The sequence below is a fragment of the Globicephala melas genome, chromosome 3 (assembly GCF_963455315.2).
Source record: "Globicephala melas chromosome 3, mGloMel1.2, whole genome shotgun sequence".
Lineage (NCBI taxonomy): Eukaryota > Metazoa > Chordata > Mammalia > Artiodactyla > Delphinidae > Globicephala > Globicephala melas.
The window spans coordinates 148,884,536-148,956,624 of NC_083316.1; positions in this window are offsets into that span (position 1 = coordinate 148,884,536).

Genomic DNA, 72,089 nt, shown 5'->3' on the forward strand with positions numbered 1-72,089 from the left:
TCCCACCTCCCTTAACTGTAGGAAGAGGTTTCTCAAAGTGTGTTTCACGACCGCCCAGGATCACGTGGGATGCTGGTTAAAATGCAGAAATGCCTGGGTCCCGACCCAAATCTGCTAACTCAGACTGTCTGGGGGTGGAATCCGGAAATCACCATTTTTAGCAAACTGCCCGGGGGGACCTCTTAGCCACATGAAAGCTTCTGAAGCACTGGGGGAAAAGAGGCTGTGGTGATTTGCAGCTGTGAGACCACGCATCCAATGTACTCACTGGGGCCTCGAGGATGGGAATCATTTAGGAGCCGCCCCCATCTTCCAGACACTGAGCTGAGCCCTTTCCATCCATCATCTCAGGTCCTTCGCACAACGACCCCGTGAGCCGAGTACTATCATTACCACTATTTAACAGGTAGGGAAACTGAAGACCAGGAGATCAAGACATGTGTGTTATGTCCCTCAGCTAGTGGCGGCAGAGCTAAAATTGACACCTGGACCTGACTCTAAAGTTATTGCATAAGAACACAGCTGCTAATATCTCCCCTTTCCAGCTGGGATCAAGAACAAACCAAGGGAGGGGACCCATCTTTACACGGACGTGTGATAGGTAGATTTGTGCAACAGAAGGTCCGGGACGGAAGGCTGAGCCTGGAGCACATCGGCATCTGGAATCATCTCCACTAAGCCTGTCTCTTGCAGCGAGCCAGGGACTCATGGCTCTGGGGATTACTGTGCAACGCCATGTGACATTAAGTTTTGGCAAAGTAATTTGTCGTAGGACTGTAATAGCTGATCCCTCCCCTCTGGTCCGTGGGTGGATTTCTGCAGCTCCTCCCCAGGTTCACAGAGCCTGAACCACTTGTCCAGAGAATCTGCAATCGGAAAATGAGGGCCAACAGCTTTTGCCACCAAGCTCAGAAGCCTTCATTGTTGGTTCTGCTGCTGCATCATTGTTTGATCGCTTGCTGTTGTCACTCTTGTGTAACGAATCTCCTCTTGCCACTGGCCCTTGTCTGTCCTTATTCTGGTTCTGCACCACGTGAACCAGCAAAGTTGCCGCCCCTTAGGAAATCGTCTTCATTCCAATGAGATAAGCAAGGAACCAACAACAAACAAAGCTAGAATCTTAAAAAATGGAGACAGAAGCCAGTCCATGAGCCCGATCATCATTTAGTGGGGAAGTGGGGTGAGGGTGAGCAGAGAACAGCTTTCATAGCTCTTCTTGATAGCAAAAACCAAAATGGGTTATCTCATCCCCAAATATGCAGGATGACATAGGACAGCGTGAAGTAACCCCAAGGCCTGGAATTGAGTCAACTGTGTTATTCTCAAAGCTGTGTTTCTTTGGATGGGTTGCTTCACTTCTCTGAGCCTCAGTTTCCCTATCTGGAAATCATGCTGAATATTCTGCAAGACCATTCTATAGCTCAAATATTGTGTGAATCCAGGGCTTGGTATACATGAAAATGAAGGAAGGGAGGGAAGGAAGGATGGAAACAGGGAGGGAAGGAGGAAGAAATCAATCAATCCGTATAGAAGTTATCATTCATAGAGACAAGAATGGGTGTATTTTCCACTGTTCCCCTTTCTCCCTAATCAGGATCTGCTCTGAATTAAATTGTTGATCATTTAATAAGCCCTGACTCACTCTCCCATTGAAATACCACTTTGTAGCCTGTGTTGTCACAGACGAAAATGAGTCAATTAGAGGACTTTAACAAGAGCGCTTTTTAAAAGAACATGTAGACAATTAATTGCAGTCAATTAGATCTGATGGCTTTGTGGCTGGATTTCCAGATAGAAAAAGAATGAGGAAACTCCGGCAGACTCTTCATCTCTGAAAAGAAAGCCTTTGACAGTGACACCCAAGAAATGGCTCACCATCCAGCTTTCTCTCCAGGGAAGCTGGTGTGTTCACCCCTGACCTAGTCTGCAAGATTCTTCCCCCACCAAAAGGGGTAAAGTTCAACAGCCTTTCTCTTTGCCACTGGATAGGAGAGAGATGGTCAGGGTTAAATCATGGCACTGCAGGGCCATGAAATAGCAGGAGACACTGTTCTCAAGGAAACGGGTATCAGGCATCTTGCAGAATGCTTTGGAGGAAGCAACCTCTCCTAGGAATATGGCATGTCGTGCTTCACCAGTTACAGACAGACCCTGAGGAGTTTCTTCACGTGGTATGTCAGTTGCAGACCTACTAACCCTTTCAAATAAAGCTAAAATTACTTTGTATACCCCAATCCCACGGCTGATGAAAATCTACTTCTAGCTCAGATTCCTACTAACCCCCATGAGTTATGCCCCTGCAAATTCATTGGTTGAAATTGTAGTCCTCAGGAACTTAGAAAGTGACCTTACTTGGGAATAGGGATTTGCAAAGGTAATTAGCCCACACTGGAGTAGGGTGGACCCCTAATCCAATATGATAATCCAATACGACTGGTGTTCTTACTAAAAGGAGAAATTTGGAGACAGATACACACACGTAGAAGGATGCTATGTGAAAATTAAGGCAGAGATGGGGTGATGGAGCCAGTGGTTGGGGTGATGCTCCCATAAGCCAAGGAACGCCCAAGATTGCCAGCAAACCTCCAGGATCCAGGAGAGGGGCATGGAACAGAATCTCCCTCACAGCCCTCACAAGGAACCAACCCTGCTGACACCTTGGTCTCAGACGTCTCACGATTCTACCTCCAGAATTGTGAGATGATACATTTGACCATTTAAGCCACTTGGTTTGTGGTACTTTGTTATGGTAGCCAGCAGACGACTATACTCCACTGCATCTCCATGAGGAGGAGATGTGGTTGAGGGAAGTCTTGTTCTCCAAGACTCTCCCACTCCCAGGAACTCTCCTCCTTCACCCTCTCAGCTCCCGAGGGGCTCTGGAAGTCCTCAAATTCTTTTCTACATTTACTGCAGAGCAGCTTCCCACACCGTCTGAGAACTTGGCACCTGATGCCGCTCAGGTTCTTGGGAATATCTCTTCTTCCCAAGATCTTCTAAAAATATTTTTCCAGGCAAAGCTATTCTCTCCCTCATTGGAACAAACTATTAAGAAAATTAAATTTTTTTTCAATCTTGTTAAAACAAAATAGAAACTGACCATTTTGGTCTTCCATTGCTGCATAACAAAGGACCATAAACTAAGCAGCTTAAAATAATGCCAATGTGTATTTCAGCTGGGCCCTCTGCTTAGGGTCTCACAAGACTGCAATCAAAGTGTTGGGCAGGCTGTGTTCTCATCTGCAGACTCACTGGGGAAGAATCCACTTCCAGACCCACTTGGGTTGTTGGCAGAACTCATTTCCTTGTGGTTGGAAGACAGAGGGTCCCAACTCCTTGCCGGCTCTTGGCTGTCAGCTGGGGGCTGCCCTCTGCTCCTAGAGGATGCCTGCAGTTCCTGGCCACGTGGGCTTTCCAGCATGGTTCTTACCTCATCAAGCCAGCAAGGAAGCCTCTAGAACGAGTCTGCTAACAAGATAGAGTCTTACGTAGTGTGATATAATCACAGGAGTGGTGTTCCCTCACCTTTGTCACATTCCATTGGTTAGAAGTGAGTCTCAGGTCCTGCCCACATTCAAGGAGAGGGAATTACACAAAGATGTAAGTGAGGAAGGGGCCATGGGGAGCCATATGTCTGTTTGCACATAACCAAGAAACCATTGGTCATTCCCCAGCATCCATCCTAGCCCCCGGCTCCAGGGATGAGCCTGATATGTCCAAAGATAAGCCTTTGCCATGATTGGTTTGGGAGAGAGTGTATCACCCAACTTTTGCTACTGTGATATGAGAAGCCTACTGGCAACTTCTGCAGAGAATTTCCTTACTCCCAAGATGGAATTAGGGAAAGTCATGATCTCTCATTTCTTCCTTGGGAAGTTTCAGCGTTTAGGTGGAACACTGGATCTACAGCAACCATCTTGCTACCAGCTTGAGTGTGAAGCTAACTCTAAGGATGGAAGGCTGGAAAGATGGAAAGAACCTGAGTCTCTGATGTCAACATTTAGCTGCTCAACCATTCCTACAGCCCACCCTATAGCTGTTAAACCTTGAGTTAGATTTGCTGTTACTTGCAGCCCAATGCATCTTAATACAACACAACTGCCTCAGGACAAAACAACATGGGACACATGGCACCATTTAAATGGAAAACCCTCAGTTCCATCAGTGAGACATAGGTTAAGCTGGCTTGAGTTTTTATTGCATATTTTATGGGCAGGGACTGGAAAATAATGTCAGTATTCTATGGTGTATAATTCATAGCCTTTGCATATAATCAGGCTTGGCCAACTGTTTGCAGGGAGAATGCACTCTCTTGTCTGAATGGAGCTGGTCCTTCTCCATTAGTCTAGAGGCTGGATAGTCATTGTAATTGCACTGGAAATTTACTATATTGAGTGCCCAGAATAATTCATCTTTTCTCAATCCTTAAGAGGAAGGGAGAGAAACTAATGTTTATTGAATGCCCACAAAGTGCCTGCTATGTACTGGGATCCTTAGATGTGCTTTCAGTTAATCCTGACAGTACTACATAAAGGTCATTTTGTCTGTTCTGCTGATGAGGGAACTGAGGCTCAGAGAGTGATGTCACACACATCAGTGGATACTGTCATTCATTAGACATTCTTTGTTCCTTTCAGAAGACGTTGTTGCTCCATTTCGGGACATGGCTAGCCCAAACTAGTTTACTCTGGTAAGCACTTCCAAGATCTGAGATGGAGTGAGAGTGTTCTATCCTACCAATGGCCAGGGAACCTGAAACTTCTTCTTGAGTAATTAAAGATTATTAAAGTTCAGAAATCATGCCCAGGTTCCTTAGCCCATCTGCTGTCATGAACTGCATTTCCCAGACCTGGACGATCGAGGCTCAGCAATGTTGTGTCACCTGTTCAAAACCACTCAGCTACTAGATGCAGGTTCATCCAGGAGGGATTCAAACCCTGGTCTCTTATTCCAGTGCCCCTTCATCCCACCAAAAAGTCCCTTTCCCCTTTTTCAAAGGTGCCAATAGACCACGTCTGCCAAATTCACCCAGAGGGGGCAATCGGGCATGTGCACACAGGGCCATGTTTCCACCTGGGGTGGAGTAAACGTGGTGTGCTAGACCAAGACAGGTCCTCAGGAAGGGTCCCAGAGAGCAAGGGGCAAACTGCTCATTGCTTGTTTGTTCGGGAGAAATGTTATCTCAGTAGACTAACGGAAGGCCTTTCTGATGTTAGAAAATGCAAACTCTGTCGTGCAACCTGCTTGCCGCTTCGTCTTTGCATCAACAAGCTGACAGTAAAATATATTGCACGAGTATCATATCACGGTTTGGCTCAAGTACAGCAAGCGTTTATTCGGCTTCCTTTCTGCGATAATCCCAATCTATTTATTTATTTTGATGTTTGCTGAGTGCCTGGCTGAGCAAATTGCTGTGCTAGGTCTAGAGTGAATCTCAGATGGGTTCTCTGTGGGTTGTGTGTGTGTGTGGTTGTTGATGTTTTCTTGTTTATTTTCTATTGGGGTGGGTCTTTAGATCTTTAGATTTGTTTTACAATTCATACAGGCATATAATAAAAACTTCAAACAGTTTTAAAGTATAAAAATTTATGAGTCAATTTTTCTCTCACCTCAGCCCCAAGCATCCAGTTCCCCTCCCCAGAGGTGCTGTGATCAGTTCCAAACTAGTTTGCGCATACACAGATCTGTGTATGTTCTCCACATACACGCCCAGAGGAGCACACTATATACGCTCACCCTAGATTGTTTTGTCTTTGAATAGCTACAGCATAATTTATTTAACCTGTTCCCTATTAACAGGCATTTAGAGAGTTTCCATATTTGTCTCAACATACAATCCTGCAGTCAATATTCTTGTATTGATGCCTTTGCTCATGGTTGCAAGTTTAAGTAAGGGATAAATTCCTAGAATTGCTGGGTCAAAGGACAAGCCCGTTTTAATTTTAACAACTAGAAACCAAAGCCTTTCCTAAGAGTCAGTACACATGTTTTTCTTCCTCAAACAGTGGTAAGCATGCCTGTTTCCCCACAAATTCACCCGCACAGAGTATTATCAGGCTTCAAATCTTTGCCAATCTGATCGGTGCAAAGGGCATCTCCTGTAGTTTCGATTGCATTTTTGTCATTATGAGATTTGAGCAGCAGACAGTCTCTTTCAAGGTCTTCTTTTGCCCTAGGTTTTAATCTTAAAACACCCTAAATCCTCTTAGAAGTAGGTAGGGTCAGATCTTAAATCTGGTTGGATTTACGTAATGGGTTGATGAAAGGGGTATGAAAGTAAGCCCAAAAGGGGGATCGCACTACGTCAGAAGCCCTTCCCGAGGGGCCCCCATCCCATCCCTGATCACTTACCTTTTGCAGGGCGTGTCCAGAGCTGACGCTGCCCCGTGCATCCACCCCATGCACCTGGGTCGCACCCCAGTCTGGGCAGTCAGGCCTCAGGACCTCTTCTGGCCCCCAAACCCAGGGATCGGAGTGATAGTGGTGAGTGAGGCCTGGAGCACGAACTCCTGAGTAAATGGGTCAGAGGGGCCACATCATCCCTCCTGAATGCATTACTGGAGCGGACCTCCCCAGCATTCTCCGATCAGGTCTAACAATTTGGCCCCTCCACTGTGAGGGATCATGGGCCCAATTTGGCAAGAAGGAAAGTAACCCCTCACTGTGCCTACTTTTCCAATCACAACACGCTTTCTCATTTGCTATTTCATTTGACCCTTTGCAACCAGCCAGTGAGGTGGGGATTATTCGCACACTCTACAGATGAGGAAACAGAAGCCCAGAGAGGTTCGGCAACTTGCCAAAGGTTACACAGCTAGTGAGTTAGAGAGGTAAATTCAAACTCGGACCTGTTTGACTCCCGGGCCTGAGGCTACCCACTGAGGGCCAGTCCAGGAAGCCAGCTGGTTGCCATCCTGGGGCTCAGGTGCTAGGAGAGCCTTCTTGGGCCGTGTGGGGAAGTCTGACCAAGGCAGGGCCTGAACTGTCCCCCAAGCCAGGTCCTTCCACACCCAGTGCATCCCTGAACATTCACAGCACCTTGGAAAATGGGGATTCATGCCGCCATTTAAATTACAGGCAGAGCTAGATTTGGAATCCAGGCTGATCTGACTCCAAAGCTAGTACTCCCTCTTCACCCGTCCACCCACCCTCCCCAGGAAAGCAAGGAGCTTCCCTGACGAATGAGAGTCCATTCTTACAACGTGTGTGCTACGCGAACATGGGCCTCTTTGCCTCTCTTCCCAAGAGAAAGGGGTCTCCTGAGAGGCCCCAGTGTTATCTGGGCAGAGAAAGTGAGTTTGAAGACCTCACACTCCATCTGGACTTTATCAGCTTCTTTCCTGGGTAGGATTACAGTAAACGATTATCTGTAGATCTGGAGCCAGCAGGGACTTTGAAGGCCCCAATTGCCAAGGGGGCAGTGAGGGGGGGCGGGGAGGGCCCAGAGAAGATGAAAAAGCAGCCCCGGCATCTTATCTGCCTCCTGAAATCACACAGGCTGGGCCTGTGCACAGAGGCAGGGAGCCACCCTGTGTGTAAGGCAGACAGTCCCCAGTCCTCGCTGGCCACCAAGGATCAAGAGGGGCCCCGATGAAGGCTCTCCACTGTCTTCTCATCTTCTCTCTCTTCATTCCCTTTATTCATTCATTCACTCATTCGTTCATTCACATCTGACCTTTAGCCCATCAGTTATAACAGCTGACATGCATAGAGCTCTCACTCCGAGCCAAAGGCTTTGCATCCATCCTCTCATTTTGTTCTTACAATGACTCTCTGGGAGAGTTGTCCAAATTAGCCGCATTTTGCAGATGAGGAAACTGAGGCCCCAAACGGTTAGGTAATTGGCCTAGACTCTCACAGCTAGCAAATGGCAGAGTGTGGATTATCTTAAAACTTCATGCATTCATTCTTCCTTTTTTTCCCTATCCCTAGAGAAGTCATTCATTTATTGATTCAAATTTTCATCTCTCCATTACTTGTTCATTTTAAAATCCCTTCTCCCTTTTTATGCATTCTTTCTATCCCTTCCTCCCTCCTGTCTCCTCTTCCCTTCCATAACTATTTGTTGAACACCTGCTGTGTGGCTGGCCACTGACATGGTGCTCCTGACATGTGGCCTCTGGGAAAGGAGAAAGGAGACCGCCTCATTCACGATCAACCCCACATAGGGCTGTTGGGCCATGCCTCCCATGCTTGATCTGTCCCGGTTTTGGCCCAACATTCTATGCCTGGATAATCTGGTTCTGAGGATGTCTTGGCCAAACAGGCCTTGAGACTGACTTGGGGTGGGTGTCAGAATGGCTTGGGGAAGAGGGGGCCACTTCCTGAGTTTCCTGGTGCTCAGTGAGGCTCTCCTTATCCTTGTAGTTCTGACCTTCAGCAAACATCACTGAGGATCTATTCTCTCTCCCCTATCTCACCATCAAGGCACCTGGTGGTCCCTCTGTTCCTCCAGCTGCCTCTGCTCTCATGCCTCCTGCCCCTCTAAACCCTTCACTCCTAGAGGCAGGGATTTGGCATCAAAGCATCTGTGTTCACAACATAGGCTCAATTACTTCCAAATCCATTTTACTCACCTCTTCTTTTAGCACCTAACGCAGGGACTGACCTAGACTAAATGCTGATACACCCAGGACTGAACGGGGTTGGAGCACCGTGCTCTGTAACTCTCCATCACTCACTGTAGCAGACAGTCATGGATGTCGTAGTCCTTCATCACAACACTTTTTCTACTTAGGGAATCCCCGCTCCCCCTCTAGGAGTGGTCACAGGTGGCTGTCCTGCCCCTTCCTTGTACTCTCGGGTATTTAATCCTCAGGCATTTAATCCTGGTCAGTACAATCAAGTTCTCTCTCCTTGGACTTGGAATCTTAATCCAAGTGACACACACAAGGGAAAAAACAAAGAGAGAGTTGGAGCACATTCCTTCCTATTGCTGATGAGCCTGTCTGCTAGCTCCGCTCGGGATCCCCCAGGGCAACCCCAGTTCTATTCTTATCCAAGTCTAGCTCCCTGTCCATTTTGTGAGCTGCTCAGCATGGTTCCAATATATTCCTTCTCCGCCTCAATTAGCCAGTGAATGTCTGTTTCTGGGCTGGCAAAGAACAAATTCTAAATGATGCCCCAGGGTATTGTTTCCAATGCCAGCCATCGGGGATCTGACGGAAAGGCCCATTTCACCTCATCAGTTGCTTTGGCTGTTGTTGCCGTTTCTGGAGCTACTCTGACCTGTCCCCTTTCTCTCCCACCTTGACTCACTACCAGGCAGCCTCATGCCTTTCCTCCCCTGTCTGTCTTTTCCATTAAGACTCGAAACACGGATGATTTTCCTTCACCTTTGGGTCCACTGGCTCTGAGTGAGTGCTGAATATGACCTGAATATTTCTTTCATTTCACTGTAATCTGGCTTTTCCCCAGTTCAGGAACATCTATTTATCTTGATGACATTTAGAGAAAAGTGAAAAAAAAAAAAAAAAAAAGGACTTTGAAGAGATCTTCAGATGGATTCTAAATTGTACACATATTTTCCATGTCTTTGCCCCAAGTTTGGTATTACAGGCTGCATTCCGTCAGGAGTACTCAACTTTGTACATGTATTTCCTTTTCTATCTCTGTATCTCCCTACCTGGTACTTACTGTGGAATTTGAAATGTTTCTGTGGCTGCAAACAAGAAAGGGAAAAGAAGCAATTAAGTAAGAGGGGATTAGATGGTTCAGATTTGCTTGAGGAATGAGGCCATAAAGAGGCATCTCTCATAAGTCTGCATTTTCTACACACCAGGTAATGCTTGTTTCTAAGAGCTCCAAATTATCTCATTAACTCTCACACCAAGCCTTGGGGCAAATAGATTATCATTCCCATTTCACAGATTAGGAAACTGAGGATTCAAGAGTAAATTGCCCAAGGATGTTCTTGCTAGTGGGGGAATTATAAACCCCAACAGTTCTTGCACACAGGCCTGTTTAATGCAAGTGGGGGACAGGGGCGATGAGATAAAGCAGGCAGAAAGCCAACGGTGAAGTAAGGAGGTCCTACTATGTGCCAGGCCCAGTGTTAGACGTTGTATTTCCTTTATTTCTTATAAACCTCCCAGCCAGCTGTATTTTACAGATCAGGAAACTGAGGCTGGAGGAGGGAGATGAGAGGCTTGCCCAGGGTCATACAGTCAGGAAATGAATGGACCCAAACCCACGCTGTGTCTGTTCCATGACTCTAAGACACTGGCTCAAAGGAACACCAAAAGGTACAGCCTTCTCCCCTGAAGTGATTAGTGATTTGCCCTCCTTCTTCTAGCTGCTCTGCCCAGATTTCCAGTAAAGGCTGGCAGCCCCACCCAGCCTGAAACCCCATCAGGAGGACGTCAACTTAATCTGGCTCAAGGTTCACGGAGGTTTGCAGATGTTTGCAGAATCTTCAAAAGGTGCCAAACCCCCCAAAGTTGGAGAATGATATGGAATATGTCCTCCAGCAGCTCACAAGCCCTAGAGGGAGAGAACACAGATGCAGGTACCCCTATAGCTGTGTAGAAAGTGCCCAGGATGACCGGAAGTGGGGATATTAAGCACCTGGGTTCTGGGGTCCCCGGGTGAGAATGTGTCCCAGCCCCTTCCAGGTGAGGAATCTTGGCCAGAACACTTCACCCTTCAGTGACATGGAGATTATGAGGACAAAACTCCCAGAACTGATGGAGCCTTAAAGATGGGTGTATCTGTAGGATTTGGCCCACAGAAAGTGCATTTAGCAGTTATTATTACAGAAGGACAAACAATGGATGCGAAGAGGTTGGTGGTAGAAGTGGGTTGCATCTTAGGGGATGGGTATGTGAACAAAGGGCATGCTGGGAGGGGGAAGAGTGAGTTGAGCCCAGAGGCGGGGGCATGGGTAAAGCAGTTAAGTTTGGGGCAATTTCCTAAATGAAAGGGAGTAAAGAGAAAGAGTTAGCAAACTGAGCCAGGGTCACATCTCAGAGATCTTTGAGGTCCATTCCAAGGGGGGTGCGTTTAACTGTCCAGATTAGGAATGGCTGAACTTTGACCATTGGGGCTCCATCACCCATATCAGACTGTCACATCCACACACCACTTGTGCAATTATTTACTTAATATTTTCCTTTAAGATAAACCTCTCCTTTAAAAAAACAAAAACCAAAAACTAAAGGGCATCTATCCTAAAGGGAAATTTTTATCTCTCATGAAAATAGAAATTTACCTGCCACAGGTAGACATAATTGTCAGAGTAAACAATGTTTAAGTCTCGCCACCCCTCTTGCCCCAGCAGATTCTGAGTCCGTGTGCATTTAGTAAAGAAGCTAGATTAGCCTCCCCACTTTCTCAGCCCAGCCTGCCTGATTCTTTGAGCTGTTCAGCCTGCTTAGGAGTTAATTTTGTATTTTTGATCCTATCTCTGCTCCAGGCAGCTTTATCTCTATCTCTCTAATAGCTTCTCAAGCAATAACATTTTACTGGGTAAGAGAGCAAGGAATGGGCAGGACCTAGTGCTGGTTCATAGGAAGATTCCAAACAAACCCAAGGCCTCTCTAGAGCAGTCCGGACATCAGCGTCCCTCCATTCTGCTCTCTGGGGGACGAGGTTCTAATATCCATCGAATTCTATTGTATCTCCGTCTCATCCAGCACTCTGGATCCATTTATTCATTCAAGGGATATTCACTGAGTGCCTGCAATGTGCCAAGCCTTGTTCTAGGTGCTGACAACGCAAGAGTGAACGAAGACCAGTGAAGTCCTTGCTGTACTTGGGAAGCCAGGCAGTGGTCTCTGAAACAAGTAAATACATGAGGTCATAATGAGTTTATTGAGAAAGCAACATGGCCTAAGTGTGGTGTTGACTTGATACAAGAGGCACGTGGCAAAACTAGATAGGGTGGACAGGGAGGATGTCTCTTAAGGAGGTGACGTAATCTGAGACCTGAGTGACGAGGGAGTCAGCCGGTGGCAAGTTCTGAAAGCAGAGCCCTTTGGTTACAACGAGGCTAAAAAAGACCATTTCTGTTTGAGGGGGCAGCAAGAATATAATGGTGCCCTGATATGAGAAACAGTGGGGACAGCAAAGATGCAGGGGCTGAGAGACAAGAGTTCGGTGTTGGATATATTAGATTTTCAATGTCAGTCAGACACTCAGATGTATTCTTGCTCTTCTCAATGGGTTCACAAGGTAAGGACTGTTAGTGTTTCCCATTTTACAGACAGGAAAACTGAGGCTTGGGAAGGCTACCCAGCTAGTAAGGGGCAGAACTAATATGTGAATTCGTATTTTTGGAGGCCAAAGCCAGCACTATCCCAGCTGCCCCAAGCTGTAATAGTGTTCACACACAGAGGTTACAACTCTAGCACCCAAGTGTGTTTTGTTTGCTCTATGTGGGTTTTGAAAATTAATGTGAACTAGCGATCAACCCTTAAAAATAAGACTTTGCCACAAAATCTGGCTCTCTGGTTTCTGAAAATATTTGAAGATTTGGTCATAGTGGGGCCGTGGTTATATGGGCAACAATGAGCTGGTGCAGTAGTTCTGGCCCCTTTAGAAAAGCATAGGGTTTCTGGTTTCCCGCAGTCCCCACCTCTCCCTATCGCTTAACCCCGGGACCCTTCACTCCTTTCCTTTACATTCTTGGCCTCTCTATACATTTGGCTTTGAGACCCCGTCTCTCCATTAATTAGATAAGTAGGACTCACAGAGCCCAGCAAGAAAGGAGTAACCCGAGGAATGATGTTACAGTTCCTTGCTAGAACACTCTCCTGGCATTCTGATAAGATCGTTTTGTACAAACAGTAGGAAATATTTATAAGAGCTGGGACAAGGCCGTGTGAAGAGGTCTGGATTTTAATCCCAGTTCCCAGTCCTGTGGTGAGATTTAGATGAAGTTTTCAAACCATGGTCTCCTCTCATCGGTCAAGTGATTAGGAAAAAAAAAAAAAAAAATGAGAATGCCCACTTTACATGTAGGTGGAGGGAAAAAAAATAATCATTTTAAATAATAATTTAGGTAACCTGCTTGGAAACACTTTTGTTTCGTGGTGAGTATCCCATAGATGGCAGCCGAGAGGATCCCTTTCACGTAGGAAGTAACAGATGGGCTGTTTCATGACTGTTTTTCATAATGAATAATATTCACTGAGGAACTTTGCTCTTCTCCATATCCAGGTTGCCCAAAACGGCTTGATTCTGATGCTTGCCACGCTCTTCCACAAGGGTCTGCCTCCCAGGGACCCTATTTTGCGACCTCCAGCCCCGTTTTCCAGACCTTTCGCCTCACTTGGGTCTAACAGCCCTGAGATCCAGCGCCTTATGGCTGCACGTCTGAGGCCGGCAGGCTGGGAACACAGTCTGCCTGCCATTTGCCTGACTGGAGTCCTGTCGGGATTGTGATTCTTTCTCTGGGTGTGTGTCAATGCATGGTCTGCACAAAAGAACCACTCGGCATTGCTTTTTCAAGCCGAGCTTTAAAAGGCTTATTTGCCATGACATCCAGCGCTTGTAATTGGAGGTCATACCCCGAGGAAGAATTGCTAAATCTGTGTAAAATGTCTCTGACTCCCTCTCTTACAGATTCTGTCAGATTATCTCTTTAAGAATTGTAAACCCGTGTTGTTTGAGGTGGTTTTAGGCTAATGTACCTTCCCCAAACATTTCTTTGTTGTTGAAAAGAAAGCAATTTAGAGAGTTCCCCATCCAGAGAGACGCTTTGCAAAAAAGCTCAATGTGAAAAACAGCTCCCTCGGTCTAAGGAGTGATTTTGGAAGAGGGGAGAAGATGTGTGTTATATATTTAAGCCTGTCCAATAGCAAGGAGCATTAGCTGAGGTCTCATGTGAGCCGCGCACTACTCTCTCCTCCTATCTCCTCCTCCCCTGGTGACAGGAGGTGCGGGGCGGGGGGTGGGGGGGGCATGATGGGCCAAGTCAGCCCGCGATAGCACAGGGCTTAATACCACTTGGCAGTGGCGCTTCTTTCTGCTGCACGTTAGGCCCCATGCTGGGCTCTCCCTGTACAAAATCAGATAAGCCAGGTCCCTGTGCTCAAGGAGCTCCAAGGCTCACTGGGGGTGAGAGTGGAGGCGACAGGCAAGCATATAACACGAGGATGGAAGTGCTCCAAAGAGGGTGTGTCCAGGCCCCGTGGGAACCCTGGCGAGGGAGGCTAGCTGTTCTGTGATGGTCAGGGAAGGCTTCACGGAGGACGTGTTCCAGAGATGTTCTGAAGGAAGAAAGAAAGGCTGGAGCAAGGTCCGAGGCCGAAAAAGTAGGGGATATTTGGGAAATAAAGGAAAACATGGGCCAGGGTAGTAAGGGATCAGCAGGGGTCGATCAAGAGGCCCCTCAGGGTTGTGCTCAGAAGCCTGGATTCTTACATGCAGGTCCCTGATTGGACCTGGCCAAGGGTTTAGATATTTCACTTCATCCACTTTTGCCAACTGTGACTCTGAGCCCCTCCACTTTTTTCTTCCTCACGGCTGGATGTCCAGGGATATCTTCTCAGCTTCTTCCAAACCTGGCACAAGTTACCCAAAGGGTCCCAGCCAAGGGAGGACAAGGCTGGGCTCACGCCTGTGTGTCTGCAGAGGTGACCCCTACACAGCACAGGAGGAGAATCACACCAAGTACACACAGGGAGTGGCAGAGCTAAGCAATGGACGCAGAAGCAGCGAGCAGACAGACAGACAGACAGACACAAACTCACAGACACAGCCACACACAGAGGTACTGAGATAATAAACAGACAACCACTAGATACGCAGAGGAACACTCCACAGACCCAGAGACACAAACACATACCACATGCGTACATAAACACACAGGCCGGCCCCCTCCCCCATCTCTGTCTGTCTATATCTCTTTCTGTCTCTGTATGTCTCTGTCTGCCTGTCTGTCTCCCTCTTTCTGTATCTCTGTCTCTGTCTGTCTCTCTCCCTCTGTCTTTTTTTCTGTCTCTCTCTTTCTGTATCTGTCTCTGTCCATCTGTGTCTCTCACACACACACACACAAACACTTCCAGAATACACAGTGGAAACTGGACCAGAGGACCACCCCCTCCCCGCTAGCTTCCCACAGCCTTCTGGGGTTAAAAGCACATATCCCCAGATGGGTGGCTGCAGGTGCCCTATGTGCCTCCGGGAGAAGAGGTGCTATTTCGGGCTGGGACACCCCTGGTGGGGCCGGGGTGGGCAGGAAAGGGTGTTTTTTCTATAGAAACACAGCCGGCACCCAGACCTGGGGAATCGGGGTTTGCCCCTACTGGGGGTGAGCAGACTTCAACTCTGCCAGGGACCCCGCGTTTGTCCTCTCTCTCCTACCACGCTGAGCCCAGGTGATGTGGCTGAGACACAGTTGGCCCCAAGAAACTTAGTCATTCTGATACCTGGGCAGGTGCTGATTGGTTGAAAGTGAATCTCCTCATTCTCTATTGGTCAAGGATTATTCTTTTTGGTACATCACTGGGTACTTTGGCAACTGGTGGTGATTCTTTTAAGAACTTCAACCATGCTTCAGGGATTGTGTTCTCTTCTTTGCGGGGGGTGGGGGGTGGGGGTGGGGGGGAGGGTGTTTATTTCTAATCCTTTTTCAAGAGATCATTTGTATTTAAACTCTTTGTGATGAATACTAAGGTCAGACTTAGCTCACTTTTTTTTTTTTGGTCGCGTGGCATGTTAGATCTCAGTTCCCTGACCAGGGATCAAACCCGTCCATGCCCCCCGTAGTGGAAGCACGGAGTCTTAACCACTGGACTGCCAGGGAAGTCCCTTAACTCATTTATTTTACTCATCCATTCCGCAAATGCTTACTAGGAGTGCAATATACTGGCGTTCTTTTAAGGCCTGGATGTGAGCAAAGTTGACAAGGTCCATCCCTTTGGGAAGCTCACATTTGGGTAGGAAAGAGGGGCATCAAATAGACATATGAATGTTATATATTGAGTGCAAAGAATGTCATGAAGAAAGAGAGGCAAAAGGCTCAGGAAGGCATAGCTGAGGAGGTGACAACTGAGCAGAGACCCCCGAGGCACTGAGAGGGAGCCAGGCACACGTCCAGGGCGAGAGCATCTCAGCAAAGGGAATGGATGAGACATTCAAAGGCCCTAAGACAAAGCAGCCTCGGTGCGCTGAGAGGAGCAAGGAGGCCAAAGTAGATCGTCCTCAGTGAACGCGTAAGAACAAGGCGGGTAACGAGCCTGAAAAAGCGGCCAACGCCTGGTATAGCACAGGGGCTTGTAGGCCACAGTCAGTCCTCACTTTCAACTTAAAAATGATGGGAAGCCGTTGGAGTTCTAAGAGCCAGTGTGATTGAGTTTACATTTTAAAAGAAGCAGCTCTGGCTGCTGTGAGCAGAGCAGCTTGGAACGCGGAGGGGGCTGAGTGGAAGGGGACCAGTTAGGAGGATGTCACAGTCATGCAGGCAAAGGTGATGGGAGCACACTCTTCACGTCCACCAGGAGGAATTCACCCGAACAATCTATAGGCGAAAGAGACAAACCAACTATGCAACAACGAAGACTTGTTAGAACACATTTCCACAGGATGGAAACCGTTCATCATGGCTTGTTTAGGACCAACTATGCAGCCAGGACTGTGCAAGAAATTTTATATAAAGCAGCTCACTCAATCCTTCTGTTCATCATTGGATGCAAATGTTAGTGTCCCTATTTCACAGATTGCGGAGTAATCTCAATCTCAATGTGTGAAAAATTGTAAAACAGCAAAACATCAGAAAGGGTAGAATTGACGTGAAACCAATGAGACCGTTTAACATTTTTTTAAAAATTTGTTCAAAAGACTGAAAAAGTTTTGAGCTTTTTCTTTTGGTGTCTTTCTTCCTGGGAAGCATACTTATCTCAGAAATAGTGGAATATCTATAGAGAGAAGCAAAATAAAAGCATAAAGAATCCCCGTAGCCTCACCTCCCTCTCCACCTACTCTCAACCTTTGATACAGATGTAGCCGTGGCCGTTTATGAGGATTTTTCTACAAAAATGCGTTCATGCCACACTATTTTGTGACATTCCGTAATTCACTGACATCACCTTGGTACACGAGATCATCTCAACTGTTTCCTCTTTCCTTGGCAACACAGGTTGTTCGCTTACAACTAAATATTTACTATGTCCCAACTTTGCCCTGTTACAAGAGAAAGAATAAATTATTATTGAAAGTAAAGCGGAAACAAAACAGAAAGATGACAGAAAATCCTGGGGGGAAAGTGCAGAAATGTTTTGCGTAGAGGAAGATGGATTTGCAATGGATGTTTCAAATGTCAACTCTTGGGGATATTCATTTTCCACCAAATTTTTATTGGGACCAAGCTGCTCTGTTGGCCACTCAGCTTTCTTACAAATTGTTTTGACCAAATTGCTCATTTGTTCAAACTCACGTTGGCCAAATAGCTTTATGGCTGAATCATCTGAGGATTACTAATACTATTGTTATAAATGACTACTACTTATTTTGCTTTGAATTTGTGTATACTAGCCCCATTGCAGACTTTATTTTAATTAATCCTCCTGAGAGCGGCTAAGGTCAGGATGGTCTTCCCCATCTGATGGAAATGAAGGGTAAGGTTATAACCCAAGCTTACCTGGCTAGGAAATGGCAGAGGCAGAATTTGAGGCCAGAGCAGCCTGGTTGCCTGCATCTGGGCCTTTGTCACTGCTGCATGAAAAGACATGTAGTAAGCACGACACACAGTAGGTCCTCAGAAACCATCGGTTTCCCCGATCCCTCCCTCCCTTAAAACATTTGATCGCTAGTAAGGAAGAGCTAATACTAGGCTTATAATAAAATCTTTACTGGTTCTAACACCTTTTTCTTCTTCAAGAAGTTACATTTCCAGAAGCGTAACTTCAGTTTCCGAATCCAGCAGCTAATTTGTCCATCTCAAAAGATCTTTATGGTAATGCCATGATGCCATGTAGAGTATGTTTTCATTTATACGCATTTAATCTTGGTTTATAATGTGAGCTGTCATGGAAAATAATAAAATTACACATAAGGAGTAAGAGAGGAAGAAGAAAGAACTTGAAGGGGGGCTGCTGGTTTGAATGGGCCAGAGCCATCCATCACCCCACTGGAAAGTCAGTTCAGAGGTACACTGGGAACTGGGGGAGATTAACGGCCTAACAGAACGCACCCATAGAAGGAAGGGAAGCTTCAGAGGCCAGGCAGGGCCATAGAGAGTGACTTGTGTGACAACGGAAGTCAGGACACCTGGGCACGAGCCCTCATGCCTGTCACTTCACGGGGAATATACCTGGTCACTCACTCCTTGTTTCTTGGTTTATTGCACAAGTTTGCATCGGGCACAGCCCCGGGGCCAGTTCTATGCCAACCACAGGGGAGTCTGAGATGCAGGGCACACCTGCCACGGCCCAGCTCCCAAGGAGCCAAGGTCAAAAGCAGGGGATGGTCTGCAAACACGGCTACAGTGTGCTTGCCCAGCTTGCTGGAGACTGGGGCTTGTTCCTGGGAGACTCAAGTTTGATGAGAATGTTACAAATTTTTCTTTTCTTTGGATGATAACATCAACGATATTTCAACTCTCAAGGAAAAAAAAATTTTCTTTTGGGGGGCACTATGAGGTCATCAACGAGAAGAAGACAGTCTTGGAAAGTTGGGGGCAGTTGAGCTGGGCACTGGGGAGAATTTCCCCACAGTAGTGAGCAATGCCTTCGAGCTGGTGGCACTCCAGTGTGCCCTGATGATAGGGACAGTCCGGGAGCCCCTTCAACAGGGAGACATGGGTGGGTGTGGGGGGAGTGAAGGTGACCAGGAGAAAGCAGGTCACTGGGGGCCTGTGTGCCAGGTGGAGGGCTGACTCTAGCCTGGAGGGAGTGGACCCAAGGTTGCTGTCTCTCCTCCTCCAATCCATCATGTGAAAACGAGATGAGGGGGCTGGGAGCTTGGGAGGTCCTGGGGAGATTCAACGTCTCTGACTGCTGCATCGCTTCCTCTGGGGAGGGGAAACTACTCCCAGCTGTGACTACTCCCTGACCCCCTGCCCTGTGCAGGTGGCCCCAAGCTGAGGACTGTTGGCACTTGAAGGATGGTGAGGACATCCAGAGGCTGCAGATTAAATCACATGGCACATAGTTGGTGCTCATTAAACGCCAGCCCCCTCCTCCTTTCCCTTCCTTGGAGGGTTTTCCATTTGGGTGACAAGGTCTGAGCTTGATATATTAGGGAGAAACTGCTCCAAAATTTCTTCTCCGTATGGCTGCACTTTGGCCCAGGGTGAGTAAGACCACATCCAGGGGGGCTGCACAGCACAAGAAGCCACACCTGGGGCTCCTCGGAGGAGAAGAAGTACAGCTGGTGGCCCTGCCACCCTCCCGTCTGCATGCCCAGGCTTTCCGGGTGGTGTGTATTCTCTGCAGGAAGCAGAGGAATCCTGACAGACTGGCTAATCATAATGTGTCGCTGGAAAAGGCTTTTCGAAGGTTTCACAACCTCCACTGCCTCCACTAGCCACTCAGGCCCTAAATCCTGCACATTTCAGAGGCATCTGGCTACTGGGGTCCTGCTCTGGGTCCCAAACACCACGCAGAGAGTGTCCGTCAGGGCATCCTGAATTAACGCAAGCATCCCGTGGGCTTGGGCCAGGGTTCATGGGCACAAAAGGAGATACTAGCCTGACGCCTGCTAGAGATTTCTGGTTTTGTTTTGGTGTCAAACATTTAAAACAGCACCTTTGGTGAGATAGACATTTTTTTTTTTAATGTTGATTTTCATCTTGGAATGGCTTTGCAAAGGCTCAGTAAACACTTACTTTGCACATGGAAGGCATTTCCCTACATCTCCTTTGATCCATCCACTCACTCAGCCAATGCCTACCGAGTGAGAACTGTCTACACCACATATGAGCTAGGAGGGCAGTCTCAGGCAGGATTTGAGGACCAGGCTTCCATCCCCAGCTGGGTGGGCTTTGTGCCCAAAGACATCCGGGTTTGAATCCTACTTCCACCACTTACTGCTCCGTAAACTTGGGACACACGCATTCCCTCTCTGAGCTTTACGCCTCAGCTTTAAGCAAGGTCATTCTGACCTTGAAAAGTGGTTTGTGAGGTTGTTGGGCTGTACCCCTCGGGCAGGCAAGCCTTGTAGTCGCCCGGCCTCGAGACCAAAGAAAGAGCCCGGAGACAGCGACAGAGACATCAATGGTTTATTGGACAGGAGAATCTTATACAAAGGGTCCTGGAGCGACACCCCAGGACATGGCAGCAGTATTTGCTACTCGGCAAGAAGGAGGTTACCGTTTATAGGGGAGATTGATATCAGGTGGGCTCATCAGTGACCGAGGACTAATGAAGCCCCATAATCAAGAGGACTGGATAGTCGTGTGAGTAAAGCAGGCTTGGTACAGAGAGCGAGAGAACAGCCATCTTGAGTGCACTGAGTACACGAGTGCACTGAGGTGAGGTGTGTGAAGATGTTAGTGCCAGGAAAGCCCACAGTAAGGACCCAGCTGCTGCTGCTGTTTCCTTTACAACTGCATGACCTTGACTGCTGTGCGTCTGTTCCTTGAACTCTAAAGTGGCAACATAAGATCTATCTAACAACTTTTAACACAAGGATTAAAGAAGATACTTGGAAGAGGGATCTTAAATACTGATAATAATTGAAGTAGAGATAGATAATCAATAGATAACACCATACCATACATCTTATTACAGGAAAACAAAATGACAGGAGGTTGTGTCCTTTTTGGTTGCATCAGGGTAGAACTCTTGGTATTCTCCTTCCTCTAGGTAGTCCAAGGAAAACACCTGTGGCTATTCTATGCCAAGCACTATGCTCGGTGAATTCACATGTTTTCTTATTTAATCCTTGCAGCTGCCCTTGGCAGTCGTTATGATCCCTGCTTTGCAGATGGTGAAACAGTGGCTCAGAGAGGTTACAGAGCTTGCCCAAGGTGACACAGCTAAGTTGAGATTTAGACCCAAATCCATCTGGTTCAAGAGACCTTGCCCTTGCCACTGTATAGCCCTGACGCCCCACATGTGCTCCGCAACGGGAGAGGCCACAACGGTGAGAGGCCCGCGTACTGCAAAAAAAAAAAAAAAAAAAAAAAAATCCACCCTCACTGGGACGCCATTCCCGCAGAGGGCATGCAGCAGCCACTATGCACGGAGCAGTCTCCCATCTGGGACATCAGTCATGACTCAGGGTTCAAGCAGTGAGTCCCCTGTCCTTGTTAGGCCCATCCGCAACCATGGTCCCTCCCAAAGTCTTGAAAATTGGGCAGTCACCCTTCAGCTTCCATCTCTGCTAGGGTGGTCAGAGGTGGCAAATAAAAATACAGAATGCCCTGTTCAGTTTGAATTTTAGATTGAGAGAAAAAGAAGAATTTGTAATATAAGCATGTCCCATGTCCGGGAACAACCTGCATCTGATTTTACCTGACAGCCTAATTCTGAGCTGGCCCTGAGTTGAGCTGGGTTAAGGCAGAGTCGGGAGGGCATCGTGGAATCAGTCTCTGTGAATCTTTATCCAAGCCCACCAGGAATGTCACCTTTGCTACTAGCCTCGCTATCCCAGCTCCGAGGGCCAATATGAGGTTTGCACCTGCTTCCCGGAAGAAAATGTAGGCAGATCAGGCCGTTTGAGAGAACTCAAGCTTTTCTCTGTGTCCCTTCCCTCTAAGAGGAATCATAACTTGCCAGACACTTGCAAGCACTTTTTCCCAAGAGCAGGGGCACAAGACAAAGCGAACTGGGATTTACGCTCAGCCAGGTATTAAAAGCCAGCTAGATGGAGCTTCACCAAGGAGAGGGTTGGGAAGGCCATTCCAGACAAAGGGAACAGTATGTGCAAAATCTCAGGCAGCACCGTGTGCAGGAAAATGGAGAGATTAGCATGGGATGGAAGACTCCATCCTGACGTGGAGGGAAGTGGCCGGGGAAAGAGAGGCAAGGAGGAGAGAGGCAAGCAGCCTTCTATGTTGGGTTACTTATTCTGGGTTTTATCTCTAAGCCAATGAGGAATCCTTGAGGGATTTTGACCAAGGAGGTCACCTGACTGATAATGATTTAATTTTGCTTTTATTTGATTACTAGGGAGGGTGAACTGTTTTTCCAAGTGTCCTATTTGAATTTTTTTGTTGTTTTTCATATTGACTTGTAATAACCTTAGACATGGAAGGATTTTAGTCCCTTGTTATTTTTTATAGTGTTCCTGATTTGTGTTTTTTTTTAATTTCATGATTTTTTTTTTTTTTTTTTTTTTTTTGGCCACACTGTGTGGCATGCGGTATCTTAGTTTCCCGACCAGGGATCAAACCCACGACTCCTGCAGTGGAAAGCACGGATTCTTAACCACTGGACCAGCAGGGAAGTCCCTAACTTTATGATTTTTAAAGTAAAAAAATTAGTTTTGAATTTTATGTGATCATATTGTCATATTTTTATGTGCATATTCTCCCATTGTCATTTTCTTAAGAAAGTTATTTCCTATTCTGAGGGGAGAATAATACAGATGTATTATACTGTTAAATATGGAAAACAAACATATGTATGTATTCCCTTTCTAGCTTTTTTTTTTAACGTCTTGTGTGTTGTTTGTTACATTGAACTCTGTAATCCATATGGAATTTATTTCAAAGTATGGTGTGAGGTGATGATCTCTCTTTTTTTCTCAAATACCCAGTGTTCCCTGTGCCCTTTATTGATTAAATCCAAGTTTTGTGCAGCACTTCCTCATCACAGAGCAAGTCTCCTAGGCCCAGGAATTGGTTTCAGACAGTCTGTTCTTAATCCAATAAGCTCTGAACCCATCTCTGTTCAAATGCTACACCATTTTAGTAACTGGAACTTACGGATGCATTTTAACATCTGATGAGAATTCTCACTCAATAATTCTTCTGTTACAACATCTTCATTCTTCCAAATAAACTGAGAACCACTTTGTCGACTTCAAAGAAAAAGCCCACTGAGATTTTTTTTGACTAAATTAATTGGAAAGACTCCCCATCTTCACAGTTGTTTGGGCTTTCCATCCAGAAACACGGTGTGTCTCTCACATACCTTATTCCTAACACTCAAAAAACCCCAGGAAGATGATAAAATTATTCTCATTTTACAAATGAGGAAACTAAGGCTCAAGAAGTTATCAACCTGCCTAAAGTCACACAGGAAATTATATTCAATATCTTGTAATAACCTATAAAGAAAAAGAATCTGAAAAAAAAGTATATATATATAAACTTAATCACCTTGCTGTACACCAGAAATCAACACAACATTGTAAATTAACTATATCTCAATTAAAAAAAATTTTTAAAGACATTTTGGGATGAATTACATTTAGTAAGAGTTTATTAAACACCTGCTATGTGCCAGATACTGGGAATGGAGATGAATAAGACATAATCCTGGCTTTGAAGGCACTCAGAGTCTTGAGGGAGGAAAGAAAAATGTATAAAGATAGCTACTGTACAGTGTAATGAATGATGTCAAATTAATAGTTTCTTGTAGTGTATGCTTATCATGTGCCAGGCACTGTTCTAAGCTCTTTGCCTAAATCTTATCTTTTTAATGTCAAAAGACACAGAGAGGTCAAGGGACTTGCCCAAGCTGGTGTAGTCACCGAGAGGCAGAGCTGGGAATGAAGCCTGACTCCAGAGCCATTGCTTGGCCCCCTGGGCCGGGCTGCCATAGGCATGAGCATGGCGAGCTCTGTGGGCCTCAGAAAGGGCACCTCATTCAGCCTGGTCCGGCTTCCTGGATGAGGCCCAGATGGCCTGAGTCTTGAAGGATGCTCAGGATGAGTAGGCAACAAAGAGGGAGAGAATGGGCTTCCAGGCAAAGAGACTAGTACCTGAAAAGGTATGGGGCCATAGGGACCAGGGTGCACTGTGGGGGATGCAGATGAAAATAATTATGATCATAATAGCTAACTTTTATTGAGCACCTACTAGATGCCAGATACTCTCCTGAACTCTTTACACGTAGCAGCTGATTGAATCCTTGCAAAAACGCTATGAGATAGGGTTATTATCCCATTTTACAGATGGGGAATATAAGACACGGAAAGATTAAATAACTGGACCCTGATCACGTGGCTGAGAAGTAGCAGAGCTGAAAATGCAACTGGAGAAGGGAGCATGAGTCAGATTGTGAAAAGTCTCAAGACCCAAACAGTTGAGGCTTTAAAACTGGAGAGTCATTCAAAGATTTTGAGTAAGAATCATGGTCAAATTTGCCATGAACGGGGCAGAGAGATGATATTCACCCTCATCTCAGCCCTTAACCACTTCTATGGTCTCACTTAAACACCACGGCCAACACACTGAGATTGGTACCTTTATTCCCATTTTATAGCTGAGAAAACTAAGGCTCTGAGGGCACAAGAGACTTTACCATCACTAGAGGGTAGTGGAGGCAGAATCCAAACTCCGGTGTGTCTGGCACCAAAGGCCAACTCTCTCATCATCAGACAGTGGAGGGAAGGGCAGAGAAGTGGGGAGCAGGGGCCCTGTCTCCAGTGGATCACGGCTCTCACCAGTACAGGGGGTAGGGGGTGAAAGTTCCCTGGCAAGCGTGTAGGTCACCTCCTGACAATAATTAAAATGGAGAGTTACAAAGAGATAAAACTTTACAAAGCATTCTTGGCATTCTTGTCCATGGCTAGAACAATATTAACTTTCATTTGGGGGTGTTGATGGGCAATTCCGTCAGGGTTAGAGTAACCCCTTTCATTTTCCCTTTTGTACTGGAAAACCTCTACCTTCCGAGTCCAGACACCGTCGTTTGGATGACAGTAGGAGCCTACGTGCTGAAAAGCTGGCCCGGAACTGATGCTACCATGTGAGCATGGCCCATCTGGAACACATTTGAGCACCAAAGAGCTGTAATCATTTGTGATCCTGAGAACATGCACCAGAGACAGTTCACTGGGAACTTTAAAGAAAAACCAAAAAAGACAGAGTCAACTATGTAAACACGTAAAACTTCTACATGAGGGGTGGGGGTAGGGGCAGAAGTAACTGATATAAAAGGCAAAAGAGCAGTCTGGAAAAGAAAATCAACTCCAAGGAGAGAAGGCACTAGTGTCTCCATTTTGCCAATAAGAAAACTGAGGCTCAGGAATGTTAAGCACTTACCCAGGATCAAGTGGTGGTTGAGTTGGAATTTGAATTCATGTCTGTTTGACTTCAGAGCATGAGATATTACTCCCAACACGACTCTGTAATTTAAATAACAAAGAAGAGACCTGAAGAGTTTTTAAAAATTGTAGTAAATACATTAGACAAAATTGATACCTATTTGGATATTAAAAGTGCATTTAACTCGATCAGAGAAAAAATCCAGACCCTAATATGTAATTGAGCTAAGAAGAGCCGTAATGTGTGCAATTAAGGGACAAACGTGAAAAGCTATTCGAGCTTTGAGAACACTCAAAGAAATGCAAATGAAAACAACACGAATCTGCTATTTAATATCAAATAAATTCAGTGGAAAATAATGATAACATCTCATGCTGGTAAAGACGAGGGAGAAATTGAAACACACCAGCAGAGCTGTTGGGCAGGTTTAATTGGTTCAGCCTTGTTGAAAAATAATTAGACAAGGTATTTCAAACATACACATTTTCATATGATTTTTTTTATTGACATGTAGTTGATTTACAATGTTGTGTTGGTTTCTGGTGTACAACAGTGATTCATTTTCATATATATATATGTATATATATACTTTTTCAGATTTTTTTCCATTATAGGTTATTACAAGATGTTGAATACAGTTCCCTGTGCTATACAGTAGGTCCTTGCTGTTTATCTATTTTATATATTGCAGTGTGTATCTGTTAAAAGCAAGCTCCTAATTTTCATATGATTGGACGGAGTAATGCCAGGCTTAGAAATTTACCTAAGTAAATAATCCAAAAGGAAGACCAGCCTATATTGAAGCCTTATTTACATCAATGAAAAAAATCAGAAACCATCAAAATGCTCAACAACGGACTAACTGTCGTATTAGTTTGGGGGCATCCACTCAAAAGACTTTGACACAGTCTTTTCCTATTATGAACATGAAGTAGCATCATGGAAAATGCTTTTGTTAGAATATCAAGAGAAAAGAGAAGTTTACACAATTGCATCTAACCTGTAATTGAGATGATAAATTGTCTGTGAATGAACAGAGACAGGAAAGGAATATGGGCAAGAATTGTTTGAGTGGTGGGACTGCGACCCATTTTCGACGTTTTGATCCCATCATACTGTGGATGCAATATTTGTGCAAGAAAAAAAAAGTCACCCTCATAAAAATGATAGCCCTGTGATTGTATTGGGCCAAATTCCTAGACTGCTAAAAATATGTTCAGAACGTCTGGAAAACTACATTAACTCTTTAAATGATCACTGTGGGACCATTGAATGTTATAATAATAATAATAGTAGTATAAAAGAGGCCAGTAAGTCAATGTGCCTTCCAAATTTACCAAGTTAACTGCCAAGACATAACTTAAGCATTAAGACAATCTAGTCCAACAATCCCAAATATAGAAGAGTTAAGGAATCACGCGACGTCTCCACCCGAGTATAGACGACCGCAGACCACCACTGACAGGTCAGTCTTCCTGCATTCATAATTCTCACCATATTTCCCACAGCTCAACTTGCTCTCTGCCTGAGTTCCCCCACCACTGCCACGCCCACCTTCTCGCTTTTACAAGCTTAAGTTTCTAAGCTAAGCGAAAAATCCTAGTTAGATGCCATTTCACTATACTGTTCTCACATTGCCTCACTCTAGTTGAACTTGTCTGCTTTGGGGGGAACCCTGAAAGCTTTGAGGAAAGAGCTGCGTCCGTTATCTGTGATGAGCCTGCACAGCTTCTGGAACACTCATTACATGCATTAGTGTTCTGTGGTCTCTGTCCCAAATTACCACAGAGTTGGTGGCTGAAAACAACAGAATGGATTCTCTCACAGTTCTGGAGGCCAGAAGTTGAACATCAGTTTCACCAGGCTGACATCAAGGAGTGGGCCAGGCCATGCTTCCTCCCAGCTCCTTGTGGCAGCTGGCATACCTTGGCTTGTGGCCACATCCCTCCTGGCTCTGCCTGCAGGGTCACAGCACCTCCTCCTCTTTCTGTGACAAATCTCCCTCTGCCTCCGTCTTATAAGGACATGTCTGATGGCATTTAGGACCCACCCAGATAATCCATGATAACCTCTCCTTAAGATCTGTAATATAAGCACATCTGCAAAGTCCCTTTGGTCATAGCGAGCAGTCCTGGCATTGTCTGTGTAGCATAACTTTCTGCTGTTAGTAAAAACAAAATTGGTGACTTGAAATTAAATCATGCCAAGGTTTTGATACACTCATCTTAAGATGTGAACGAAACACTTCAAAACAGTGATATGAAGTGTCCAGATTCTCAGATGTTTATTGCATGAGTTTTGTTTAGTTTGTGTATTTCTTTTTTCCCCTGAGTATCTGGCATGTTGTCATCCTCAAACATGTGGTTACCTTTGTTGTATTGGCATAATCAATGACTTGTACATTCAGTGGTAGCATTTGGGCAAGTTTTATCAGCAAGCAACATTTTCAGTTAATAAATAAGGTTTTAAACATCACGTAAGGTTAATAATACTGTATTGTATATTTGAAAGTTGCTAGGGGAACACAAGAGAAAAAAACCTGTGTGGGGCGTTGGATGTTAACTATTAACTAGACTTACTGTGGTGATCATTTGGCAATAGATATGTGTTTGAATCATTATGTTATATGCCTGAAATTAATATAATGTTACATGTCAATTATATCTCAATTTTAAAAATCAGGTAAGAATGGATTGAAGCTTAGTAAATGTAAAGATTGGAACTCCAGTCACTGCAGCTTTAATAATTGCTTATTGTATTACTTTAGATGCTAACATTGCATGTGCTATGCACCCTATAACCTGTAACATTCATAGGTTCCAGGTATGAGGACATGGATATCCTTTGGGGGTGAGGGGCATTGTTCTGTCCACCACACTACATACCTTGGAAACAGAGGACAAAATTGGCCATTTCTCCCCTAGAAACTGGGTCAGGACCAGAATCTCCCTTGTGCCCAGGAAGTCTCTAGGAGCACAAGTTCACTCCCTCACCCACCCCTTCTCTCATCAATCATCTGCTCGGCGTTTGCTTGACCAGGCTCAGTGCTGGGCACCAGGGATGTAAACATGAATAAGACCCAGGCCTTGCCCTTGAATTGCTCAGGAACGAGCAGGTGGTGATACTCAGGCAAACCACTGTAATTGCAACCTGCCCTGTGCCAAAGTAAAGGTTTGTGAGCAAAGCACTGTGATCCTTCAGATTGGGTTATTTTAAAGACAGTTCAGAGACAATGAAAAGTAACTTGGGTCTTAAATAATAAGCAGAAGCCAGGCTGGCAGAGGAGGAGAAGGGGACATTTCCGTGTGGCCTGGAAGCGCACAAAGACGTGAGACGATGGAGGCAAGTCTGGCTCAGTCGAGGCCTGGGGGGGATGCACGTAGGAGTAGGAGGCCAGGCCAGACCTGGATACAGAGCTCGGCCTTCATGGCGAGAGCTGTGCAGAGCCGTGAGTGCTCTAAGCAAACAGTGTCCACACGGTTGCGTCTAAATAGTTAATTCACCCTCCGCCCCAGATATGCGGTTCACAGGAATCACCCTGACAAAAATACACACGCGTAGAGCTATGTATTTAAGGGTCTTGACTGGAGTCTCGCTAAATCACTAAACCTTATGAACAACCTGAATATCCTCAGCGTCTTTGGCTCAATAAATCACAGTTTGCCCCTATTATAGGGTAGTAGACAGCTCACAAAAAGAATGAAACGGAGCCCTGAGCTCCCCAAGGGTTGTTGTTCAGGGGAAACGGCAAGCTAGGGAACAAAATACATGGTGGGATCTCACTTAGATTTCTAGAACCCCCAAACTATGTGAGTTTGTATGCAAATACAGACAGAGAGAAAAAGTCAGTAAGAATACACAAAAATGAATGGCAGCGGATCTAGGAGAAAGGATTCAGATAAAGGAATTGAAAGGAATGATCGCTTTGGACCCTGTTTACAATTGTATTTTTTGACATTTTCCTAGGAGAAGCCTATAGCCGCCCTACCTGACATAGAGAATCGAGAAAAACCAAAAAAAGAGAAGCTGCTGCCTTAAAATAGATTGGATAAAAGCAAAGGGCAATGAGTTAGCACAGTTCTCAGAAGCCCATTAGGAACAGCCCACGGGGCGTGTGTGGAAGGTAGACAGTCTGATGTGGTCTAGACCAGAGGCAGGGAGGCCAGGTAGGGCCCCCAGCAGCCCAGAGGAAGGAGGGAGGCCAGGTTAGAAAAGTCTAGAGGAGAAGAGAAGACAAGAAGCAAATCAACACGTGGCCCAGTTCACTGGAGTGTCGTTAAATCACTAAAACTTATATACAACCTGAATACCCTCAGCGTCTTTGGAATGTGAGGCGCAGCAGACTAAACTGACTCCAGGGTTTATGAATCTCGCGCAGTGGAGTGCATGGATGGTGAGGCCATTCGCTGAGAGACAAGGTCAGGGAGGATGGGTGATGTTTCAAGCGAGAGGAGGGAATGGGCTCTGCTTTCTGGCGATCTTGGAAAATGCCTCTCTTCTTCCTGAGTTGCCCATCTATCTGACACATACTCCTTCATCTACAGAAGAAAGGAGCAGCTGGTCCTTGTGGGCCACGGGAGAGGATTCCAAGGAGATCAGGGGTCTCTGGGGTGCCAGGGAAGACCCTCTGGCCTAGGAGTCTCGACAGTGTCCCTTCGGAGGAGCTGTCCTCTCCAAGTAGTTTTGCAAGCTGCCAACAGGTGACAGTCACCTGACCCATTCCCCGGGGTGACACCCAGGCTGCCTCCCTGTAATCGACTCTGGTTACTTCCTAGCGCGGTGATGCCCGAGGCAAGATGGTACCTTCAATCCAAGGTCACCCTTCCCCATTGCCAGCATGGCCACAACTCAGCTCCAAATGAACTTCACAGCTTCCTGCCTGGGCCACATAGACCTCTGACTTTAGGGACAAACTTTCTTCAGCAAGACTTCAAGTGACAGGGCAGCTCCCTGTTCTTCGGCTGGCCTCTTATGCAGGAGGCTACACAGTGACCTCCATGCAAGGGGCAATGGAGAGCAGAAGGTGGCTGATGGCTTTGCTTTTCTAAATAAGGTTTCTAGTGCTCCACCCCCCTTTAGTAACAGAGGACATGCATGTCATTCCTGGCAGAAATAATGATAGCCACATTCCAAATGTAGCGAGCCATTTACGGGTGCCTCTGCTGTTTCTCAGACACAGCCCAGCCCAGGACAATAAGTATCAGTTGAAGTGAATAACCCATATTACTAAAGTTGTCATGTGTATGTTAATGTGATGAAACTAACTGGCCCTGTGTCCTTTGGGTTCCCAGTCACATCATTGATCAATTCTAATACCTAGGCCACAACCAAAGCTTTCTCTTGCCTGAAAATCCCACAGGCTAGTTGTGTTTTTGTGAAGCTGATGTGAAAGAGAAAAGGAAACCAGCATTTTGGCAACCGCCAGCCCCAGTGAGTTGTACGAGTTGCTTTTGATATGTTTTTCTCTCATGGAATCAACACCTCAGGCTGGCAGTGGGGGTCTTCCTTGCTGCGTTGCATGGATGAGGAAACTGAGCCTCTGAGGTGGTGAAGTGACTTAACTAGATCACATGGCAAGCGGTGGCACTAAAGTTGCAAGCCAGTCCAATCTGACTCCCTCCTTCCACCCTACTAGTTGGGGTGGCAGGGAGAAGGAATGTAGTATGTGTACATGTGTACGTGTAAGTGTGTTTGAGTGCGTGTGTGTGTGTGTTTATGCAGGCTTCCCAAATGCGCTATTTCCCACTGGCTCACTGACGATGTGGCTTCTGAAGCCAGAGGGACCTGAACATCATCACTCTCCCCTCCACTACGCTATGGGTTCATTGTGATAAAGGCTTCGTTTGTTAAATTTGCTGGAATTCAGACCTGTACTTGGTCCTCTCATTCTATGATTTGGGCTAAGGGGCCTGGGGCTACAAAGGACACTCAGTCCCCCAAATACCCCCAGCCAGACTATATTCTGCCCCATCTGAGACCAGGGCTGCTAGTAGCCCTGCAGTGTTTGTTCTTCCCTTCTCCTTTGGTACCAGAAGCTCTGATTGTAGCTGGGCACAAGGAATAAAGATAATTCTCATACACCTTGACAGCTGAGTGTGACTGTCACTAAGTTCTGGCTAATGGCACAAAAAGAGAAGTGTTCTTCCCTTTATTTTACTTATTTATTTTTTCTTTCCTACTGGATGGAATGCAGATGCGATGGCAGTCACTCTGGAAGCCATCTTGGGCCATGAGATGGAAGCCACATGGTAAGGATGACAAAGAAGGCAGAGAGCAAGGGCTTGAGTCCCTGATAATCATGGAGTTGTCCAACCATTCTGGACCATCTGCCTACCTCTGGACTTCCCTTGTGCAAGAGAAATAAACTTCTAGCTTTTTAAAATACTATGATTGGGGTTTTCTTCATCTGTAGCTGATAAATGATCTTGTGTCAAGAGCTCCTGGAGGGCAGGGTCCTGTTATTTAGCACATTCTATCCCCAGATTCTAGCCCAGTGACTGCCCTGCAATTGGCGCTCAAACAGGGATAGAAATACAGAGCCAGAGGGGTCCTCGGGAAGCACCCTCATCAAATACCCCTAGTGCCCATCTCCTTTCATTCCTCACTCATCTCCTTGCCTCCATCTCTCCCCCAGAGAGATCTCTGAAGGATCTTGTCAACTCCCAGATCTGGACCAGCTCCTCCTCTCCTTACAAATCCACTCACAACTCCCCCACTGCACAACCCAGTACACACACCAGCTGCCTAAGGGCCAGGCTAGAAAAAGAAAAGTTTTGGCTTTCACAGCTCTTTGAAATTTAAAATAGTTTCCAACCTTTGCAGATCTGGAGATTTCCCTTATGACTGCAGATTCCTTGATTCTCTTGAAAAATCAGAAGATGGGATAAGTTAGGGCCTGTATTCCTACTTGGTTGTGAATAGCTAGGGCCGAGTCATGTGTCTGCTGGTGAAGCTGGGGCCCATGCTCCTCAATTTCGGTGGGCTTCACCTGCTCACCTCACTGACTCCGTTACCTGCTCAGCCCCACAGGGCATTTCAGTGTGCCATCTCTCCTGGCACTAGTGACAGCCATCATAGCAAAATATCTTGCTGGTGGTGGGTGCAGGTTCAAGGATCCTTTACTTTCAATAATGGCATTTAAGTTGCACCCGAAGAAGCCATGGAATTTTCCAGGTGGAGACAGAGGGAGACACAGCTACATGAGCAAAGGCATGGAGATGTGAAAGGACAAGGCCTTTTCTAGGAATAGAAAGAAGTCACCAGCCCCACGTACCCGGAGTCAGTGGCGCACCACTGGTGGGTGAGACATTACTCTCTGGTTCATAATACTCCATCCTGCCTCTCTACTCATGTATGTTACCAGCATAGAATTGACTACAAAGTCAACTCAAAATTCCTGGGGTCAGCAGATGTATTGGTCAGGACGGGCACCGTCCTGCTGTGATAACAAACAATCCCCAAATCTCAGTGAACCCAACAGGCTTATTCTTGTCCATGTTACTGGTCCGCTGTACGTTGATGGTGGGGGAGGAGGACTCTTCTCATCAGAGTCATTTAAGGGCCCAGACTGACAAAGCTCGTCTCCTCATGTGCCCACATCACACCAAGGCAGGAAAAGGGGATGCAGCGAATGTAGCGAATTGAGGACTGACTCAAAACTTTCACTTGGCAGAAACGTGTTGCTTCTACTGACATTTCATTGGTGGAAGAGAGTCCTATGACCACTTGTATGTCAAAGGGGGCAGAGAAGAAGGCTCCTCCCAGAATCATGGAGTGGGGAGGAGGGCCCCAGTATTTATGGAAATCCCTAATGACAACCCTAGCACATAGACCTTTGGTCATCTGACTCTGCCCTTTTCCCCAGCCTCAATGTCCATCTTCTCTACCTTTCTCCAGGCTCAGTCATACCAAAATACTCGAAGTTTTTTTTTTTTAAGGGAACTTTTTATTTTTATTTATTTATTTATTTATTTATTTATTTATTTATGGCTGCGTTGGGTCTTCGTTGCTGCACCTGTGCTTTCTCTAGTTGCGGCGAGCCGGGGCTACTCTTCATTGCAGTGCGCGGGCTTCTCATTGCGGTGGATTCTCTTGTTGCAGAACAGGGGCTCTAGGTACGTGGGCTTCAGTTGTTGTGGCACGAGGCCTCAGTAGTTGTGGCTTGCGGGCTCTAGAGCGCAGGCTCAGTAGTTGTGGCGCACGGGTCTAGTTGCCCCGCGGCATGTGGGATCCGCCTGGACCAGGGCTCGAACCCGTGTCCCCTGCATCAGCAGGCAGATTCTTAACCACTGCACCCCCAGGGAAGCCCCTACTCGAAGTTTTAAGTATTTCCCATATGTGTTAACTTTCATGTCTTTCTCATATGCTATTCTGTCTGCTTGAGAGTTGTCCCCCAATTCTCCAGGAAAACTCTTTAGATCTCTCAAGACTCCACTCAAGAAGGTCCTAATCTGAGAAGCCTGACATGGCTCCCCAAACCCACCAAGTACCTGAGTCAGGTTCTGGACTCCCATAGCACCAGCCATACCATTCCCATTGTTGAATTTATCTCCTGCCCTGTAACCAGCCTTATATACCTGTCTCCCCTCTCTGCGCATGACCTGGAACCTAGCTCGAGGAGATTACATTTTAAGTAAATGATGGAAGCAGCACAGTGGCCACAGCAGAAAGAGGGCTAAGTGGCCACTGGCAAACTGGAGAGAGCGTGTCCCATACAGTGGGGAAGCAGTCACCCAGTTTCAGCTGATTGCTGTCATGAGGGCACGGGCCTCAGCGTGGCTGCAACTTGCAATTTTTCAAGAGAAACCAGACATCTGTATTTTCATGTAGAAACTCCTAATTTCTTAACGTCTGGATTTGGCCCCAGGGAATATGCTTTGGAAGGTTCTGCTACTACAAGAGCTCCCAGTGTAGGCTTTGGGGGAGGGGCAGGCGGTTTGAATATTAATCCTGACTCTGCTACTAACTGGTTGTGCAACTTTGGGCTAATTGGGTAACCCTTCTGAGACTCAGTTTTCTCTTCTGTACACTGACAATAATAATAGTCCTTCACCGTATTGTCATGAGGATTAAATGATGACGGACTCAGAATTGAGGCATTTAGCGCAGTGCTACGTGCATAATAAGTACTCATTAAATGCTGGTTATTAATATCATTAGATGATCACACATATAACTGTATAATTACAACTGTGATAAGTGCCAGGGGAAGGGAGGGGGTACAGAGAGCTCTGAGAATAGTTAATAGGGGGCCTGATCTAATGGAGAGGGTCAGGAGGGATTGTCTGGAAAAGCCACATTGGAGGTGAGGACACGTTAGAACAGCAAACAGTCTGGGGGACTTGGTTCCAGGTAGAATCTATAGCAAGTAGAAAAGCCCTAAAGTGGGAAGAAATCAAAGTCAAGAAGGGAAACGTAATGGGTTCCATAATTCTCAATCTCTGATTATAGGAATGCTAGCATTTAAGGGACACGTTTTCTACTTGTGAAATTCTTCAAGAAATTTATTTATATTCAGAGCTAACTTTCTGGCAGGCACTGTGACTAGACCCTGTTGAACTTTCTATGTAGATATTGATTAACCCAAAGCCGAATATCTTCATTAGAAAACATTTATTTTTGCTACACGCCTAATGCCACCCTGAGTGCTAAACAGATACCACGAAGAACCAGACGGTCAATAGCAACTTGACATTAAATGGTATAATGTCCAGACTGAGGGCGAAGAAGAGATGATTAAAAAAAAACACCTGGGCTTCCCTGGTGGTGCAGTGGTTGAGGGTCCGCCTGTCGATGCAGGGGACACGGGTTCGTGCCCCGGTCCGGGAAGATCCCACATGCCGCGGAGCGGCTGGGCCTGTGAGCCATGGCCGCTGAGCCTGCGCGTCCGGAGCCTGTGCTCCGCAACGGGAGAGGCCACAACAGTGAGGGGCCTGCGTACCGCCAAAAAAAAACAACGCCTCAGGAGATGCAGTTCTTCTGGGGCTAAGCTGAGCCAGGCCCAGTTCTTAACCTTCCAATGGCCTCACCGGGTCCAAGAAGCCGGAAGAAGGTCGAGAGGGAGGACCCAGGCTCTGACTGACATTTGCCTCCGTGCACTGCTTTTGCCTCAGGCAGACTTTTCAGAGAATCTTCACGGCAGGTGGTCTGAGATTGCCTTTTGGGACCCATGGCTGGAGTTGGGGAATCCTGAGCTGCTGCCCCAAGGGGATACAGAGCATTTAATAACAGGGAGGGTGGGCAGAAAGTTGTCCTTGCTGAGGACCTAGGAGGCCACTTAGGCGCTCATCAGATGGCCTGGACCATCATGTGGAACCCTCATACCACTGTAAAAGTGACTCTTAGACGTCTATGATGTGAGCGTTCTTTGTGAATTTTTAGATTTCCTTATTTTAACTATGCAATTATATATGTTCCTTATAGAAAAAGTAGAAAATACAGGTTAAACTAAAAAAGAAAGAGAGAGAAAAAGAGAGAGGGAAGGAGGAATGGGGGAGGAAGGAAAGAAGGAAAGAGAGAGAGGAAGGAAGGAAGGAAAGGAGGAAGGGAGGGAGGGATGGAGGAGGGAGGGAGGAAGAAGGAAGGAAGGAGAGAGAGAAAGAAAAGAAAGAAAGAAAGAAAGAAAGAAAGAAAGAAAGAAAGAAAGAAAGAGAAAGAAAGAGAGAAATAAAGAAAGAGGGAGGGAGGAAGGAAGGAGGAAAGAAAGAAAGAAAAACAAAGAAGGAAAATGGAGAAAAAGAGGGAGGGAGGGAGGGAGGAAGAAGTCTTTTAAATTCCCCAGCCGCCCAGCAATAGCACGGGCAGGTTCAACTCTAAGCTTTTTCTAAATGTATCTGCGTATTGACCACTGGGTAGCCTGCTGTTTCCCTCAACAATCGTCCTCTGTAAGGCTCTCTGCGTAAACCAATATGTATGTAAATATCGTGTGTGTTGGCAGTAAAGTGTTCCATGTTAAGAATACACCACAATTTGTATTTAACCGATCCCTGACTTTGAGTTTTTAGGTTCTTTCCAAGATTTCCCTATAGTAAAGAATGTCTATTTGGGGAGGTATGCATGAGAACAAAGTTGAGGCCAAGTTAGGACTTTGGGTCTTGTTAACAAATGAAACGCTTGTTGTCCCATTTCATTCAAAAGGACACCTTCTCAGCAGGGTGGATATTGCCCCCAAGGATGGGAATAGTGGTTCCTGGTGTCGAGAGAGTGAAAAAATCTTCCTCTTTTAATGTATAAACATACACACAATCCGTAAAATAGATATACAGTGATATTAAAATACCATGAGGAGGGGGTAGATTGGAGATTAGAAAAAATATCTAAAAGTCTCCTTAGGGGGACAATAATAAATATTAAAAGTTGAGAAATACTGTGCAATGGGGGTACTAAATGGGCGTGTCACTCAGGTCACACCTGTTCTACTTCTGAGTAGCTGTATTATTTCCTACTGATCAATGATTTCTAGCCTCCAAACACCAGTCCAGGAGAAGTGAATTCTTGACTAAGGTATGCAGTGCGTAACTTTTCTCATCATTTGATGATGAAGGGTTAAGCTAGTCTACGTGAGACAACACTCAGAAGTCATAAAAGGTGTAATCCCTTCCCTCAACGCGTCCACACTCTGTGGGCCACCTCTGTTTTATCTCCCTCCCATGCTCCAGAAACAGCCCTTCCCCTGGAGCGCACTGCGTTATTTGAAGGAGGTCCGACACACTCCGGATGGGACAGGCGCGCTTCTTTTCATTTGAAACTACTCTATAAACAAGCAATTGAGGTGGTGAATTTACATTCATAATATCCTCATTAGCTACTTTGAGTTATGATTATGTTTTCCTATTTGAATGTCTTTTTCACAGATGATAGAAGTCTTAATATGCCGATAAAATACATCTGAAACGACTTTCAGAGAGATACCTCAAAGCCCTTTATAAACATTAACTCATTAATCCTCCTCTTTCCCATAGAGATGGGCAGCTGTCATGTCTTATTATCCCATTACACATGAGAGAAACTGAGACAGGGAGATTAAACGCTTCCCTACAGACCTGCAGGAGGAACTGGCAAGAACAAAGCTTTGCCCTGACTTTGTCGAGTTCACTAACCCTGCTAGGAAAGGGGAAGAACAGCAGGTGTGCGAGTCACCTACTATGTGCCAGGCACTGGCTTGCATTCGTCAACATTTTATCCTTTTCACATCCCTTCTTAGGTTTCCAAACCCCTGACAGCTGGGCTAAGTGATTTACCCAAAGTGTTCCACCTAGTAAGAAGCAAAGGCAGGATTCAACTCCAGGTACGTCCATGTAGTGCTGGACCGCTGTCTCAAGCTGGTGTTTAAAACCTCAGAGGAGCTGACTCTGTTTCACAAAGAGGTGACAGTTACTCCAATGTGTTTCACATCAAGAATCTCGCTAGGGGAGGTAGACAAGATGTCAAGTTGGCAGGGAGGCGGCTAGACCTTGGCTCCTAGAAACAAGTAAAATGGTTGCTATTGTTTTTTAGTGAGCTTCAAGGAAGATCGGCATGAAATTTCTACCCCCAAGATATCATTTCTTCTTCTCACGCTGGGCGGATGTCAGCCTCTTGAGTGGAACTACTATTGTGATCATTATTATTACTGTTATGAGGACGGTGAAGACACTTCTGCATGAATAGCATTGCACCATCCCTCCCTGTACATAACTTTTTCACCTTCTGATGGGAAAATGAGAGGGGGAAGAAAAACAAAGCAAAAACAAAAAAACTTTACCAATTGCCAAACTCCTGGGTTAGTTGGAGCGGTTTCTAGCAGGAAGCCCTATGTAAACTGATCATCTCCAGTTACTTTGGTATTCATATAGAGAATTTTTCAATTATGTATGACTAATTTTGCACAAAGTCATTATTTGAAGCAATTTGTCTCCATGTGAGAGGCAACACCTTCCCCTCCCTGAAAGGTGGGTGGGGAAAATGTCATAATCGACCTGGCTACAGCTTGAGTTATTAAGTGGTCAGAGGAGTTCAAAAGAGAAAAATAATGAAGCAGGTAAGTCATCACATGTAAAAATTCCTCCTCTGTATTATCAAAATACAAATTAATTACAGATAAGATCAAACGAGTTCTCTTTAATGTATGGTTTTCCCAGAGAAGGTAATGAAAATCAAGTCTCGCCTGTGGGAAAGGAGGTAAGGCATATACAGAGGGATCTTTTATGAATGTTGGCAGCGTTTCATTGGAGACACGGTGCCTGTGAAGGCTTCAGAAGGGGTCTCTGGAGAATTCCGGGACATGCAAATAAAACCTGCTTTATTGCACTAGGTGCTAACTCCCCAGTGATCTCATCACCATAGGGTCACTCTAAAGGCAATGGTAAAACCACCCTGTACAATTACCCCACCAGCCTCTGCAATCAACTGGTTGAGAAGCTGGCAGCCAACAGTCTTGCCAATAGAGCTTGGCCAAGACCAAGGCTTTGCGGTCATGGCCTTCACGGGCTTTCATTCTTGATCTTCCAAGCAAGGACCACAGCTGAAGTAAGCCCATGATTCACCTTCCTTGGAGTGGGGGTGGGAGGACAAAAAAGGAGAACAGGAGACATTTCCTCTCCACCTCCCCTGCCCCCAGCCCCCTCCCAGTAGTATGTAATGCTAATCTTCACACGACAGCAAACATTTTCAAAATAATAGTCCTGTATACTTAAGGTTAATCAGAACGGGCGCCATCCAACTTGCAAAGGTAGCAATTTTCCTTCATTAAAGCCAAATCAAGAAAGAGAACTTTGGGATTCCTTAGAGCTAATTACAAGGTGTTAATGATAACAATATAATGGCAGCAATTTTCCAGGTTTGCTCAAACCCATAATCTGCTTGAGTGCCTTATAGGATTGTCTGTGAGTTTATATAAAGCCAAGTGTTAGTCCAAAAATGTTTTCAGTAATTTCATTTTTACATCATGTCTCTCCTGAGTGCTTACCATGATGTGGTAATTGTTGCTGAAAAAGGTTCTCTTTGGGCAAAGAACAAGTCTTGACTTGACACCTCACAGGACCCTTGTTTTGTTTCTCTTGAAGTGCATCCTGGGAAGGAGTGATGGGTCAGCAGGAAAGAACCCAGTAACGTCTGAATGCTCTGAAACCCTAGGAAGCCTGGATCTTGACTATGTCTGTCGTGGTCACCCAGGGTGCTCTCCTCATCATGACCCAGTGGACGAAGAAAAGAGCCAACGATATCTTTGGAAATGAACAAGCAGGAGAGATTTTGGGCAGCCATGTGTGGGCAGGCATGGGACACTCCACCATGTCTCAATGCAGTGGCATTTGCTCAAAGCCCATCTGCAGTTGGTAGGGATCAGCTGTTCCAAAAAGGATAATAAATGCTCCACTCTGTTCAACGTGACCACTGGGTTCATTAACCCACATTCTCTTTATTCACTAGATGCATGAGAGCTTTCTTCTCAGGATTTTGACTTCATAGGCGTGGGATCATTCATCTTAAAACTCAAAAAGCCAGAAAGATAAGTTGGTGAGGACTGCTTTACTTTTTCCTTCTGTCCATTTATTTGCCTCCTCTCAGTACCAATGGAATGACCCCATCCTCATTTAGAAGAGAAAGGCTTTTCAAAGGCCAAGAGACTGTGCATCTCACTCATTCTGTTTCTCTCTTTAGACTGCCCAGGGAGGAATTCTTCTAAATTTTGGACAGGAAAGAACTAAAGTGTCCACTATTGCCAAGTTGAGGTCTGGAACCAGTTTTTTTTGTTATTTTTTTTACAACCGATTTCTAAATCTGATCATAAAAGTTGCTGATGGAAAAGCTGAAACAATACAAACTCTTGTGTGGTTTTTATTGACTGTTTAAGGATGCCCAGGGGACACATCAAACCAAAGAAATGATAATTTGTCCTAATTGGGTTAGAACCACAGATAAACAGGCACCATCTGGAGTTCTGTTCATTTTGGAGTTTATGAGCAGGGACAGTAGGATTGACTGTCCCTATTTTAGAGGGGATTTTCTTCCTTCTTGGTCCTCCAAAGTGGAGATGAGAAATGAAGTGGGGCAGATAGGACGCAGGGAATAAAGCGGATGCTTGAGTTTCAATATCCTCCTCTAAAAACGGAGACTGAGAGTCTGCTAGTGGGTTCTCCTGCAATTCGATGAGATCATCTCCGTAAATGTATACACTTTTTTTTTTTTTTTTTTTTTTTTTTTTTTTTTTTTTTTTTTTAGAAAATGAGCTTTTTTTTTTTTAAGGAATTTTGCCTTTTTTCTTTTTTTTTTCAAATTTTATTTATTTGTTTATTTATGGCTGTGTTGGCTCCTCGTCTCTGTGCGAGGGCTTTCTCTAGTTGTGGCAAGCGGGGGCCACTCTTCATCGCAGTGCGCGGGCCTCTCACTATCGTGGCCTCTCTTGTTGCGGAGCGCACGCTCCAGACGCGCAGGCTCGGTAATTGTGGCTCACGGGGCTAGTTGCTCCGCGGCATGTGGGAACTTCCCAGACCAGGACTCGAACCCGTGTCCCCTGCATCGGCAGGCAGATTCTCAACCACTGCGCCACCAGGGAAGCCCCTGTAAATGTATACACTTTGAGTCATGAAAACCCAACAGCTTTAAAGATCAGAGACATCTTCTTGTCTCCCTTGGTCAGGCTGAGCTCTGGAAGCTCAGAGAGCTACAGCTCAGAGACAGGATCAGACTTACTCCAGATCAGAGTTTACATGAAAGAGGAAAAGGGGCAGATTTTTTTTCTCCCAGTCTAGAACACTCTTAGTTTGTCTAAAAAGCCTCTCAGGAAAACACACAAGCTTGGGAGGCAGCAGAGATGAAGGGTAAGTAATCCATTGCCTGTGGCAGCCTCAGAGAATTTAACACACAGGTCTTCAGAAAAGGAGATGTCCGAACTTGGCAGACAGCAGACAGCCTTAGTTACTTTCTAACAGCCATTCCCGGTTAACAGAAACCTCATTTTGTTGGAGTAGTAATATGTCCATCCCCAGGGAATGAATCATGTATGGTCTAAGCCCAGGGTCAGCCAACTACTGACCACAGGGCAGATTCAGCCCACTGCCTGTTTTTGTACATCCTGTGAACTAAAAATGTTTTTCATGTTTTGACATGGTTGAAAAAAAATCAAAAGAATTGTGAAAATTATACAAAAATTCAAATTGCAAAGTCCACAAAGATCTATTGATTGAGTGACCAACTGTCGTGGCTGGTCAGAGAATGGGTTCCCTAAACTCTGGATTTGGTGCTGAAAACAGGAAAGCTTCCAGCAAATCAACATGAGCTGGTCACTGTGATAGCCACCCCTGTGGTTGTCAGGGAAAATACGGGATGTTCAGTTTAATTTGAATTTTAGTTAAAAAATAAATACTTTTTTTAGTATAAGTATATCCCAAAATTGCATGGGACATACTTACACTAAAAAATCATTTGTTGTTGATATGGAGCATAAATTTTATCAAGCAGCTTGTATTTTTGTCTGCTAATTCTGACCACCTTAGCCACACGTATTGTCTATGGCTGCTTTCTTGCTACTACAGCAGAGTGAAGAGCTGCAACTTAGACGATATGGCGCACAAAGGCTAAAACACTATCTGGCCCTAAAGGCCTTTCTAAAGAAAAAAGGTTTGTGGACCCCTTGGTCTAAGCCAATCATGGTAACTTAATTCCTTTTTGCAAGTAGTCACTTCGCAGTGTGACCATGGGACCAACGAAACAAAAGAAGACATCTGCTGGGTACTTTCAGGAAAAATTTCACCCCTGACAACAGGTAAATGCAACTCACAGAAAACGTTTTTTACATCCTGTTTCCCCCCTTCCTTCTTCTTTTTTTCCAGCTTGGGAGGCTGATGTATTAGAATATGATGTTCCACCTACCAAGGATGGGGTAGCATAAAGAATCTAGTGTCTCCCAAGGATCACCTCTTCCCAGTCAGAGATTCTTAACGTGAAGTTAATCGGAGAAAAAAATTACATCATTATTTTCACAAACCTCTAATGTAAATTTAGTATTTTCTTCAATGAACTTATGCAACAGTCTACAGTAGCATTAGCAATACCTGGAACTTTGTCACCGTATTGTCCATCCTCTGGCCTCCATAGGTTCACCTCCATCCCACATGCATTCATTCAGCCCATCCCAACATCCTCAAAGGGCTCAACCCATTACAGAATCAACTCAAAGTTCAAAAATCTCATCTAAATCTTATCAACTCAGAAGCCTCAAATTTCATCATCTAAATCAGGTGTGGGTAAGACCATGGGTATGATCTATCTTGGGGCAAAATTCTTTTCCATTTTGGTCCTGTAAAACTAGAAAACAAGTTATCTACTCCCAAAATGCAATAGTGGGACAGGCATAGTATACCAGTTACAGACATTCCTGTTCAAAATGGGATAAAATAGGAGAGAAAAAAAAAAAAAAAGGAGTTACCGGTCCCGAGCAATTCTGAAGTCCAGCTAGGAATACGTTAGGTTTCAAGACCTGGGAATAAGCTCCTGTGGTTCACGGCTCTGCCCTCTGAACTTATAGTTCTTCTCTCAGAATTATTCTTCCTTTTTTCTTAAAGGCTAGCAGGTATTTACAACTGAGTAGTTTTATTAGATTGTTCCCTTCTTGTAGAATTTTGGGAGTCTGACAGCCTTGTTCAATATCATCTTAGGACGGCCAGTGCAAGCAGGCAATGTTTCTGCTGATATAAAATTCTCAAGAACAGTGTGAGTCTCCTGTATATGTCACGAGGATTCACACCATCAGAAAAGAGACGCCTCCAAAGAATCTTCTTAGATAATTCTATCTTTATTCCTAGCTTCTACTGTGATTGCTAAGAAGCTCCACGAGTCACACACTTCAATCTTTTCAAAGGCCCCTCTGTGTGACTGTAGACTCTGATATTTTTTGGTACTTCTGAGGGACTAGCAAAAGTTTGGACACACCCTTCACTTTCTCTTCAGAGCACATTTTCCTGAGAGCAAATCTAATGTTAGCATCTTTTGACAGCATCTTATGGCATCTGTGTAAGCTGAGTCATTCCCAAATCATCAAGTCCTTATTCCTTCTGCACTTAAGAGTTCTTCCCTCCGTGTAACTATTTCCCCCCATATTTTACTATAAGCAGCAAAAGAAACCAAGACACACCTTCAACTCTGCAACAAAATCTCCTCAGCTAAATATCCAGGCTCTTTCACTGACAAGTTCTGCTTCCCGGAGGAATGCAGACTGCAATTGAGCCAAACTTTCTGCCACTCTATGACAAGGATCCCTTTTCCTCCAAGTTTCCAATGACATTGGCTCATTTTTTTCTGAGCTCTCACCAGAGTGCCTTCAACATCCACATTTCTACCAAGTGTCTGTTTGTGGTGATCTAAATATTCCCTAAGACAGTTTTTCTCTACCACATTCCTCACTTCCCTCTGAGTGCTTATTAATGTCCACATTTCTACTCACAGTGTCTTCAAGGCAATCTAAGCTTTCTCTATCGCACTCTAAAAATTCTTCCAACCTCTGCAACCGCCCAATCCCAAAGCCACTTCTATATCTTTAGGTATTTGTTACAGTAGCATCCCACTTCCTGTACTAAAATCTGGATTGTTTTTTTAACTAATGCTGGAACAACTTATCACAAACTTAGTGGCTTCAAACAACACTAATCTTAGAGTTCTGGAGGCCAGAAATCCAAACTAGGTAAGCGGGACTGCACTACTGGAGAATATATCTAGAGAATATATCTCCGAGTGAAATTCAGTTAGGTTAGGGTCACAACTCCAACACCTACAAGGATCCAACATAAATGAATCGAGGCGACCAGGCATCAGGTGATAAATAACATCTATATCCAATCCAGTGTCACGTGGACAAGACCGATCAGCTCCAGAGAGTTGCTCCCAGGCAGGAATGCTGGCCCAGTGTTGCCAGACATTAGAATTTTTCAAGAGAAGCTGGAAATTTGAACTTTTGGGTGATATCTCCCAATATGTAAATAGTGGTAACATATCTTAAATACTTTCTAGGCCAACACTGTGATGATCAAACAAATTCTTTCTGTTGGAAGGTGCAGGCCTTAGGCCACTTGTTTGCAACCTCTCTATTCACTGTAAAGGGCTAATAGTTGAGACTTGCTTCCATCAGTAAATAGGCAGCCACTGACCACTTTAAAGCGGGTAGTGACATGATCAGGTTTGAATACTAGGAAGACGATTTTAGAGCAGTGCCGAGGATAGATTGGAAATGGGAGTTGAAGAAGAGCTCATATACCAGCGAGAAAGTTTGACAATAGTCTAGAGATGAAAGCAGAACTCTGAGAACAGCATTAGAAAGGAAGAGAAGAGAACTAGTATGAAACATATGTAGGAGGCAGAATAAATAAGAAAAGCCCTATTTCTACTCCTAGAATATGAGTCCCATGAGGATAAGTTCTTGGTCTGCCTTTGTTCTTTGCTGACTACCGAGTACCTAGAAGTGGGCCCTCCGTAAGCATTTGTCAGCGTCATGAAGGATTCTGTTCCAGGCGGCAGATGGATGGTGGTGTCAGTTATTAAGATGGGAACACTGGAGAGAGATGATGATGAGCTCACGAGCTGGAGATGCCCAGGAGACAGCTGGAGAAATCAGAAGAGAGATCATATCTGACTGGACATTTGCCTTTGAAACCCAAGGTTGTGGGTGACATCATCTTCCTGGAACTTGGGGGTTACCAGGCAGGAATGTCATGACTGTGGCTCTTTCTTCTCCCAGAGCTGGTGAAAACACAGGCCAAGCCCTGTCCACAGCATCAGGATGGAGCTCTCAGGCTAAACACACTAGTGCAGCAACGTCTCCATCAGACGCCTCTGACTAATATATTCTCTTCTCCAAAGCACATAATGCAGCTCTCACATGTCCTACTTAGAACCAGTGTTGGAGGGACTCTGTCTTGCCCTGATTGATATTCCCCAAAGACCAGAACTATATAAATGCAGGATGAATTGAGAATTGCCCTCTAATCAAACTGTAAACATTTAATGAACACCTACAAAGTGCAAAAACACTCGGAAAGGCCCCAGGGCCCAACGTGGTGCGAGGCAGCTGTGTTGTAATGGAACGGAAGGGAGCACATTGACTTAAAGGCCTGCCTTCTGCAAGCTGTACCCAGAGTTAGCCACTCTGCAGACATCCTTAAAAGACGACAACCCTGCGTGATTCCTATGATTTGTGTTTTCCAGGGAAGAAAACGGAGCCTTGGGGAGACTCGGAAACTTACCGAAGGTCACACAGATAGGAAGTTGCCAGGATTCAAACCCACATCTGTTTTATCCCAAAGTCCCGGCATGCTGCCATAATGTGTTTCTTCCCATTCACCACATCTTCTCATTGAGGTTTATTTGACTTTGAGGTCTGTGGTCAAAGCATGTCAAACTTTAGGCATTCTTTCTCCTCTCTGGCCTCTTTCTCCCCTAGTAGACTTGGTCATAATCCCTTTCTTCCCAATCAACGCAGAGTCCTGACATAGATTTATGCTCTTTTTGTGGGGGCAGCTGGCACGTGAAACCATCGCTGCGAAAAGCCTTCCTTAAAATGTCTCCTCTCGTCATGGGGCTTTAGGAGAAAAATCAGCAGAGGCGGTGCCTACCTCCCCCCCCGCCCCTCCCCCACCCCTGGGCTCCCAGTGCCTGACTCAGACCATCCCAGGATCGCTGACGTCAACACCAGAAGCTCTAAGAAGTTCACGCACATTAGCACCAGGATTGGAAATCAAAGGTAGCTATTTTTGGACCCGACTTCAATCGCTTTCCCTTGGAACCCCCTCAAGGCCAAGAGAGCAAATAATTTAATATGATTAGATTGAAACAATCCCAGAAATTGGTCTGTTTATACACCTTGGCATCACTTTTGACAAGGGTATGAGAATAATCAAAATAAATGGACTTGGCCAAGTGGGTGTGAAGTGTTCCATTCACTCCAGCCTGGAATGCCATCCCAGGGCTGGAGACAAAGACTCCTTGCTGAGAAGGAACTGCAAGGGAAAATCCAGAGTGGGTCCGGCCACCACACTCTCCTCTCACCTGCTCTGGATCTGATTGGGGTGCAGAGGCCCAGAGTCTGTCGAAGCTGCCTCCGAGGTTTGGTGCTCCCCACTTAAGAGGTATTGTCTGGCTTTTTGCTCACAGTGATTGCATTCCCACTGACTCTCAGATCTCTGCTAATCTGCCTCCTTCCCCTCCCTCCCTCTAGGGCCACCCCGAGTGCATGGAGGCCTTAGGAAAGTTCAGAAGGGACCTCTCATTTCTGCTCCTGCAGCTGCTACAGTGCTTAGACCCACATCTCAGGCCCAAACCATTGCCGTCCTTTTCTCTTCTCAGCCTCCAATCTCTCCCCCTTCCAATCCTCTCCTGCCCAGAAGGACCACCTCCCCCTGCTAAAAGCCAGTCTCCTTCCTAGTGGATCTATCTACTCAAGGATCCTGATCCAGGGATCAGGCCTGGGAGATGGGAGTCCTTGGGCATTGAAAGCTACATCGAGATGCCCCTGCCATGTGTCTGGCCTGGGTCCCGTGGTTCTCCAAGCCCTCCTCTCCCGCCATCAGAAACTGAACTTCACACTTAATACTCTCTTGCACTTCCCCAGATGTGCCAGGCCTGTGCTCCGATAGGTCTTGCTTTGTTTTGGAAAATGTTTACAAACATGGTAAAACCATCAACAATAATAGGAAAGCATCCCATTGCCCATAAGCTTTTGCGTTTGCTTCTAGTCTTTTTCTTAAAAAAAATAAATGATTACAGATAAAACTTAATTCCCCTTAACCATCTACCACCCATTTCGATCTCTTCCTTCCCCCCCAGAAGCAAAAACCAGCCTTCCAGTTCATTTCTTAAATTTTCACAGACATGTGTGTATGAATAGAATCTATTATCACATACATATATATACAAATTGCGTATTTTATGTATTTGTAATGTGCATTTATGAAGTCACATGCATTCATAGCATCTAAAATTTAAGACACACAAGGGTATAAAGGGAGGTGAGGAAGTCTTCCTCCCTATGCCCCCGCCCCCCGACCCCCCAGCGGCTACTGTCCTGAGACCATCTATCTATCCAGCACTTTCCTTTGCCATGACTCCTTAGCCTCCTTTCAAGCCTCCTCATTCATCTGGACCCCTGTGATGTTTCCCTCACTCCCCAGCTGACTCTCGGCCCCTCCTGTGTGTCCACACAGCGCCTGCACCCTGTCCAGGCTTCTGTCCACACCCCTGGTCTGCTGATGGAGAAGGGCTGATATCTGACTATGGCATAGAAACTCTGATCCTTCACAGCCAGGCCTCTCCCCTGCCTCTCTCAGAGCTCGTTCTGACCCTGGCTCACAACCCGTTTGCCAAAAGCCATTCATTAGTTAGCAAATTGCTCTGCCGACACTTTTCCCTGAGTGTGTCTCAAATCCCAATGGCATATGTCTGTGCCTTCATTAAATCTGGATCAAAGATTAGTTGCATCTGGGCCAAGTGTTTGAGCTTGGCTTGGAGCAAGTAAAGAAATCATTTTTGAGAAATCTGTGTGTGCTGCCGTCACCACCCAGAAATGAACGAGCAGCTTTCCACAGGGAGCCTGTGAGAGTCTTTGCTGGAGGCATGACTTTTGGTGTAAAAATACCTGGAAGGACTTGTAAGGATAGATTTTCCTCCCTCCCCCTCCCACCCCACCCCTCTGCCTCCTCTGTTATTCTGCATCTTGAAAGAACGAAACGGATTTGTTTTCTGCTTTAATGCCAAAAGAGAAAAGAATATCCTATTACATTAGATTTGCCAGAGCAGAATTTGGTAGTATTGCCACATGACACCTTTGATTCATGAGAATTGTTACTCAGTTCAGTGCAGCAACTTTTAATGAACACCTACTATGTGCCAGGCACTGTGATACATTCCTCATAACAACCTGAGGATGGTATTGATTATCATCATCATTATCATCATCATTGTTATTATCACTATTACTATTGCTAGAGACCAACTTGTATAGTCAAAAGAGTCTGGGGCCATCACTTCCTGTCTGTGACTCCCCACCTCCTCCTCAGGGACATACAATCATGGACATCATTCAACTGGGCACATCCAGGCTTGTTCTCCCTTCTGGTAATGGCACCTTGATTTTTCCTTTTGGACACTTTCTTGACCTGCTGCAGTCCACGTGGTTTGACTTTCAATAGTGACACAGGCCCATTGAATCAGAGAATCTCCTTCCCATGTCCAGGAGGCAGGTACAGCAACGGACCTGAGGAAGCTGAAAGGAACCACATCCTGGGGACGGCCATGCCTGAAGCCAGAACTTGCCCTGTAGTTTTAGGAATGGGCTCCAATAAGTTCCCCTTTATTTTCCCCAAACCAGTTTAAATTGGGTTTCTGTGGTTGTAACCACAAGAGACCTAAGAGTGAGCATACCTAGCTCACAGGTGCTGGAGAGGCTGTTAGCCAGGTAAGACACCTAAGAGTGCGCTGAGACTCCTTTGGAAAGTGTTCATTTCTTTTCTGTTCCTTTTGCAGGTGAAGCACAGTTTAGTGAGTCAGCCTGCCCACCTGGCTTCAGATCCGCTATCCATCAGCCATGTAACCTTGGGGAACTTAATCTCTGGGTACCTCTACTGCTTCATCAATAAAATGGGAATAAAAGAGCATCCCTTCAAAGGTTGTTGTGTGGATTAAATGCATAAACACACGTAAAATGCATTTATCACAGACAGTTTCTTGCACAAGGTAAATACTCAGTATACGTTGGCACTTTATAATATATAATAATACGTAATATGTATTATATTATTTATATAATTATCAGGAGTGAGAAATCAAGCCCTTTCGCCTGAAAGCCTGGGTTTCTTGGAACCTGTCACAATGGCTCATCTTGGGCCAATCTGGGGGAAGTGAGCCCATCTCCTACTTTATCTGTGTCCCCAAAGCCAAACAGCTCGTTCAATTGATATTCCTCCCTCCCCGTCTCGAGCTTTTGATTGTGGCAATCAACTGGTGAGTGAGTAAAGTATACGTTGCCTTTTTCTGCTATTGAAAGTTCTGCTCCAGAGATCACTTTCCTTTTCCAAATGATACTTCTCTGCAGACACGCATTTCAGATTCCCCTTTTCACCAAGGGGCCCCCCATTTCAAATCCATGTGGTTAGTTATGGAGGGAAAGAAAAGAATTTTTACAATCCCCTCTGTAATAAAAAATAAAGAAAGTGGAGGAAATAATCTCTCACTAGAGGCCGCCTAAGGCATCTAACCCTCATCGTTAGTTTTCAGAGGCATCAACTTGTCGGATTCAGGGCCTCACTGCTAGTTTGATCCTCCTTGACCTTCTGGGCCCTGGAGAGACCCATGGTGTGAGTGAGAAGTTGGGGACCCTAGCGGGGATGGAGTTATTGGTAAGAAAGGGGGCCAAGGTTCAGGCCTCGTAGGTGTCCGGGTGCTAGACAAACAACCCCAGAAACCCGCAAGCCACCCTCAACAGTCTGCCGAGGCGTAATCTACCCTCCCCTGGACTGGAATTCATGCATGGGCTGTTTGTGCTCGTCCCCAGCGTCACCATGGAAGAGTCTGATGAAATGTGAGCCAGCAAAGTCCTCTCTGGCCCTTGCAAAGGTCTGCCTCTATCTCACCCTAGAAATGAACTCATGGAAAAATGTCTGAGTCAGCTTTCGGGTTCATCCCCGGAGGAAGGAGCCTGGGATTTGAGTAGAGTCCACATGTAGGAAGTGACGGGTACAGTGGAGCCATGGGCTCGTGAATCTGATTATTGGAGACAGCTGGGGGCAGAAACCCGGCCTCCCTGCCTAACGAGGAGCAAGGACACAGGGAGTATGAAACGGGCATCACACCTGGACACTTCATCGCATGGTCCTTCCCAAGGCCCCGTAGGACTTTCTTTCCCGTATACAATTTCATGATGTGTCCTTCACCACTGTTATCATTATTCCTGAGAACCATCCCTATTCCAGGCCCTGGGCTGTGCAATCTGCCCACGTTATTTCTAGTTCAGTTCCAACCACACAGGGTAGGGAGGCACTGCTCTCTACAGTCTCTGGATGAGCAAACTGAGGGCAGTACACACTGGGAGTTAGTGCAGAGCTGCAAATAGAACGCAGGTCTACGTTTTGGTTTGTTTTTACATCGCACTTTTACTTTTTATTTATTTATTTACTTTTCAATTTTACTGGAGTATAGTTGATTTACAATGCTGTGTTAGTTTCAGGTGTACAGCAAAGTGATTCAGTTATACATGTACATATATTCATTCTTTCTCAGATTCTTTTCTCATATAGGTTATCACAGAATACTGAATAGAGTTCCCTGTGCTATACTGTAGGTCCCTGAGGGTTATCTGTCTTATATACAGTGGTGTGTGTATGTTAGTCCCAAGTGCCTGATTTATCCTGCCCACATTTCCCTTTGGTAACCATAAGTTTATTTTCGATATCTGTACATCTGTTTCTGTTTTGCAAATAAGTTCACTTGTATCATTTTTTAAATTAGATTCCACATATGAGTGATATCATACGATATTTATCTTTGTCTGACTTGCTTCACTTAGTATGATAATCTCCAGGTCCATCCATGTTGCTGCAAATGGCATTATTTCATTCTTTTTTATGGCTGAGTAATATTCCATTGTATATATGTACCACATCTTCTTTATCCATTCCTCTATCAATGGACATTTAGGTTGCTTCCATGTCTTGGCTATTGTAAATAGTGCTGCAATGAACACTGGGGTGCATGTATCTTTTCTAATTATGGTCTTCTCTGGATATATGCCTAGAAGTGGGATTGCTGGGTCAAAATAATACATGGATAAGGGTTTTTTGGGGTTTTCTTAAGTAAAAAAGAGTACAACTCCCTCTCCTGACCTTCCTTCTAAAAATATTTTATGCCTATACCAGCATATAGTACGTGTGTATGCACACTTACATATATCCCCTCCTTTTACACAGTTAGCAGCTTTCTTTAAAAACTGTTCTACCTTGTGCATTTTCAAAAACATGTTATTATGGAAATAACATGCCAGACCTATATAAAAGTAGACAGAAGAGTAATATGAATTCCCATGTGTCCATCAGTCAGCTTCAGCAAGCGTCCATTCTCTGCCAATCTCATTTATCCTCTGTCTCCACCCACCTCCCGCCCACCCCACCCTGCCCCAGACTATTTTGAAGTAAATATCAAACATCGTATTATTTTAACTGTAAATATTTCAGGTTGTATAGCTAAAAGATGATTCTTTTTGAAATATACACGTAATATTATTACCATATCTTAAAAGAACAGTAAGACCTTAATAGATGTTAAAGATAGTTCTGGAGCACACACACACTTACATAAAGCTGGTCTATCCACACAGATGCCACAAGTGACCAGTTTCCTGTTGATCAGCATTGAGGTCTTGCCTGACCTTTTGCTGCTATTAAGTTGAACCATATGAAATTATCAATATTTGACCATTTTTGGACCTACAAAAATAACAATTTTATATAGTTCCATCTAATATAGGTAATATTGCAAGAAATGCCCGTGTACGTTATCCTATATGGGAGTTTTGTTACAAGAGAAATGCCTAAAAGTGAATATCCTTAGTGGGATACTTATTAGCTCTCCTGCTAAGGACTTGGATCACCAGGAACAAACAAAACTCCCAGTGTTCTTTGTCTTGCCTTAGTCTATCATCCTGCTTCCAAACTCTCTTCATGTCCAGCCAGTCTGCCTGCCAATGTGATCATCTCTATGTGTCACTTCCTAGCTTGAAACCTTCCATAGCTTCCCACTGCCCTCAGACTGAAAAGTCAAATCTTAACCTGGCATTCAAAGACTTTCACAACCTGGCCTAACTCGTCTTTCTAGGCTATTCCAACCACTTCCCCGTATTTCAGCCATACCAGTTGACTCACCATTATTCAAACAAACCTTACTTAAAATGTTTATGTCTTTGCACAGGCTATTTCATCTTCTTAATGTGCCCTTCCTCTAGTCTGTAGCTAGAAAACTCCTATTCATCCTTCAAGACCCAACTCCACTGCGCCCTCTTCTGTGAAACCTGCTCTGAGCCTTCCAGACGAAGTCAGGCACACTCCCCTCTGTATGTAACTCTATGTTCAAGAGATGACTCTACATTAAGTTTTAGGTTTGCATAATCCGATATTCAGTAAAGCATTGATCTCTCTCCTGAACGATAAAACCCATATGTCCAACACTTCTACCAGAGGGTGGTATGTATCTGCATGCCAATAGGTAAAGAATTGTGTGTCCTGGATTCAAAGAAGAAATTGCTGAAATGTCATTGAACTGTTCCTTCTGGGAACTTGTGGTGTCAGTGGGTTATTAAGAACACCCTCATTCTCTTAGGATGGGCGGTCAGAGGGATAGGAGACAGGGCCAGGAAGAAGTTTACTAGAGAATTTTTGGTTTGTTGAGTTTTATTTTACTCACTCAGTTGGCTGTTTGTGTCTTATAATCCTTTGCTCTGGATCTCGATATTTCCCCCAGGTGATCAAATCCCTGACTACTTTCCTGCTTTACTACTTTCCTTCCTTTTTAAAATTACAATATAATACTTAGGAATAAAAAAAAACCCCACAATCAATAGCCTAAATGATCACTAAGAGGAGACTAAATAGATAACTTGTGACATATCCATACTATGGAATAAAATTTAGCTATGTAAAAGAATAAGGTAGCAGGAATTTCCCAATAAGTGCATATAGGATGATACTATTGTGTTAAAAACACACATATCTAATGTATACATTTTTATTATGCTTTGAATCTTTTGAGATTAAGCACAATAAAACTGTCGATCATATTTAGCTCTGAAAAAATAGGAATGGTTGTTGTGAAGAAAGGAAAACTTTATTTTTCATTTAACACTCTTTGGGCATATACTTTGAATACATGGGAAAAGCACAATATAGTTATTGTATTAACTTCTGAAAACACATGGAAACATTTTTTAAAAAGATAGTAAAAATCTCCTAGAATTGCATTAGTGATTGCCATTGTTAATAATTTGATAAATATCTTTCCAGACTTTTTTCTGGGTTTACATATTTTTCTGAGATAATGAACTTGCACTGCTATAAAACTTACATTTTTCAATTACAGATGGCTTGTGGACATCTCATGTCACTGTGTATTCTTGACATCTCTTCTGTTGGCTGCTAAGGATTTCATAGTTTCTTTCTACCCTGCTTCTTTCCCTCCCTCCCATGCTTCCAGTCTTTATTCCTTCCAATATCTGTGACAATCTCTGAGTTTAGCTGCAGGGGGTAAAGCCGGCTGACACACATGGATGCTATTTCTAGTCAGAAGGGTATAACTTATGCGCAAACACCTCCATGAACAGACAATATTTCCCTTATTTCATAAGGAAACACTGTGGTGAATGCTTATGAGGTATTGTGTTTCAGGAGTTCTACAGGGCTGACAATGGAATTTTGCAGACTGGCTGGACCACAAGGCTTGTGGACACTGTTTACCAGGCAAACACAAGGAGTATCCTGAAAACACCAAATGGCATTCAATTCACAAAGAAATCAGAGAGTTATTCCTGCTCTTCAATTAAAAAACCAGGGGCTTTCCTGGTGGCGCAGTGGTTGAGAGTCTCCCTGCCGATGCAGGGGACGTGGGTTCGAGCCCTGGTCTGGGAAGATCCCACAGGCCGCGGAGCAACTAGGCCCGTGAGCCACAACTACTGAGCCTGCGCGTCTGGAGCCTGTGCTCCGCAACAAGAGAGACCGTGACAGTGAGAGGCCCGCACACCGCGATGAAGAGTGGCCCCCACTTGCAGCAACTAGAGAAAGCCCAAGCACAGAAACAAAGACCCAACACAGCCAAAATAAATAAATAAATAAAATAAAAAATAAAAAAATAGTATAGATGGTAAATTTATTTAAAAAAAAAAAACCAGCACCCCAGAAGAGGGGTTCCATCTTTCAAAGAAGGACCCCCACCTCTGTACCCTTCTAAAAGTCTTTGGATGACTCCATTGGGGAAGAGAGTTATGTTTCTCCCCATGGGTCTTAGGGAAGACTTCATTTCCAGAAGTATGGAAGGATGGAGTCCAGAAGAAAGAAAAGGGGGTACCCAGGGATGGGCATTTGGCTAGGATTGGCCCGGGGAAGGACCCTTCTAAGGCTGCTGCCATGGGCAAATGAGCTTCTAAAAAGGCTCAAGTTGTAACATCAAAACCACAGAAAAAGGCAAATCACGTCATGAGAGACACAAGCCTGAGGGTCTGGGGAGACAGTCCGGCTCACAGGATCTGCCAGTTCTTCTGGTTGAGCCTGGAATGTAAGTATGTTGTTCTTTTAACCTCTTCCTTCAGTTTCCCAGACCAGGCACCCAAGAAACCTTCCAGCGACACCATTCTCCCTGAAATAATATTGGGGCTGCATTAAGACCAGTCGCTGCTACCTACTGGCCACAGGGCTGCTTCTTATACACATTTACTGAGCACCTATTGTCTGCCTACCACTTAAATGTACCTGGTGTGACTTGTCTTTACTTGTCTGTTGCATGCCTAGCCCCTAATCGCTAAGCAGAAATAATAGTTAATGAGCACCTACTGGATGCCTGGACTTAAGACACATCAACCAATGAAATAAGCCTGTATTGAGTGCTTACTCTACACTAGGTGATCTCTAGTGACACTGAGTCCTTTCACTCCTCATCACCCAAACTCACCTTGCCCATGTGACCATCATGATAATGACCATCAGCCCTCTGGGGCAGTGTTTTTCACTTTGTTGCTCATTCTATCAACCACCAGCATCAGAATCATCTTGGGATACACTTATTAAAAATGCAGATTCCTAGAGCCCACCACAGTCCTGCTAACTCAGAATCTCAGCGGGTGGGTGCAGGCATCTTTCAGTTAAATCAGCTCCCTCCCAAATGAATCTGGTGCACAATGAAGTTTGAGAATCTGTGCTCTGGGGGCTGGGGCAGAACTCCTGATTCATCTTAGAAAGCACAGAGAGGTCAAGAATTCAGTCTAGTCATTTACCCACTTTTGGGCTCAGTGATCTTCCTACAAAAGGAGAATCTGAGATCCTAACTGATTAGTGGAGAAGGTCAATGACTGATGATTACCAAAAGGAGAAAATCAGTTGATTGACTAATATATGGGAAAATAATCAATGTCTTAAGGAATTCATAGAATATCACTAGAAAGGAAGGATTATTTGTCTCTCCAAATACAAATGATTTAAAAAAAATAAAACCTAGTACTGCCAGTGTGATGAAATTAGAACTCATGTGCTGCTGCTGGTGACCAACAGTGATGCCAAGTTTTTGAAGATCATTATCTATCAAAGGCCTTAAAAATATTCCTATAGGGCTTCCCTGGTGGCTCAGTGGTTGAGAGTCTGCCTGCCGATGCAGGGGACACGGGTTCGTGCCCCGGTATGGGAAGATCCCACATGCCGCGGAGCAGCTGGGCCTGTGAGCCATGGCCGCTGAGCCTGAGCGTCCGGAGCCTGTGCTCTGCAGCGAGAGAGGCCACAAGAGTGAGAGGCCTGCGTACTGCAAAAAAAAAAAAAAAAAAATATATATATATATATATATATATATATATATATTCCTATAGCATAATGCTTATATATGGAATGTAAAAAAACAGTACTGATGAACCTAGTGGCAGGGCAGGGATACAGATGCAGACGTTGAGAACAGACTTGAGGACACAGGGTGGGAAGGGGAAGCTGGGATGATGTGAGAGAGTAGCACTGACATATATACACTATTAAATGTAAAACGGATGGCTAGTGGGAAGGTGCTGCATAGCACAAGGAGATCAGCTCCATGCTTTGTGACCACCTAGAGGAGTGGGAGAGGGAGGGTGGGAGGGAGGCTCAAGAGGGAGGGGAGATGGCGTTATATGTATACATATAGCTGATTTACTTTGTTGTACAGCAGAAACTAACACAACACTTTAAAGCAATTATACTCCAATAAAGATGTAAAAATAAAATAAAAATAAAAAAATAAATATAGTATAACATAACAAAAAAATATTCCTATAGCACAGTAATTCTCTTTTTACACTCTATTCTGAGAAAATTAATCACAGGGGAAAAAAACCTTTCTGAATAATGATAACCATTTTAAAATTAGCTATAATAATGAAAAATTTACAACAGGAAGGAGGAGTTAGTTAATAAGACCATGGGACATGCTCTGTACCTTAAAATGGCATTGGCAGAAAGTTTATGAAGGTGTGGAAATTGCTTGTGTTAGTATGATCCCAACCATAGCAAGAAAGAATCTATACTCAGATAAGATTAGAAATAAATCCACCTAACTTTAACTGTGGTTATTTTTAGAGAGTGGGAATTGGGGTTATTTTCTTCTTTCTGTTTTACAATTGCTTTTGAAAGAGCATATACCATTTTTATAAAACAAAAACAAAAAACAAACAAAAAAACTATCAAACAAACAAAAACATACAACTAAATGTGCTTTTAAAAGGATGGAAGGCAAAATCAGACCTGACAGCAATGATGGTTGTTTGAACCCCAATCTCAAAATGCAGTGCTGTGGGTCCCCAGGAGGAAAGGTAAATCTGATCTGGGGGCTGAGCTGACTGATCCCCTTCCTGTGGCCCTATCTAAAACCTCTCCCCACCCTGCCCTCCAAGGCTGACTCCTTTTACCAAGTTCTCAGAACCAGGATCAAATTCATCTCTACATCTCTAATTTGGGGGAGAGGAATATTTATCAGTTCATCAACTAACACCCTTTCGGTGCTCTCAACATGCTTCTCAGTGATGACAGAAATAATATTTATTAAGAGGCTATATATGCTAGTTAGTTTCCAATCAACCTCTGAGATGGGTATTTTTAAAAATCAACTTTAGAGGAGTACAAATGACATACAATAAAATGCAACCATTTTAAAAGCATGGTTTGATGAATTTGGCAAACGTCTACACCAGTGGAACCCATGAACACAATCAAGATAGAGAACATTTCCCTTATCCCACCATGGTTCTGCGTGCCCCCTTCCCAATCACTTCCTGCCACCTCCCACGCCAAGAGCAACCACTATTCAGATGTCTTCTGCTGTAGGTTCGTTTTGCCTGTTTTTGAACTTTACGTAAGTGGGATTCTGCAGTGTGTATTCTTCTGAGTCTGGCTTCTTTTGCTCCATATGACAGTGTTGTGTGTAACTGCATTTGGTTCATTCCCCTTGCTGTGTAGTATTCCAGTGTATGACTGTACCACAATCCATTTAGGCATTCCACTGCAACTTCCATTTGGATACTTTCAAGTTTGGAGCCATTACAAAGAGTGCTTCTGTATATATTCTTGCCTCTGTCTTTTTTTTTTTTTTTTGCGGTACCCGGGCCTCTCACTGCTGTGGCCTCTCTCGTTGCGGAGCATAGGCTCCGGAGGCGCAGGCTCAGCGGCCATGGCTCACGGGCCCAGCCGCTCCGCGGCATGTGGGATCTTCCCGGACCGGGGCACGAACCCGCATCCCCTGCATCGGCAGGCGGACTCTCAACCACTGCGCCACCAGGGAAGCCCTTGCCTCTGTCTTTTGGTGGACATGTGGACTTAGTTATATGGTGATATACTCAGGATGGAATTTCTGGGTCTTAAGGTATACAAATGTTTAGCCTGATCGGATATTGTCAAACAATTTTCCAGAGTGGTTTTACTAATTTACACTCCCACTAGCAATGCATGAAGAATTCCAGTTGCTCCTTATTCTCACCTATATTTGTTATTATCTTTTTTTTTTCATTGTAGCCATTCTGGTTGAAAATATGCATTTTTTAAAATAAAATAGAATTGAATTTGCCAGTGGGTCAGTTTAGGAAAGAGAATTTCTTGGGCAGCCAGATTGAGTTGGATTGTTACTGGTCTGCTTTTCTCTTTTCAATAATGAGAATAATATGTCTGATTATGTTTTTAACATGACTGTATTAAGGTATAATTTATGTACATAAAGTGTACAAATCTTAAGAGTACAGCTCAATGATGTCTCATTTAATTTGTACACAGTCATGAGACCACTGCCCAAGCAGACATAGAGAACATTATCCCAGAGAGTTCTTTCATGCTCCTTTCCAGACTATTCCTACCATCCCCAAGTGATAACTACTGGTCTTATTTCTTTCATTGTACCTTCATTTTGCCTGTTCTAGAACTTCATAGAAATGAAATCATGCAGTACATACCTTTTCGTGTGGCTTCTTTTGCTCAACATAACGTTTTTGATATTCATCCATGTTGTTGCGTGTATCTCTGGTTTATTCCTTTTTGTTGCTGAGTAGTATTCCATTGTATGGTATACCACAAGTTTTCCATTCCCTTCCCATGGACAGCTGGACTGTTTCCAGTTTGGGGCTATTATGAATAAAGCTGCTATACAAGTTGTCAAGTTTTTCTTGGGTAAACACTTAGGAGTAGAATTGTTAGGGCATGTAATAGGAATATGTTTAATTTTATTTTTAAAAAACTGCCAAAATGTTTATCTAAGTGGTCTTACCAGTCTACATTTCCACTTGCAGTGTATGTGAGTTCCCGCTGCTTCATGCCCTGGCCAACAGGAGTATTGTTAGTCTTTCTAATTTTAGCCATTCTAATGAGTGTGTAGTGGTATTTCATTGAGGTTTTAATTTGCAATTCTCTGATGATTAATCATGTTGAGTATCTTTTCATGGGCTTACTGACTATTTGCATAACTTCTCTGGTGAAGAGTCCAAGTCATTTGCTCATTTTTTAAATTTGTCTTATTATTGAGTTGAAATAATTCTTTATATATTCTGATTACACATCCTATGTCAAATATATGTGTTGTGAATGTCTTGTCCCAGTCTCTGGCTGCCTTTTTATATTAACGGTGTCTTTCACCACAGGTTTTTATTTGGTTTTTTTGGTTTGTTTGTTTTTTTAAAGAAAGCTTTCCCCCCCCCCCACCTGCTCCTGCACAGTAACTTTTTAAAGGGATATATTAAATCCCCATTTTACAGATAAGAAAAGTCAAGCCCACCCAGAGAGTGCAAATCCCTTCCCTGATGCACATACCAGTATAAAGCAGAACTAGGATTCCATCCTATGACCCAGAGTCCAGGGTCCCAGCCAGCTACAGGCTCAAATTCCAATCAAACCCAGAAAACCAAAGGCAATCGCACAAGGTCATTTGTAGTAAACATTATTTAGGATGAAGAATGATTTAGCCTCAGGGTCCTTGAATAACTCACCTAACCTAACCGGGGCCTCTTGTAGTTTGGGATAGAATATACAGGGATAAATAGAATTATTAAAGGAAGGGAAAGCCCTCCCTCCCAAAAGAAATAAAAATATGATCACTGTCTGCACTGTAATCTCTGATGAGAACATTTAATCAATTAGCATTGCTGTTGTCAAAACTTGCTTCCCACCGAGCTGAGAAGCTGCTGGCTGCACGTCCTGGTGGGCCCCTGCCTCCCTCCTCCCGGCTGGGATTCGCCCCAGCAAGAAACGTCATGTTTTTTTCTCTCCCAGACGAAGTTCCTACAGCCCCAGATGTAAAACCAGAAGACTCTTATCTGGCCTTATTTATCTCTATGCTAATAAAGTGTCAATCCCCCAGAGGGAAAAAAGAAAAAAATCCTGCTGTCTCCTCCGCTCCTGAAGTGATGGGTACCGTTTACTGTCTCACTTCAATGCTCTGTTGGCCGGGCTAATACTTCAGGGCTCCCTGTGGGAATGAGCCTCTGCAATGGGCAAGGCCATGCTGCGTATTTTCTCCTTTTCTCTTTCACAAGGGCTCTTGGGGATTCAAGGGTGAGCAAGTGAGAGGAAGGGGGGAATTGCTAGTGACGTAGCACTTACAAAAAACTGGACACTTCCCCACTACTGGGTAGCCCAGATCCTCAGGGGATGAAGACCCGGTAAGGCAGCACATCCACTTATTGGGGAAGAAACTGAGGTCCCGGGAACCACCTCTTATCTCACGATGGCTGGCATTTGTGAACCATTCTGTGCTAACAGCTTTACAGTGTCCCATTTATGTCTCCTAACAGGCCCGTGAATTAGATGCTGTCATTGTCCACATTCCACATGGGAAAAAGCCAAGGTGCAGCGCACAGGTGACGCTGTCCCCCTACTCTTGGTAACTGTGCCCTCTTAAGATGTCTGAACAGAGCCAAATGAGTCATGTCACATTTTGATGCCTCTTGTGTGACATAAAAGAAATCATGGAGTTATTTACAAAATAGAAACGGACTCACAGACATAGGAAACACACTTATGGTTACCAAAGGGGAACGTGGGGGTGGAGGGTGAGGTAAATTAGGAGTTTAGGATTAACATATACACACACACTACTGTATATAAAATAGGCAAACAACAAGGACCTACTGTATAGCACAGGGAACCATACTCAATATCTTGTAATAACCTATAATGGAAAAAAATCTGAAAAAGAATATATATACTCATGTATGTATATATACATATATATGTATGTATGTATATACGTGTGTGTATATATATATATAAAACTGCATCACTTTGCTGTACACTTGAAACTAACACATTGTATATGAACTATATACTTCAATTTAAAAAATAAAAAATAATTTTTAAAAATATTATAAAGGAATAAATAAATGTATAAATTCTCCACCACAGGTGAGCAGGGAAAGTTATTTAAGCATCGTATGTGACCATCTCATGACCATTTGAGATTGATGCACACATTGAGAGAGACAGCAGGAGCATGTCATACTCCTGCTTGACAGTAAAAAAAATTCTGGCTGGTAAAAATCTAATCATTGAGGGCTTCCCTGGTGGTGCAGTGGTTGAGAGTCCGCCTGCCGATGCAGCGGACACGGGTTCGTGCCCCGGTCCGGGAAGATCCCACATGCCGCAGAGCGGCTAGGTCCGTGAGCCATGGACGCTGAGCCTGCGCGTCCGGAGCCTGTGCTCCACAATAGAGAGAGGCCTGCGTCACGCAAAAAAAAAAATGTAATCATTGAGCATCACCATCATAACAGCTGATTATCAATAATAAAAAGAACACACAGAATCAAAATCAATATCACAAATATACAAATCATTATAAGAAGTGAAATAACAAACAGTAATCATAAAATAAAATAGTAAACAGTAAAGATGAAAATAAAATAAGTAAAAAACAAACTAAAAATCAGCAATAGCAATAATAATAGCAGCTAATTCTGTGCCAGGCTCTCTTCATTCATTTGTTCATTTAATCATCAAAATGGCTCTATGAGGTAGGAAATATTACAAAGCCACATTTTATAGGTGGGAAAACTGAGGCATCCAGTAACCCTAGGGCCTTGTTTCTCAGGAGGACAAACCCAATTGGGCCCCATTTCTCAGGTTGGTAGATGTTCAAGAAGGGACCAAGGCTGAGATCCTGCAGCTTGGCTAGGGATTTGATTTGGGAAGTCCTCTGGGGACAACTGAAAAACATAGGAGGTCCTGATGTCAAGCCAGCCAGAGCGTCTGGTGGGCTCTTAAATGCTTGTGAGCAGAGAGTCCAGTGGGACTCAGAAGCTGTCCACCACTCACTAAGCCACCGAGTGGCGGCTCTGGCCAAGCCTTGGTCCAGCCCAGAGGAACTGAAGGCAAATGGATCTTCCTTTTCATCCCCGAGGGGCCTGCAGCCCCCCCGCAGTAGACCAGGCTGGAACTATAAGCAGCAAGTGGCAGGGGTAGAGAGAAGTGGAGAGATCCCAGTAGGTCAGGAAAGGGAGCAGAATCCAGCATCCCAGTCAGGGAACCCTGGGAGCACACAGGTTCTGACCTTGAATCATTCATTTTAAAAATGATCTCAGTGGGGCTTCCCTGGTGGCGCAGTGATTGAGAGTCCGCCTGCCGATGCAGGGGACACGGGTTCGTGCCCCGGTCCGGGAAGATCCCACATGCCGCGGAGCAGCTGGGCCCGTGAGCCATGGCCACTGAGCCTGCGCGTCCGGAGCCTGTGCTCCGCAACGGGAGAGGCCGCAACAGTGAGAGGCCCGCGTACCACAAAAAAAAAGAAAAAAAAAAAAGATCTCAGTTTGGTTAGCTGTTTCTTCAACATAACAGCTGTGCCTTCACAGCCCCATCTCCCCATTTTTTTTTTTCCTGCTAATTTCCCCTTCTCATACCTCTATTACCTCATTCCCCACTTGCCCACCCCTCCCCCCACCCTCCCCCAGCCTCTGGCCAGGCTCCTTTTTCATATGCTCTCATTCTGTAAATGTTCGTGGATGCCTGCTCTGTGCTACATCCTGGCCCAATAATGCCCAGGGGCGGGACGATGATGCAGCCCCTGTTCCTTCTCCAGGAATTCTTCTGCTGGAGGGAGAGGCAACAACCCCAGAGCTCCTGCCTTGAGCTCTCCACCAGGCAGCTGCCAGCTGGGGGCATGGGGGGTGGGCGGGGAATCTCATCCCGCAGTCACACGTACCACTGTGGTTCAATGTCATCGCTTTTATAAAACCACATGGCTTACCTGTGGCCTGTGCTGGCCTGCACAAGAACTGTTCCCCTCCAACGAGGCAAATGAGACGTGGGAATATTAATTTATTGGGAGTTAAAGTAACCCAATACCCACAGATGGCAAGTGGAAAAAAATATTACTGTGAAGGTCACATGACAAGGGCATTCAACTTACTCAACTTCGATTTTAACACGAGAGATTTAAATAGGGTGGGGTGCCTCTGAACATCTTGCCCTGAGGAACAAGATTCTAGTGTTTAAAAAATATTCATATAACCTGTCCTCTAAATACCAGCCAAGCGTTTCATCTGATGTCCAAAGCAAAAGGAATTTGTTCCAATGCTGCTGCTTCTGTGTCTGTTGTGTACGTGTTTATTCCTCTACAGTGTTCTACACACATAACCACAGAGACAGTGCTCTGTGAATGATTTAAGCAATTCCCCAGAGGATTTTTGACTCCGGGTGATTCCCACCTTCTCTACTAAGTGCAGGATACAACACGCCAGTATTGCCCACACACACGCATGTACACGCACACCCGCATGCATGCATCAAGATTTACCTTTGCAGCAGGCATCGCAGAGGAGGTACGATGTGGCCCTTAATTACTTCACAAAATGTACAACAAATAAAAAGTAATATAACGGCTACCTAGGAATGTCACTGAAGCAATCTGAGGGTAATGGATTAAAGATTAATGCCACCACAACCCCATGTTGGCCTCAGGTGTAAACTGTCTGCCGGGGCTAAGTAAATAATAAAGGAAATAAGATCATTGTCATTCTTCCCATTGGAGGAAGGGCCGATTACCTCTTTCAAGTGCTCCTCAGACCCTACTGAGGTCATCCAGGTCACTTGCCCCTGGGCCTGGGACGCTGTACCAACGAGGAAACTGAGTCACGGAAGAGAAGGAGATGGCACCGTGTGCATCCCCTCATGTCTTTACAGAGGTCCCAGGCCTTGGGCCAAACTGAGGTTAGGAAGGAGGAAAGATACACCTTGGGAGTTTTTAAAACTGTTGAGAAGAGTTTGAGGACAAGGACAAAACGAGACAAATTTTCATGGGAACCCAAATCGAGTGGCTTCTCAGACCCAAGCCTTCACGGAAAAACTGCAGCAAAAAGAAAAGTACCAGGTCCTGACTTTTATGTCTCCCAAAGCATGAAACTCCTGATTTCAAACTGGTTCTCTTTGCCTCTGAAAGCAAACAAGAAAAAGATGTCGCAGCCCAGCTTTTCCAACATTGAAAAAAAAAAAAAAAAGAAGATAGAAAAGGAGAAGAAAATCTCATTTGGGGGATTCTCAACAGAAAGGGTCGCCTTCCCCCTTTATCGATAATTTTGAAAGGGTCGCTGTAAGACACTGACTAATGACACGTGACCTTTGGATTCTCCATGAGGCAGCAGGCGCGGGCCCGGGCCCAGCGGGGACCCCTCTGCCAGTTAGGGGTCACTCTCTCCATTCAATGCTTTATTAGCCCCCTCCAGGCTCAGGGCAAAGTCCCGCTGCTTGCAGACTCTTACAGCTTTGATTGAGGAAAGCTATTCAGGGCAGGGGAGAGGATCTGTTTGTTTTCAAGAGGAAACCTCTGGGAGTTTGCCCCTTCCCCCCTGTGTTTCCAGAGTTGCTGGAGAGATAAAAGCCATACCTCCTTTTGACCTTCATTGGACAGTAGAAGCCCCGACTCAGTGTGGAATAATAAAGGCATATCATGCTGCATAAATTATCCTGTGATTGACGCGCTTTCTTCCAGCTCCAAATGAAAAGGCGAAGGGGTGGGGGGATGGGATGGGGAATGAAGGGGTCAAGGTATTTAGTCAAGCACCTACTACGTGTTCAGGTGCTGGTGGGAACTCCTCGGGCCTGTGGCCTTTCATGGTCACAGGCAGATGGCCCCAGGAGGAAAGTGTTATTTATCCCTGGGACATGCATGAGGAACCAGGGGCAGAAAAGTTCAATGATTTTCCCAGTGACCCCCAGGAAGGCAGCGGCACGCACAACATTTTACTGCAAGAGTATCTTGACCAAGGTTTAAAAGTCAGCTTTTTTAAATCTAAAAAACGGTCATCTCCACCCAGTCCTTAAGCCTGACTGACCCCTGGGTGAGGGATGGAGGGAGGAGAGAGACGAGGTGCAGGACCAGGATGGCATAAGGCCTCCATCCACTGTCTGTTTATTCATCCGTATTTACTGAAAGTTCGTGATGGGGCAGCGTGCCGGCCTCAGCCTCCGTGAAGTCTGCATGCCAGTAGGAGGCTGAGAGTAAAGGAATAAGTTAGCAACGTCCTTTTTGGATAATGATAAGACCTTTGAGGAACAGAAAGCGAGATGGCAAGAAAGGGTTTGAGTGTTGTGGGGGAGGAGGCAGGAGCACAATTTTGGAGAGTGGTCAGGGAACCCCTCCCTCCCAGGAGATGATACTTGTCCTGAAAGCCAAGAAGGAAGCGGGCTTGGAGGAGCTGGCGGGGGAGTGAGGGCCCAGGTGCTCAGGACCTTCTCCAGAGCCTGGACGATATTCTCCTTGTGATGAGAAGCAATGGGAAGGTTTTCAGGGAGCGCGTTCAGCGAAGCAAGAAGCAACACTTGGGGTCAGGATTTGCCTGCCTTCTGACCTGCCAGTTGGGCCTGGAGAAGCCTCAGCTGTTCTCTCCTAAAGTGGGGCAGCTGGGAGCAGTTCAGTGAATTGCCACTTGCCCTTAAGTGTCCCCTTGGAATTGGAGTGTGGCTTGGAGGTATCCCCAAGTCACACCTGTCCGCAACCTGGGGACCAAAACCTCAAAGGCCTTGGGGCTTATCGGGGAGTGTACCCCTGGGTGCCTGGGAGCTGTGGCGAACTGGGGAGGGGCACTCCGTCCACAGGGCTGGCTGCTTCTGAACCCCTGTCGTTGTGCCATGGGAGGTGGAGGGGCCCAGAGTTGCCAGACCTTCTGATTCTGTAAGAGAAGCCAGAAATCCAGATGTGGGGGAAAACCCTTGGCTAACATCAATTCCAAATTAAAATAACATTGCCTGAGCTCTAGCCATGAACCTCAAGCCTAAGGAGTTGCACAAGACCAGATCTCGGCCTCCGGGAGCCTCCAGGCCAGAATCACTACTACTGTCTCTTAGGGAACCAATGCAGAGAATTGAAGGTAGAAGATGCAGAAGAAACTGGCGGATTCCTTGCTGCAGTTCTAAACCTTTTTGTGTGTGGTGGATCTTTCTGGCAGCTGCTGAAGCCTATGGATGTCTTCTCAGAGTAATGTTTTGAAGTGAATGAAATCAAATAACAAAGCCACTTAATTGTATTTAAATACAGTTATCAAAAGGTTGCAATGTGTTATGACTGGTGTTTCTTTGTTCATGTATCAGTCAACACCACCTGGTGCTGACTTTCATAGTTTTCAAGTAGTGATAGTAGAAACAAAGTTTCAATATATCTATAACAACTGTAACGTGACCTGAAAACACTACAGGTGACAAAGTCACAGTTACTGCTGCTCTGGGTTGTTGCCTACATTTATAATGAAAAGAAATGATGCATTTCAGAGGACAACCAAAATAAAGATGTAATGTTTTCCCATCCAGCTGCACAGGCATTCTCCTCTCCTCACCCCCACACTGGTCCTGGACTCCAGTTTAAGAACTTTGGCATTAGACGTGATAACAGGAGGACTGGCAGAGAGGAGGCCCCCCCCCTCACCTCCCCATCTCAGTAAATGGCACCCTCATCCCTCCAGCTGCCCCAGGAGCCCCTAGATGCTCCCCTTCCCTTTCCAGAAACAGTGCTCTCAACGAAACATAAACCTGTTTCTGTCTTGCCCTTATTTAACATCCCCCCACCCTGGTTTCCCACCACCTTTGGGTTGGAGGCCTAATTCTTAGCCTGACCTTCAAGTCCTGAAAGGGTGTGGTCCTCCCCACGGCTGCACTCCCATCACCCTCCCCCTTACTCCCTGCACTTCCTCCTGGGCCTTCGCACAGAGGACGTGGGATGGACAGGAGTGCCAGCTTGGTGCCAGGTAGGGGCAGGATCCAGCCTTGAATCTGCAACTTATTAGCTATGAGACAGTGAAGTTCACCTTTCAGCCTCAATTTCCCTCGACACCCACATCCCACTGTTGTAAGGGTTAGGACTGAAGCAACACTGTAACAGTCTGGGCACATTTTAAACCCTCAAGTTAGAGAAGCTGCTCTCACCAGAGTGATTCATCACACTAGGGTTTCTCCTCTGCTTCCCACTAAAGCATTTCAGTGCTTACTCATCCTTCAAGACCCCACTGAAAGCCCTCTCTGCTCACCTCACTCAGATCTCTACTCTTGTCACCAAATCAGACCGCCCCGTCATTCCTGAGCATTCCTGTTCACCAAAATGACATCACACACCTCTCTGTTACCTTTATCCTGCTTTATTTTCCTTCTTTGCCACGAGTGCCATCTCATATAGTATATAGTTACTTGTTTATTTATGGTCTGTTCCACCCACACCCAAAAGAATACATGCTCAGTGAAGACAAGGATTTTCTTTTGTTCACTACTGTATTCCCTGTGCCTAGAACAGTAACGGATCCACAGCAGGCTCTCTGCAAACATTTATCAAATGAACGAACAAATCGGTGAATGAATAAATCGGGGAATGAATGACGGAAGGCCTTTGCAAATATTTTCCTGAGGGCTACTAGTGAGATAACATAGCCATGGTACCTAGCTCTGGGTCTGACATATAAATGTTCATTTCTCATCTTCTTTCTTACCTTCTCTGAATCTTAGTTTACTCATGTGTGATAGGGGAATACTATCAATACTACTACTGCCACTAATAATAATGAGGATAATAATAGTACAAATAATAACACCAGGCCTACTTACCTCATGGAGCTATTGTGATGTCCAAAACCAGAACGCATTCTGCAAGCTATAAATCATTATATAGACGTGAGTTACTATTGCTGCTATAGGAACATAGGCAATTACTTCCTCCTTTCTCAGCCTCCATTTCCTCATCTATAAAATGGGGCTAGTCACATCTGCACCTCCCGTTAGCTGAGTTATTGTAAGGAATGAACAAAGTGATGCATGTTTTTTTTCTTTTTTCTTTTTTCTTTTTTGTGGTACGCGGGCCTCTCACTGTTGTGGCCTCTCCCGTTGCGGAGCACAGGCTCCGGACGCGCACGCTCAGCGGCCATGGCTCACGGGCCCAGCCGCTCCGCGGCATGTGGGATCTTCCCAGACCGGGGCACGAACCCGCGTCCCCTGCATCGGAAGGCAGACTCTCAACCACTGCGCCACCAGGGAAGCCCGGTGATGCATGTTTAAATGCTTTGTAACATTAAATGCATTGTAAACTATAAAATGCTTTGCAGATGTAATGAACAATTATTCGGAGGCAGCATAGAGGAGTAGTGAAAATACTGTTGGCTTGGAATCCCAGAGGGTTTGAGTCCCTCCTGGGCTAGAAAGCCCAGAAAGAAACTCTGGATCTTGGTTTTGCCATCTGTAAAATATGGGTGTTAATTGCACACACCTCACAGTGCATTTTACAGGCTTAGCCCCTGTCCAGTCTGGACCCAGAGCGGGTTACTATTCTCCACTGGCCCATGGACAGCTCTGACGAGGCCTTCTCCCCACCAAGCCAAACAACACATTCTTTTCCTCTTTAGTTGAATGGTAATAATTATACCAGCCCATCTGGGATGCCATGTCTTTTAATTACTGCTTATAAGGCATTTGGGGATCCTCACTCAAAACGGATGTGTGATGTGCAGCGATTCCAGAGTGAGTCTCGTCGTCTCAGGACCCGTCAATATCAGAACGACCCTGGGCTGCGCCGGAAGCCAGGGAGTCCTTCTTCACCTCTCCCTCCCTTCACCTTTCCTGCTTCTTCCCTACCTCGGGTCATGGCACCATGCTCATCCCTGGCTCCAGCTGGACGCCACCACCTTGGGTCATCCCCGAGCCCTCTTCCCCCCTGCCACCAGCAGGGCGTGTCCAGGTCTCCCTTCAACCACCCTCCATCCCACACTCTCCCCTCCCCCGCTGCTTTCTAGGACCAGCCCACAACACGGCAACTGCGGCAGCCTCCTGCACAGAGGCCAGGAAGACCTTCCAGAAATAGAATTCAACCATTTCATGCTCTACTGAGCATCTTTCCACGGCTTCCCCTTGCACTTGGATAAAAGCTGAAATCCCTCTGCCTGATCTGCCCGTGCCTCCCTGCCCACACAGGTGTCCACTATTATCTTCCATCCGCCCCCCCCCCCCCACCCATTCAATGCTGTCTAGAAAAGAGGCCTTCTCTGTGTTCTTCAAACACACCACGCTCTTTCCAACCTTCATGCGTGCTTTCCTCTCTCCCCGGCTTCTCCCCAGACTTGGCATGAGGCTCCTGTTAACCTCAAAGTCTTAGAGGAAATGTCAGCTCCTTGGAGGGCCTTCCCGGGCCAGCCTCTCTCAAGTGAGCGCCCCCATGCCTGCACCTCCTTTCCTGTTCTCCCTCCACGCCAACCACTTACTGCAAATTGAATTTCTTTGGGGGCCGGAAACACGTGAGGTTTGTGCGTGAGTGTGTGTGCACGCCAGCCCCATAAGAGCTTAGACCGCGTGGATGTTCTGTGGCTTCAGAGTCTAGAACGGTGTCTGGCGTGTAGTAGGTACTCGGTAAAGATTTGCAAAAGGAAGAATGAATGAATGGATGAATGATGAACGTCTGGGGATATAGTGTCTATAACTTTGCCTCCAAATAACTGGTCAGAGGAGAACAAAATTAATACAGAACAAACCAAACTAAAGAGGAAAACCCATGGGAGTGAAACCCCATAGTTGCCAACAGTAAATTCTTGATGTGTTTTTGGTTACCCTTTCCAAGATTGTCTGTAAAAAGAAAAAAGGTGTTTTAAAAAATCCCCACCAATTACCTCAGAGATGAGACTTCATGCCAACTTTTTGCCTAGAGCACATTTCTACAGCCGAGTAATAAACCCCAGAAAGACATGCCTTGTGATGGAAACGTTGAACATCGTCTGTTCTAACAGGGCCATTGCGGCTCCCGAGAAAGTCAAAGGAAGCGGGGAGAAAGGAAGAAGAATCGGATTAGGTAAATGTTTATCCAGAGGCAGTGTCGTTGATAATGAGGAATTTTGGCTTTCCTTCCCAAACCAGGGTTTTATTTGTTTTCTATCCAAATCGCTTTTATGACACTTGGGTTTTCTCAACAATGAAAACGCTTGGTTGACTGCAAGTGTGAGAGAGATTGAGAGATTTTTTTTTTCATTAATATATGTTTTATTTTATTTTTTAAGTTCATTTTTATTGGAGTATAGTTGCTTTATAATGTGTTAGTTTCTATTGGACAGCAAAATGAATCAGCTATACATACACGTATATCCCCTCTTTTTTGGATTTCTTCCCCATTTAAGTCACCACAGAGCACTGAGTAGAGTTCCCTGTGCTGTACAGTAGGTTCTCATTAGTTGTCTGTTTTATACATAGTACCAATAGTGGATATGTGTCAATCCCAATCTCCCAGTTCATCCCACCCCCCCTCCACTTCCCCCTTGGTGTCCATACATTTGTTCTCTACCTGTGTGTCTCTGTTTCTGCTCAGATTTTTATACGTTTGCCCCCTTTGCAAGCTCCCATAGATTCATGTTAGAGAGAGGGGGGTAAATAACACTATCTTGATTCCCATATTTCCTGGGAGACTCTAGAAGGAGATGCCTTCCAAGAAAGGGAAATATTTGGGGCTATAAGAGAACTTATAAACTCAGAAGTTTGAAACCTATTATATCCTGATAACAGCTGATGAAGCTTGGACAGATGGCTTGCTCCCTCCTAGCCTCAGGGTCCCCCACCTGTAAATAGGGATGATAAAGACAAGGTTATGCATGGCGGCACATGGCTTCCAGACCTTACCACTACACATGCTGTAACTGGTCAGCAAGGGAACCCCTTCTGAAACGGGTACCCGGATTCTAACTGAACTTGATCAGGCAGGAGAGATATGAAGTGGATTTTAGAGAAGCAAAGAAATACAAATAAAAACCACCACGGTCCTTTCCTGGAGTAAAAGGAAGGACACATCATATGGGAAATCAAACCAACAGAGTGAGTTCGTTCCGGCCAAATTCAACTTCGAGTTGATTTTTTAAACTTTTTTTTTTTCAATTATAAAAGTAACGAAACATTCAAGAAGATTTTGAAAACAAACTCACAGATTATCCCACGACCCCGACATCCCCAATTATTCTCCCGTCTGCATATTTTCGTTCTGCCCATGTGTGGCCTGCCTTTCCCCCTCGTAATGGGAAACATACTCCATGAAAAACAGAGGTCAGCCCCCCAAACACTCTGCTGCTTCCCCTCTTCTTCCCCCCTTTATTTAGTTATTTAACTCTGTTTATAAACAAACCTGAGGACCTCCCTTCCCCTTGACACCAACTGATTTTGGAGTTCTGCTGGGTTTTTTTTAACTTAATTTTTCATTTAAAAACGATTTCTTTCTTTTTTGTTTTAACGTGACATCAACTGGTTTGGAGCTCCCTTTCACCGTGAGAGTTAAGCCCCATGTCCCAACAATCTCTGCCAATAGCAAGGGCTGACACTGCAGTGTCAGCTAATGGCTCAGTCTCAGTTTCTCCCCTGGACTCAAGGGACGCACTTGAGCAACCCAAATCTCATAGCGGGTGGGGGCAGGGCACACCACCTGGAACCTCCACAGGGGCGCACATTCTAGGGGGAGCTTGGCTTCCATGACCTGGCATTGCCTAGGTGACCAAGAGCCAGCCTCAGAAATGGAATGAGGTAGCTGCAAAGGAACAGTTCCCATCACCTTTCCTTCTCCTCCTTAAACAGTCAGTTGGTCTCTGTCATTTTAGCCAATGGTTTTCAAAAATTGTCACTATGAGTTAAGTGCCTACTGTGGCAGGTGCCTGCTCTCCTTCACCACTAATATTCCCAAGAGCTCTTGGCGGTCAGTACTCTTACCACCTTATTCTACAGACGAGGAACTGACGTTCAGAGAGGTTAAGTGACTTGCCGGAGGTCACACAGCCCCACATTTTGGTCTGAGTGACCCTGAGGTGTATACTCTTCCTCTGGTGCTATGCAGTCAGGTCAGAGGTGATGAATGAGAAGATGAGATCTGCTTCTTCCAAGAGGGGACCTGAGTGTTGGTTTGAGGACCCACTGTCAAGGCCGGATGCATCGTTTCCATTCCACCCCTCACATTTTAATCCATGTCCAGGATTGCTAAATACCTCCATTTGATGCCCATGAGCTTGGAGGTCCATGTGACTGTTCAAGGATCAGTTATGAGGTCATGCCAAGAGTAGAAACCTCAGTGATTAGATCCGAGCTCCCCACATTGTGCTCCATAGAGAATGGAGCTAATTATGAGGTCAGATGGACCCATGGTCAAGGAAAATTTACCACACTCTCTTAGACCATTTAAGGGCTGAGCAAACACACTGTACAGGCCATCCTGTACTGATGACAATCTCTGGTTCTCCCGGGGCCCTGAATCACTGCTCCAGCTTCCCATAGGGTTGGGGAAACCCTTTAGAAGAAGATGGCCTCATCCCTGGGCT